We start from the raw sequence: 64,650 nt of genomic DNA on the forward strand, positions 1-64,650 counted from the left end.
ATAATTAACTATTAGATAATCTCTGCTCTATTGGGGGGTGGGAGTTGCAGGTAGATTGCTAACTCTTTGAAGACGGCATGAGGGTCTTTGTCCCTTTCTTTCTCCTGAGCTTCTGTCTTAGACCCTTTCACACTGTGCTTGTCCTATGGATAGACTGTTGACCTGCAGAACCCAACTCCAGCGGCTTTTCCTCCAGCTTTGTTTATTTTTAAATGACTGTCAACTCTTAGCAGTGGTGGGGTCCCAGAACAGTGTGCCCCTAATTTTGGTCATGGTCAATGGCAGTAGGCAGGGCAGAGTTCAAAGTGGGGATTGAATAGTAGAGTGCTTCCCCTTTTCCTTGCGGTTGAGAACACCCAGTGAGTGAAGTCATTCTTAGCTAGAAATGGGTTGTAAAAAGGCAACAAGTAGATTCCTTTATCTCCCAGAATAGCTTTTCCCGAAAGAGGGAGATCTTTGCAGCTGAGATAAAGCCTAATTTTAGCTGACGCTGCTGGGCATCAGTTGGGCACCCTGGACCATGATATTCTCCCTCCATGGCCAGGGACCCATGAGCATCCCTTGCCAGATAAATGATGATGCATTAACAACAGGCTCCAGACATCTTCTTCCCCTGGAAAGCGGTTTGAATCTTGGAATAAACCATAGGATAAAGTCCTTAGTATAAAGATACGTGTCACCGTCCATGGGGTTGCAAAGAGTTGGACACGACTGAGCGACTGAACAACAACAATAAAATGGTGAAAATCTCACTTTTCTTCACAGCAGACAACATTTCCTCTCTCTGTAGGAAACTGCTACTCTTAAGTGATTCTTTTTTAAAGACATTTGGCAGGAGGGTGGGCATCTGAGTTATAATCTTAGGTCCTGGCACTGCCTTCTAAGGAAGGTGCATTCCAACAATTAAAAAAGCGCAAGGACGATTCCTTCCCCCAGTTCTTTCTCACTGGCAAGGCGTTTCTTCTCTCCTACAGATTAATCCTTTCATCGTAAAAGCCTTTCTGCCCTTCTGTACTGTACTTTTATTAAAACATAACTCTCCCTGACACGGATGGACCCAAAGACGTCCATCAAGGGATAGGTTATGGAGGTGGTCCTTCATGTACACTGCTTGGAGTCCGGTAATAGTATAACAATCCTATAGTATAGAATTGACCACATTACTTTTTTTACGATTGTCATCCCACCAAGTAGACAGGAACCCTAGATAGCAGACACCTTATCTTAGCCATCTTTTCACCCCCAGGGCCTAGTCCAGTGCCTGGCATACAATGGGTCCTTAGAAACATTTCTGAATGAATGACCTACAGTGTTAGATGCTTTCAAGTCTGGAAGCCAGCTGAGCCGAAGAATAGCGCACAGACGCTGGCACAGGGTAGTGGGGAGGGGGTCCCCACAAACAAAGGGAAGAGGACCCCAAGACTTCAGAATCATTTGCCTTTGGTGACACACAACACAGACGGTAACAAGGAGAGCTGCCTCAGTAGGGAGAGAGTGAAGATTCTTGAGAGATGCCTCTGTCCTACTGACAAGCCCAGGCCCCTCCTTCTGTGACTGTGGCGACTGACTGAAGCTGTTTCATCTCCTCACTCATCAGTAAAATTCTTCCTTGGCTACAGAATTTGGAGTGTGAATTCTAAAGAGAACCCTGGGAACGACACCTTCAGTAAACCGAGGGAATTAATCTGGGCTTCAGGATGGGCTGTGCCTGAGATAATGGCAACTTGATTTTCTCAGGTCAAATCTCCCCCTGAAAGGCGAAAAGCATATTTCCTTGCCGACTCCGTGCTGAGGGCTGAGGCTGGTAGTGGCTGCTGCCCGGCCACAGGACGGTCCCCGTGGTGCATAGGATGATAGAACAGTGGGCCCCTGTATAGCCAGCCCCACCCCATGGCTTCCCACGTGGAGTGAGGCAGGACCCTGCGGGCTTGGCTGGGATGGATTATCCCCTAAAGCCCAGGACAGTCAGCGCCACAGTAGGCATTTCAAAAAGAGTTTGCAGCATGCTGTCAAGATGCGTACTGGGCACCGAGCGGTGTCTGGGTTCCTGTGGCAGTTTTCTGGCTAGACGCCATTGCTGCTTCTGTCATGACAACAGCCATGACTACTCTTCTTAGGAAGCACTTAGTTTGTGCGAGGCAGAGTTCTAAATGATTGTGCACATACATGTGTGCATGTGTGCTCAGTCCCTTCGTTGTGCCCGCCTCTTTGACACCCCGTGGACGGTAGCCCACCAGGCCCCTCTGTCCATGGGATTCTCCAGGCAAGAGTACTGCAGTGGGTTGCTGTTTTCTTACTCCAGGGGAATCTTCCCAACTCGGGGATTGAACCCTCTTCTCTTGTGTCTCCTGCACTGGCACGAGGATTCTTTACCACTACTGCCACCTGGGAAGCCGCAGGTGATTGTTCATGTATGAATTTACCTCATCCTCATAGCAACCCTGTGAGGCAAGGACTATAAGCTTCCCTGATTCACAGATGGGAACAGATAAAGATGGGCACAGTTTCAGGGCTGAACCTTAGGGGTCCTTTTCCCATTTGAGAGTAATGTTTGTACAACAAGGCTGGGCTTTTGGGTTTCCCATCTCAGGGACTCTCTGTCTGATTGGTTCCACCTCCTGGCTGTCTGCCCTCCTTGTGGGACCCTTACCTTGACCTTTCATTTCCACTGAATGTCTGACAGTCAATTCTGAGTTCTGCCTGAGTGCCCTGGGCTCACACCACAAACCAGCCCTGCCTCACCCCAGCACATAAAGAGCTGGCCTCTGGAATCCCTGCCTGGGGTCAGATGGGTGGTTCCACAGGCTGCTGGGCTCCAGAGGGAAAGCACATGGTGGGGCAGAAACACCAGGTCCTCTTGGGAAAGCAGACGCCCAGATGCAGGCAGGGCCTCCTATGGAGGCAGAGGAAGCCCACGGACATTCCATTTCTATCATCGGGAGTGCTCTCCAGCTGCTGAGACTTTGGAGGACAACCTCAAGTCCATTGCATGGGCATCAAGTATTCTGATATTGGATGGAGGACTTCCTTAAAATTGGCCTCCATTACTGTCTGCTTCTCTTCTATACAATCTAAATCTAGACTAACCTCCTACTTGTTCTTTTAGACTTTATTTTTTAGGTCTTCACAGACTTAAAAAATACATATTCATTTATTTGGCTGCCTCAGTTCTTGGTTGCATCACATGGGATCGCCGTTGCAGCGCTCAGACTCTGGTTGCGCTAGGCAGGCTCACTGGCTGTGCAATGTGGACTTAGAGGCATATGGAATCTTACTCCCCTGGGCAGGGATCGAACCCATGTCCCCTGCATTGAAAGGCAGATTCTCAACCATGGGACTACCAGGGAAGTCCCTTCATAGACTTTTTTAAAGAGCAGTCTTATATTCAGTGCAAAACAGAGTAGAAAGTACAGAGCTTCACAGTCTATCCTCTTTCCCTGTGTATGCCCTTCTTTCCTCCATGAGCATCCTGCACCAGAGAGGTACATGTGTTAAAATCAGCGAACCTAGAGTAACACACTGTGATCCCCCAGAAGCCATAGCTTACATTAGGGTTCACTCTCAGTGTTGTACAGCTTAGATGACTACTTAATGATATGTGTCCATCACTAACAGTATTGCCCTAAATATCCTCTGTGCTCTGCCTGTTCATCCCTCCCGTGCCCTTAACTGTTGGCAACCACCAATCTTTTTATCGTCCCCAGAGTTTTGCCTTTTCCAGAATGTTATAGAGTTGGAATGATTCAGCGTGAAGCCTTTTCAGAGTCAACCTTCTACTTTTCATCTTTCTATTACTTCCTTTCTCAGACCCTTTTCAAATTCAAGGTTTGGGTCCTTGGTCGTCTTGGGTAATCACATAGTGAGCACAGCCGGTAGGGCATCTACATAAAGAAAAAGACCGGGGAACACAAGGGATCTTCAATGGCCAGAAATTCCCCTCCCACTCTACCTTCTGTTGAGACTGCCCTTTCGGTTAAGATGTTGAAGTTCCCTGTTAAAATACAAACGTAGTATCTGAAGGGGTGATTATTGTTAAATTATTAAACAATAACATTCTGACTCAATATCTAAAGGATAACAAGAATCTGGGTGAATATGCCCAAAAGGTAGGGCTTCTGGGAGCCAAGGAACTAACTAAGGAGTTTCTTGGGTTGTGTAGTTGTGCAGTCTGGACACCTGGAAAAGTGGAGAAAGATAGAAAAATGTGTTGGCATCATGGAAGGAACACACACTTGGGAGTCAAGGAACAGAATAAAGTATTCCCTAGTATCTTAGTTATCTGTTTCTATGTTGCAAATTACCCCCCAAACTTAGTGGCTTGAAACAATAAATATTTGTTATCTCACAGTTTCTATGTGTCAGAAATTTGGGAGCCACTTAGCTGGTAGGTTCTGGCTTAAGGTCTCTCCTGAACATGTAGTCAAGATGTTAGCTGAGGTTGCAGTCATCTGAACACCTGACTGGGTCTAGATCCTTTTCCAAGGTGGCTTACTCACAAAGCTGTTGCTAGGAGCCTCATTTCTTTGCTGCGGGGGCCTTAGTTCTCTTCACAGGGCTGCTTGAGTGCCCTTACAACATGGTCACTGACTTCCCCAAGGGTGATGAGGTCAAACAGGGAGAAGGCCACAATGCTTTTTATGACCTGGTTACTATACAGTCATTTCTACCATATTCTTTTTTTTTATTAAACATCAGTTACTAAGTCCATTTCAGGCTGAAAGAAAGAGGAATTAGTAGACTCTACTTCTTTTAAGAAGGAGTTTTGGAGAATCTGTGGACATATTTTAAAACTTCTCTTTTTTTTTATGCTGTATGTATTTACATAGCCTGAACTCCTGGAAAAGTGGAGAGAGAGAGAGAAATGTGGTATAGTGGAAAGAATAATCTATTTGGCATCAAAGCCCTGGTTTGAGTTCTGGCTTTTCCATTCACCAGCTGGTGACTCCTAGGAAATCACAAGTACTCTGAACCTTCCTTTTCATTATCAGAATTAAGTGGACAATATGCCTTCCTTACAAACTGCAAGCCTTGTAGAGGCTGAGCATGATGTGTGTGAAAATCTATTTGTACATCATAAAATGTTATGCAGACTTATGCTGCTTTTATTTTTTATTATTATTATTTTTAATTTGGGCCACTCTAGTCTTTGTTTCAGTGTGTAGGCTTTTTGTTGCAGTACATGGGCTTGTTCAGAGCATGGGCTCTAGAGCGTGGGCTCAGAGGTTTCCGTGCCAGGGCTTAATTGCCCTATGGCATGTGAGGTCTTAGTTCCCCAACCAGGAGTCAAACCCATAGCCACTGCACTGGAAGGTGGATTTTCAACCACTGGACCACCAGGGAAGTCCCAACTTACTCTGTTTTTATATTCGGGCTGGCTTTACATGTGGTAAAGCAAAATTTACCCTCTTCTCTTGTGGGCAGAACCCAAATATCTGCCCCTTTCTCATCATAAAGTGATGGTCGCAGAGTTCTTACGCAGTTTTCTTTCAGGATCAGGGTTTTAGGTTTCAGGGAATTCATGGGGTTAGGACTTCTTGTTACTTACCCTTTCCCAAATTCCGCTGGAGGCCTGGGTGAAACATTCTATGAAGACTGCAGTCCCATTTCTTGTAGAAGCAAGTTGAAGACATCTCTAATTAGGATCAGATAGACTCCAATTCAGAAAACAGATGCATTTTTGTACCAACAGAACATTTTATTTAGAGCCGTTTCTTCCTATTGCTAAGCCATGCTTTATTTTCTGTTTTGTTTAGTTATGTGGTAGCAAATTTTCATTGAAGTGGTATAAAAACAGATTTGTGTGTTGGGGATGGTATAATTTTCTTTCCTTTAAACTCATTTCCATTGGTTATTGCAGGTCAGGTCCATTTTTAAAAGAATTGTTTGAGTCATTAAGCACTGAAAAATGTAGACCTTAAACAACAGACTGGTTCCAAATAGGAAAAGGAGTACATCAAGGCTGTATATTGTCACCCTGCTTATTTAACTTATATGCAGAGTACATCATGAGAAACGCTGGGCTGGAAGAAGCACAAGCTGGAATCAAGATTGCTGGGAGAAATATCAATAACCTCAGATATGCAGATGACACCACCCTTATGGCAGAAAGTGAAGAGGAACTAAAGAGCCTCTTGATGAAAGTGAAAGTGGAGAGTGAAAAAGTTGGCTTAAAGCTCAACATTCAGAAAATGAAGATCATGGCATCTGGTCCCATCACTTCATGGGAAATAGATGGGGAAACAGTGGAAACAGTGTCAGACTTTTTTTTTTTTGGGCTCCAAAATCACTGCAGATGGTGACTGCAGCCATGAAATTAAAAGACGCTTACTCCTTGGAAGGAAAGTTATGACCAACCTAGATAGCATATTGAAAAGCAGAGACATTACTTTGCCAGCAAAGGTCCGTCTAGTCAAGGCTATGGTTTTTCCAGTGGTCATGTATGGATGTGAGAGTTGGACTGTGAAGAAAGCTGAGCACCGAAGAATTGATGCTTTTGAACTGTGGTGTTGGAGAAGACTCTTGAGAGTCCCTTGGACTGCAAGGAGATCCAACCAGTCCATTCTGAAGGAGATCAGCCCTGGGATTTCTTTGGAAGGAATGATGCTAAAGCTGAAACTCCAGTACTTTGGCCACCTGATGCAAAGATCTGACTCATTTGAAAAGACCCTGATGCTGGGAGGGATTGAGGGCAGGAGGATAAGGGGATGACAGAGGATGAGATGGCTGGATGGCATCGCTGACTCGATGGACGTGCGTTTGAGTGAACTCCGGGAGCTGGTGATGGACAGGAAGGCCTGGCGTGCTGATTCATGGGGTCACAAAGAGTCGGACACGACTGAGCGACTGAACTGAACTAAAGGCTTGTAATGATTTCAAATGATGTGCTTGTTCCAAGGGACCCTGTGATTTCCACCTTTATCTCCTAAAAGCTTCCCATGTTGGGAACGATCTTGGAATTGTAAAAGATTGTAGACATTTAGATTTTATGGAGTAATCAGTGAAATCAGTTTTAGCAGTGTAGCCATTCAAACAGGTATCATCCAAAATATTGTCTAGATGGATGGTTAAGAGGGAAGGAAATACACCTTGAAAACTGGAAATGGGCTCCTGCAAAATTCACTGTAACCTTTATTTTTCAACCAGGCCAACCAACCAATCAGGACTTTCCCAGTGGTCCAATGGTTAAGAATCCACCTTCCAAAGCAGGGGAGGCAGGTTTGACCCCTGGTTGGAGAAGTAAGGTTCCACATGCTGCAGGGCAGCTAAGCCTACATGCCTCAACTGAGACTCGACACAGCTCCCCCATCCCCCCACCAAAAAACTACCAGCCAATCATGTGTGACTTTCTCTGTGAGATGACTGAATGTGACTCTATTTTTTAGGGTCTTGGTCCACATAACATTTCCACTCTTTTGGAACATGATAGACCCAAGCAGACTGAGCCCAGATTATCTTTAGGGCAAGTCTCCCCTTCAACCCAGTCACAGGGGATTCCCATTATCTCAAGGTAGTTAACACTCTTACAGTAAAGTCAGTTTAAATTCTCTAGAAAGTATTTAATAATGGATGACAGATATATTTTTTTAACCAAAAGATTGGCTAAAGTAGAGGAAGATGGGGATGAGTAGCTGGAATCAAGATTGCTGGGAGAAATATCAATAACCTCAGATATGCAGATGACACCACCCTTATGGCAGAAAGTGAAGAGGAACTAAAGAGCCTCTTGATGAAAGTGAAAGTGGAGAGTGAAAAAGTTGGCTTAAAGCTCAACATTCAGAAAATGAAGATCATGGCATCTGGTCCCATCACTTCATGGGAAATAGATGGGGAAACAGTGGAAACAGTGTCAGACTTTTTTTTTTTTTGGCTCCAAAATCACTGCAGATGGTGACTGCAGCCATGAAATTAAAAGACACTTACTCCTTGGAAGAAAAGTTATGACCAACCTAGATAGCATATTGAAAAGCAGAGACATTACTTTGCCAACAAAGGTCCGTCTAGTCAAGGCTATGGTTTTTCCAGTGGTCATGTATGGATGTGAGAGTTGGACTGTGAAGAAAGCTGAGCGCTGAAGAATTGATGCTTTTGAACTGTGGTGTTGGAGAAGACTCTTGAGAGTCCCTTGGATTGCAAGGAGATCCAACCAGTCCATTCTGAAGGAGATCAGCCCTGGGATTCCTTTGGAAGGAATGATGCTAAAGCTGAAACTCCAGTACTTTGGCCACCTCATGCGAAGAGTTGACTCATTGGAAAAGACTCTGATGCTGGGAGGGATTGGGGGCAAGAGGAGAAGGGGACGTAGAGGATGAGATGGCTGGATGGCGTCGCTGACTCGATGGATGTGAGTCTGAGTGAACTCTGGGAGTTGGTGATGGACAGGAAGGCCTGGCATGCTGAGATTCATGGGGTCACAAAGAGTCAGACACAAGTGAGCGACTGAACTGAACTGAACTGAACTGATGGCTCCAAATTGGAAATGATTCATTTTCTATACAAGCCCCTTTCTTCACTATGGCAGAGATTGCCAGTTGTTAAAGTGTCAGATTTTTCCCTTTACTCTCCAGAATCTACAGAAACATGCCTCTAGTTTTTATTGAATAATTTAACTTCAAATATTTATTTATTTATTTGGCATGCCAGGTCTTAGCTGTGGCCCACGGGGTCTTTGATCTTTGTTACAGCACATGGGATTTTTAAGCTATGGCATGTGAACACTTAGTTGCACCATATAGGATCTATTTCTCTGACTTGGGATCAGACTAGGGTCCCCTGCATTGGAAGCATGGAGTCTTAGACACTGGACCCTCAAGGAAGTCCCATGCTTCTAGTTTTTAGCTGGACACAAGGTCATCCAACATCACTTGCAGCTAGGTACACTGTGTACTGAAGTTCTGGGTGGTGGTATGTTAAACAGAAATAGGGTCTGCACTTCCCAGGAAGTTTTCTCGAAAGGTGGCACTCTTGCTCCTCCCCTTTTCCTCTTCTAGTGACTGGAATGCAGATATGATGGCTAGAACTGGAGATGTCATCTTAGATTGGGAGGTGGTTTTAGAAATGGGAACCACATACAGCAGAGTCATAGAATAAAAAGAGCCAGGCCCACCCTTTAACTCCACACATCCACTGAAAGTTTGTCCAGCTGGCATCTTGACCTTACCATGTTGCCTCATGATGCTGTGACCATAGGAACAGAGTTACCTGCTGGTTAAGAATGCCAGCTTCCCAAGTCAGGTGATTTGGGTTGAAATCCTGGCTTCACCATTTACTAGCTGTGTGACCTTGGGCCAAAATGGCAACCCACTCCAGAATTCTTGCCTGGAGAATCCCATGGACAGAGGAGTCTGGTGGGCTATAGTCCATAGGGTTGCAAAGGGTCAGACATGACTGAAGCAATTTAGCACAGCACATGATCATGTAGTTCAGTTCAGTTCAGTCGCTCAGTCGTGTCCAACTCTTTTCGACCCCATGAATGGCAGCACACCAGGCCTCCCTGTCCATCACCAACTCCCAGAGTTCACCCAGACCCATGTCCATCGAGTCAGTGATGCCATCCAGCCATCTCATCCTCTGTCATCCCCTTCTCCTCCTGCCCCCAATCCCTCCCAGCATCAGAGTCTTTTCCAATGAGTCAACTCTTCGCATGAGGTGGCCAAAGTACTGGAGTTTCAGCTTTAGCATCATCCCTTCCAAAGAAATCCCAGGGCTGATCTCCTTCAGAATGGACTGGTTGGATCTCCTTGCAATCCAAGGGACTCTCAAGAGTCTTCTCCAATACCACAGTTCAAAGGCATCAATTCTTAAGCACTCAGCTTTCTTCACAGTCCAACTCTCACATCCACACATGACCACTGGAAAAACCATAGCCTTGACTAGACGGACCTTATGTAGTACCAAGTGACAAATTCCTCCCATTTTGCATACTGGTACATTTTAGGTCAGAAATTTAGATAGGGCATATCAGGACAGTTGGTCTCTGCTATCTGGTGTCTGGGGCCTTAGCTGGAAACTCACAGGCTGAGGGGGTAGCTCTGCAGCTGGGGGCTGACATCATCTGAAAGCTCCTTCACTCCCACTTCTAGCTGTTGAGGCTGGCTGGCAGCTGGGACCTCAGCTGAGACTATCAGCCAAAGAACTGCACACAGCCTCCTCATATGGCTTGGGCTTCTTCTCCATGGTGGTTATACTCCGACAGCAAGTGTCCTGAGAAAGCCAAGTGGAAACTGGATCACTTTGCTGAAAAAGTGAAAGTCGCTCAGTCATGTCTGACTCTTTGTGACCACATGCCATGTAATTCTCCAGGCCAGAATGCTGGAGTGGGTAGCCTTTCTCTTCTCCAGGCAGTCTTCCCAACCCAGGGATCAAACCCAGGTTTCTCACAGTACAGGCAGATTCTTTACCAGCTGAGCCACAAGGGAAGCCTGCTTTGCTGACCTAGTCCCAGAAGTCACACAGCATTTCTTCTGTCACATTCTGCTCATTGAGACAGTCACACAGCCCTTCACCCCCACCCCCCAGGTTCTAGGGGAGGGGAGATGGATGCCAACTCTGATGGGAAAGTGACAAGGTTCTGGAAGAGCATGTGTGCTTGGAACTATTATTGGAGCTAATTTTGAAAAAGAGAGTCTGCCGTACTGTCTCAAGCTTCCTGTTCTTCATCTGCAAATGAGAATAACCATATCTAACCTCATACGGTAGCAGACACTGAAAATACGTAATCAGGAGTATAGCCTGGACACTTACCAATCACAACAGTCATCAGCATGAAACTGTTAGTCTAGAGGACAGTCCTGGATGTCCCCAGAGAAGAGGAAGGCTGGAGAGCAGGTTGTGAACATGGGGAGGAGGGCTGTCACTCAGTGGTCCCTGGGCAGTGCATATTTTACCAACCAGTAAAGAAGTATTTCGGAGAAGGCAATGGCATCCCACTCCAGTACTCTTGCCTGGAAAATCCCATGCATGGAGGAGCCTTGTAGGCTGCAGTCCATGGGGTTGTGAAGAGTCAGACATGACTGAGTGACTTCGTTTTCACTTTTCACTTTCATGCATTGGAGAAGGAAATGGCAACCCACTCCAGTGTTCTTGCCTGGAGAATCCCAGGGACGGGGGAGCCTGGTGGGCTGCCGTCTATGGAGTCGCACAGAGTTGGACATGACTGAAGCGACTTAGCAGCAGCAGCAGTAAAGAAGTATTTCAGTAGCTTAAAAACCTACTGAAGGCTGAATGTCAGCTCTGCTTGTAAGGTTGTTTTGAGGGTTAAATAGGACACATGTGCTTGGCACATGGTGAACAAACAGAATAGACAGCAGCTATTATTGTTATCGCTGGTTTTGGTACTTTTCCATTCTAACATGCAATGTGAAGACTAAAAGCTTAAAAACACGAGACCCCTCTGTAATGTTTCTCTTTCCTTTAACATGAGGACTCACTGTCTTTACCTCCCCACAAGCTTATAGGCCCTGTGAGCATCCAAGGTCTTTAACAAAACAAGTGGATGACCTTTCAATGGATAGATTTTTCTTAAGAAATAAGGAGCCTGTTTTTTTTTTTTTTTTTCCTTCTTACTGGAAACCATGAGTCAATGACAGTATTGCTCTGTTTAAGTCTCTTCAACAGTTGTACAAAGCTTGAGATTTTCCTCCATGTTTTGGTTACACATTGTCTGTGAATTGACCTGGTGACGGAATAGAAACAAAAGAGTATTGCCCGGCTGTAATTTCAGAAGGGATTTCTGTGGCTTCATAGAGAAGTGTGCTTTGCACCATGGAACCTCGTATCCTAAATTTAGAGTAGGCTGAGAGAGACAGAGTTCAGAGCTGTAGTTCCTCATAGCGTAGGAACCTTCTTTAATAGTGAAATTAGGCTTCCAGAACCTGACTCACTAGCACATTTCCTGGACATGAAAGAGCTCTCCAGAGCTGGGCTGGCAGATATCTGAATTCTCTGGAAAAAGGCTGATTGATGGTGAAGGATTTTCCACAATGCTGGGGAGCCACATTTTCTTCCACATCAGCTGAGAAGGTTCAAATGAAAGCTGATAAATGCTGACAGAAAGGAAAGCTAACTTTAGCTTTGAGCAGCTACACAGCCGTCTAGGCCAGAACACCCAGATATCTCCTTTGTTCTGTCCCTGAGCCACTCCCTAGTTCTCTGGGCTGCTATTCAGTATGTTTCTGCTGCGGGAGTAGGCTCCACACTGTTCCTGCTGGAGTCTGATTAGGACCTGTTGCAGCCATGGTCTTCTCCATCCTGAGGCGTCTCTGGGATGCCATGAATGTTGGGATTTCACCCTGTGTGGATTGAAGTGTGTGTGCTCAGTTGCTCGGTTGTATCTGACACTTTGTAAACCCTGGAGCCTGCCAGGCTCCTCTGTCCATGGGATTCTCCCGGCAAGTATACTGGAGTGGGTTGCCATTTCCTACTCCGGGGATCTTCCCAATTTGGGACTGAACCCACGTTTCTTGAGTCTCCTGCACGGGCAGGTGGATTCTTTACCATCTGAGCCACCTGGGAAGCCTGTGTGGACTGAGGTGGGAGACAGTAACTCCCCCGTAGCTCCTGAATTAGTACAGGAAGGGTGCTGTATGACACTAAACTCCCTGGGGCAAAACTGGGGGACTGCTGAAAGGCAGTGTGTACGTGGCACCCGGAAATTTTTTTCCCTGCCCGTCTTCACTGGTTTCTGGTCTGGCACTCCACCATCTTCTCAGGCCTCTAGGTGAGCTCCTGGGCCATCAGGGAAATCCTGGAGTGGCTGAGTCTGCCTCTGCCCGTTCCTTCTCTGTTTTTCTGTTTGTAGCCCAAACACGGAACCCTTCTTCCTCTCCCAGCTGTTATTTATTTGCTTTCACAGGCAAATAACTGGCCTCTTGGCAATGCTCACTGGGGCCACCATATATGAGATGGGAACACGTATCTCCTAGATCTTTTACTGTGACCTGGAGACCTTCACTTAACCCCGTTAATCAGAGGAAGACGAATTTTAATTGGGTTCTCATCCAGTCATCTACTACGAAAGCAAATTTCATTAACCTCTTGGTTAATGAAAGGCCTTAACAAAGCTACATGTACTTCACCTAGCTGATCTTTACTGATAGCAGATTGATTCTCTTTTATTTATTTATTTTTTATTCAGCAAACACTTACAGAGTGCCTATTGCATACAGGGCACTGAGTTGTGGTGAAGCAATGACAGTAAATAGTTCCAAGCTTGAGGCATGCCACTTTGGTGAGAGACAAATGAAGAGATGAGGTGGGAGCAGAGTGGGGTCACTCATTCAACCTGGGCTCACTGGAGTCTGCTTCCCAAACTCAGTGCCCAACCGGAAACATGATCAGAAACTTAAGACCGTTGGAAAGCTTTTTCGGTGGGTAGGATAAAGTGTTCAGGAAATAGTCGCTCGTGTGTTTTCTCAGCTCCTGAGAACCACGGAGAGGGAGGGGATCTTGAGGACATATTGAACAAACCTGAAAGGCTCTCAAATGTCTCCAGTGAGCCCAGCTAGGTGGGCAGCAAGGAAAACTTTGGAAGGGTTTCTGTTTAGTCCACTCATTGTGGAAACTCAATAGTCTACATTTTGAAGAAACTTTTTATTTCGAAGATCAAAGCCAGTGTTTCTCAAGTGTTTTTAGAGTAGGATTTCTACATCATGTTCCAGTAACCCTATATATTTAAAAAATGATTTCCACCTGAAAATTGTTTCACAAAACAATACTTAAACTATGTGGAATGCACTCTATTTTCTCTCTTTTTCTTTTTCCCTTCTCTTCCCTTCCTCTTCTCCTTTCCCTTCCTTCCTCCCTTTCTTCTTTCTCTCTTTCCCTCCTTCTCTCCCCATCTCCCTCTCCTGCTGGTAACTACCCACTAAAATAATTTAACAGATAACTAATGAGTTTTTAATGCCCACCTCTAGAACCCTGAGGGCTTCCCTGATAGCTCAGTTGGTAAAGGCGCATCTTTGGCTCTGCCCATCATGTCTGGAAGAAAGGCACTTAGAGGTCAAGGTGGGAGCCCTGGCTGGGACAGGAAGGCTCACCAGAGCAACATTTTGCTCTGCACAATTGAGTGAGTTTATTTTTCTTCCTGTGACTCATGAAGCTTTCAAGATTGGCTACAGCAGGTCTTGCTGCACCATAGAACAACTTTATTCTATAATCCTCAGAGCTTTCTGAACCCAATAAATCTAAACACTTGGAAATGACTTCAAATTGTTAATTGGAGTCATTTTGGAAACATCAACATCAGAATTAGTTCATGCTCATAAAGAATACTCAGCTCACATTTAATATTTTTATTTCTTGAATCTGAGTAGTTGTTAGAAAAACCCTATTCAGCGTGGTTCAGTGGCTGGGGTTCCTGCTGGAAGTCAGGCATGTCACTAAACAGAGGGTGCCCCAGTTTGTTCATCCATTACATGGAGGTAATAGGGGAGCTCCCTGATGGTCAAGTGGTTACGACTTCACCTTCCAGTGCAGGGGGTTCAGGTTAGGGACCTAAGGTTACATATACCTTTCAGCCAAAAAACCAAAACATAAAACAGAGGCAATATTATAACAAATTCAATAAAGACTTAAAAAATGGTCCACATCAAAAAAAAATCTTTAAAAATAAATGGGGTCAATAAGTCCTGCTTTCATAAGAGTGTTGTGAGAATTAAAGGGTAGCAGGCTGTCATGCTCTTCACGGAATTCCTGGCTTAGGGCAGATGCACAGCAGCAGCTGAGGTTCGGTAGTGCTGCCCTCCAGCACGCCGACTCCAAACTCATCGCCTTATCCACCTTGCTCAGGTCAGCAGTCCCTGCCCATAGCTCTAGGAGACGGTTTTGCTGAGATATATACTAGGCGTATTGAGATTTCTTTGTTTAGATCCTGCTTGATTACCGCCCCAGACGACATGCCTCACTTGTTGGAAGATAGGAGAGCACTTGACTACAACGAGGAAGTGAAACTCTCCACTGCTTTTCAGGAGGATGCATAAGTGAGGCTGTCCCTATGCATGCGTACTCAGCTGCTCAGTCAGTTGGACTCTTTGTGACCCTTTATTGACCATAGCCCACCAGGCTCCTCTGTCCGTGGGATTTTCTAGGCAAGAATACAGGAGTGGGTTGCAATGCCCTTCTCCAGGGGCTCTTCCCAACCTAGGGATTGAACATGGGTCTCTTAAACATCTCTTGCATTGGCAGGTGGGTTCTTTACCACTAGTGCCACCTGGGAAGTCCCCAGACTTCCCATAACTATTTTTGTGGGGATGTCCTCTATGCAGAAGACTCACCCTTAAGGGAGAGACACAGACAAAACTCCTAAATGTGACTGAGTTTGGATTAAAGAGTGACAACCATGATCTGTAATTTGGGAAAGGGGAGAATGTGGACTGAGGGGGATTCCATGGACAACTGAAACCTGGAGAGCATTTACTATAAAACATTTATTTTGTACCTACTGTTTACACTACCCCGTACCAAAACACACAGACCAACAAGAGCTTGCTAACTAATTGAGAGTTAAAATACATTTGTAGATTAACTTTCAAAACTGACAAGAACTCATGGGCCACTGAAGAATGATGCTCCATGCCTATTACTTTTTGTTACAATGTGTAATGCACTCTAGAGGTTTTCCAGACAGGCACCATGGAGGAGGCTGGACTGAAGCTGAGTCCTCCTAGGGATAAACTCCAGATGAGCGAATAGGATGGGGGGAAGGCCATACAGTGGAAGAGAGTGCTTTGGGGAGAAACTGACTGTCCCAGTGGGCGTAGAATGGAGCACAGGGGTGTGTACATATAAGAAAAAAGATTGAACAGTTAGACAGGAGCCAGATTGTACTTGCTACCCAAGGTGCCTTTTATCCAGCTGTTTCATGTTCAGCCTTTCACCAGATTGCTAACAAGTAATGGAAGGACCAGGGCTAGATTAAGGTCAATCTATGACCTAAACACAGACCAACAATGATGCCTCCTTGGGTGGTCCATCACTTCATTTTTAAAAATAAATTTATTTATTTTATCCATCACTTCAAATAATGGATCTGTTACATAAATCAGTTGAGGAATTAAATGCTAGTCAGAACCAGCCCTTCTGTTTATGCTGGACGGAATGAAGCTCTCGCACTGTGAGATGGAAACAAATGAGCTATCTGATGACACCTTCAAATCAAACTTAAAATGTAGTCACTTGGTGGGTCAAAGAAAATTGTTTTTAATGATTTTGATTGAAATTGAGCATAAGTGGATAATGACAATTACAAAAAATTCAACTCGGGTCTAGAGGGGCAGTGAAGAGTTAAGGGCCTGAGCTAGAGGTGCCCTTTCCTTTGAGCAATGAATAACATGCTAATTTTTGCTTCATATTTAATGCAGGACTAGCGAGAACAAGGAAAAGAAGAAAGGGCATGGATACTTCCCAGGCTTATTGTAAGGTTAACTGGGAGGGGATGGCTGTGAGCATATTGAGGCACTTTTGTCCCCAGGTCTGACCCAGGATCTGTCACATAGAATTCAAATGAACAAACATTTATTGACTGTCTACTATGTGCTGGTTTTCAAACTAGCAGTAAATAAATGACCAAGACTGACCTTCCTTGAAGGTACTCATAGCCTGGTGAGGGACGCATGCAGTGAGTAGGTGAAATATACTGTGATCACAAATAAGACAGCCCTATCACAGACTCAATGGACATGAACTTAAGTAAACTCTGGGAGACAGTGAAGGACAGGGAAGTCAGTCCAAGGGGTCACAAAGAGCCAGACACAGCAACTGAGCAACAACAAGGAAGTGGTGTGTGGGCTGCCTTTTGAAGGAGAGGAGAAAGCAAAGGGTTTTTGCTAAGAGGAAAATAAAAAGCATTTTAGGCAAATCTGACTCTGAAGGAGATCAATGCATACTTGTTGAATGAATGAAGGCGTGATTAAAGAACATGTGCCCAGGCATAGCACAATGCACTAGCATAGGGTAATACACATACAATCCAGAGAGAGAGAGAGCATCGTTTGTGGTAAGTTTCATATACAAGGAAACACTAAGAAAGCCAGTCCTGACCTAAGATGTGTACTGCTGCAGAAGTTGTTGCAAATGGTTTCCACATACACCATCCTGGTAGAGAACTAGTTAGTTAGATATTTTAGTTGGCCCATCAATAGAAAGACATCAAAGGAGCTATGAAAGGACAGGTGTCCATAATTCTAGTGAAATGATTGGCTGGATACCAATACAAACTCCAGATTTTATAGGTTTGTATCTATATTTTATACACATATTATGTATATATTTTATATGTATCTGTATGGATATGTTTTGTATATGTATATGTATAAATATGTATGTATATGTAATGAGGCTTCCCAGGTGGTGCCATGGTAAAGAATCCACCTGCCAGTGCTGGAGACTTGTTTGATTCCTAGGTCAGAAAGATCCTCTGGAATAGGAGATGACAACCCACTCCAGTATTCTTGCCTGGAAAACTCCATGGACAGAGGAGCCTGGAGGGCTACAGTCCATGGGGTTGCAGAGAGTCAGACATGACTGACCAACTGAGAATGCACACAACGCATGTATATATAATATGTATATATCTTATGTACAAATTGGAGAAGGAAATGGCAACCCACTCCAGTGTTCTTGCCTGGAGAATCCCAGGGACGGGGGAGCCTGATGGGCTGCGGTCTATGGGGTCGCACAGAGTCGAACATGACTGAAGTGACTTAACCTTAACCTTATGTACAAATACATTTTTAGGAGCAATATATGGAGCAATATAGAATCACATTATTCTGCCCCATCCTTCCCAAGGTGGATTGTTTCAGAGTCGAGAGGTCAGCCAGATGTACAGGGATGGAGCACTGCTAGTTTTCCTAGGAAAGGACTGGCATGAACGTGGCCAGGCTCATAAGAATGCGTGCACATCGTTGTTTTCTATTGCCTTCTATTTTACTTTCCTTTCTCTCCTCAGAGTGTGATCAGGAGGGAGCAGAGTTCTAGGAGCACAAAAAGCAGAAAAGGACAGGTAGAGTCTCTCTCTCATCCTGCCAGGTCAGGGTGGGGACCTCTCTGCAGCTCTAAGGACCAGCTAGGTAGGCAAGGCCTTCAGGGGCTTTCTAAGAGTCTTTCCCCTGATCTCATGACTATGTTTACCGTGTGCTTAGTTGGAACCTTCTCCGCCCCGCTAATATGCCTTGTATTAGGTAATAATGTAATCATATAGCCCCCCTCAGAGCACTAGTATTCATATCATTTCATCTGAAATTGACAGAAGCCCTTGTTCTGTGCTTTTTACAGATGCAGCCCAGATCTCCACACTATAAAAGGCCTCTGCATTGAACAAGCCTGTGTGACTTGGCCAGGAAGCCACAGGGAGATGCATATGCCAATACACATAGAAATGGGGCTCCTTTTTTTTCTCATAAAGAAAACAGGCTTCATTTTTCCCTAGTGCCACTGAAACTAAATGCTTGAGCCTGTTTTTATATGCAGAAATATCCCCAGTGCAAAAAGAAAGTTAATTCAAGAAGCAAATATCTACCTACAGGTATCTGAAACAAACATGGTCAGGTAATCCAGATTTCAAAGGAAAAATCCCAATTGCTAATGTTTAGTAATTGTATAGCTGATTTTATATTAATATAAATCGCTACATTTCTTTGAATTTTGCCTCAACAGAGATGTGTTGTGTGCCACTAAATGTGAGACACAAATCATATAATGATTTATTATCAGATTTTATGTCCTAATTTTTGTTTTTGAAAAATGGAGTCACCATTCTTAAAGGAAAACAGTATCAGCCTTCAAATTAGTGTCCTAAAGTAGACTGACCCCAAACTGACTTCAGCAGGAACCAGATTGGTATAAGGCAGGGCTATATCTCCAGACCACGGCAAAACTCAGTGATGGACACTGGGGTACAACCATCAGAGCAGTGTGAGGCTGAACCACATAGGGACTGGTCCAGAGCTCCTTACCCTGCCTGTGCCTTCCAAGAAGGATTGCTTCCAGATATGAGACATAAGCCAGACTTACAGGTATAAAGAGATAGAACCCACGGCTATCAGAAAAAAAGGGATGAGGGGTTAAACAGATCACTGTGGTAAGGCCATTTGTCCATTATGCTAAAGAATATCAGACATTTAAAAAAATTTTTTAGAATTTTATATTTGTTCCTAAATTTTTAAACAAGTTCTTAAACTTGTTAGAATTATGTGTGAGATAAAAATAAGTTGGCTCTCATAAGAAAGAATGCCATTTTACTATTGGTAGCAACATGGATGAACTTGGAGTGGAATAAGTCAAAGACAAATGCTGTATGGTATCACTTATATGTGGAATCTAAACAATACAGCAAAGTAGTGAATATAATAATAATTAAAAAAAAATGAAGCAGACTCACAGATAGAGAGAACAAACTAGTGGTTACCAGTGGGGAAGGGCAATAAGGGGTGGAGGAGTGGGAGGTACAAACTGTTGGGTAGTCTCAAGAATGGATTATACAACATGTGGAATATTGCCAATATTTTATAATAACTGTAAATGGAAAGTAACCTGTAAAAATTGTATTAAAATGTTTAATTTTTTAATTTTTAAAAATTTAGAAGTTTTCCAAGTGATTACAAAAACAAAATTGGCTCTGAGTGAAAATATGAGAATCACTACAGTGAGGAAGGTATGTAAACTTCAGGGCAAAGCCATGAAATAGATGTTTCTTTTGGCTACTCTAACACCTTTCCAACTTCATATTTTCTGTCTGCTCCTGATCAGTAATTTCATGGTAGATAAACTGTTGTTATAATTAACTGCAAATACATATAAAGCATAGATGCATGAAAAGTTGTAGCTTCTTTACATTTATTGGCTAGGTATATATATATATATTTTTTTTTTTCAGGCATACAGCATTATGCTTTGACATCTGTATACACTAAAAAGTGATCAACACAATAGACCATGAATCTTGTTACTATCCATCACCAAACAGCTGACCTCCTTCAGCCATTTCACCCACTCCCAATCCCCTTCCCTTCCAGTAACTATTAATCTGATCTCTGAGTTTGTTTTTGTCTTGTTTGTTCATTTGTTTTATTTTTAGGTTTCACATATGATTGACATCATATGGTATTTGTCTTTTTCTGTCTGACTTATTTCACTTAGTAACTTCAAGGTCCATCCATGTTGTTGTTAATGGCAGAATTTCATACCTAGTTTCTGGCTGAGTAGTATTCTACTGTGTATGTACCACATCTTCTTTATTCATTCATCCATTGATGGACACTTAGGTTGTTTCCATAGCTAGGCTATTGTAAATGCTGCAAAGAACATAGGAATGTATATATCTTTTCAAATGAATGTTTTCGTATTCTTTGGATAAATACCCAGAAGTGGAATAGCTAGGCCATATGATAGTTCTATTTTTAATTTTTTGAGAAATCGCCATACTGTTTTATATAGTGGCTGCACCAGTTTTCAGTCCTGCCAACCACAGACGAGGGTTCTCTTTTCTCCACACCCTCTATAACATATGTTATTTCTTGCTTTTTCAGTAATAGCCATCCTAACAGGTGTGAAGTGATATCTTATTGTGGTATTGGTTGGTGTTTCCCTGATAATTAGTGACATTGAACATCTTTTCATGTGCCTGTTGGCCATCTGTATGTCTTCTTGGAAGAAAAAATATCTATTCATATCTGCCACCTATTTTTTAATTAGATTTTTGTTGTTGTTGAGTTTATGAGTGACTCGGGCATTGTCCTAGCATCTGCAGAAGGCAGGAGGAAAGAGATGTCTCATGAAGCAGGAAAAATTGAGGCACAGCTATGTTGAATGCTATCTGGCACTCCAACTTGTAGGAAAAATAACCTTCAATTTAAAGCTATTTCATGCTATAGCATGAAAATCATACTAATGTTAAAACTTTAGGTACTCAATTTTAGTTGAATCAGGTATTTTCGGCCAGAAACTAGCAAGAGCAAATCACCAAAGAGACTATTTCTTGGGATTCAGCCAATCACTCAAGATCTTTAATGCATATGGGTCCTCTCAAGGGCCATCATTCTCTCCTGTGGTGCTCCTTTGGGAGACTACATAAAAAACTGATTCCACAGCTAGGAAACTCTCTTTTGTGGTTTGGAGGAAAACATGCATTATGAAAAATAGTCATTTATTTTTTAAGTAGCTTTGGCTTCAAAGATATGACTGGTAAAAGCAGTAGACAAATCACATTGGAGGGGAAAAAGAAAATAGGTTATCATTTCCCAAACCGAGCTCCTCTGTGTAATAGTGTCCCCTGAGATGTTGATTGGTGTTTAGTGAAAAATAAGAGAGGGATCCCTTGTGGCAGTTCTGAGCTAATTGTCACCCTCTTGGAGATTTGTAATGCGCATCAGCACTTTAACAGTTTTGAGAAGACCTGTAGATAGTATTTAATTTACATATTCAATCAACAATACTTATTGTATATATCTTGTGCGTCAGGTACTTTCTGGGCTTCCCTGGTGGCTCAGTGGTAAAAGAATTCGCCTTCTAGTGCAGAAGAGTGGGTTGGGAAGATTCCCCTGGAGAAAGAAATGACAATTCATGCCTGAAGAATCCCATGGACAGAGGAGCCTGGCAGGCTATAGCCCGTGTGGTCCCTAAGAGTAGAACATGACTGAGCAACAACAAGTACTTTCTAGGTACTGAGACAGGGTGATCAACTTAGCCCCAGCAATCCCCCTGCTTACATCTGACTATGCAATCCTGATGTTAGTGTAATCCACTAACAGGGCTTGTTGCTAAAAATGCCATTTATGAGATGTTGGCTGCGTCTTCCTGAGCTTATGTGAGCCTCCAGCCAACAGGACTTAGAGGCTTCCTCCCTCTTGAGAATACAAACTTCTTCAGGGAGATGAACTGTGAAGCTGACAAATAACATTGGGTGGGATTTGCCCATAGACTGTCAACTATGAAACCGAAGATGAGATGGTAAATGAACTTGGGCTGAAACAAAAAACAAAACCAAAATTTCAGGACAACTGAGTCATCCATCCAGAGGCCCTGTGGAGACTCCAGGTTTGAGGCAACAGAATGATATCTTAGGAAACCAGACTCAAGTGGGAGGGCTTGAATCCAAATGTGAGAAAAGCCAACAGTTCTTGAAATTGTTGAGGCCTGTTTATCATCATTTTTATAAGGCACCTATGACCTTGGCCAAGGGGAAGGAGGGGACTTTTAAGGACAGAAGTGATAGCTGAGAGAATGTGGCTACTCATAAGAAATCTTGTATTTTACTAATGATCTCATATTCTGTTCAACAGGGATCAATAGTTGTTTGGCAGCTCTTTTGAAAAATGATAGCTAAAAAGATAAAGTCATAGGATCAGTGAAAAGTATGTGTGGCCTTGAAACACACTCTCCCAGAGTCTCTGCATAGCTTTGGGAGCAGAGGATAACAGTTGGGGAAGGGTTACAGGACTGAGTGGCTAGTTATGTGTATTTTCTCATTTTTCCCCTGTGGATCTTAAAAGACCTTACTCACATCTTCCACATAACTTTTAATATATCTGATGACTGTTATCAAGTGCCCTGCTCCACAAAACCCCACCAGCTTCCACAGGCTTTTCTTCTTCAGTCTATTTATTCAGACAAAAAAACGACCTCAATTTCTGTAGCCTTCCCACACAATGATCACTTTTTCAGCCCATTTATCATTTTCATTGATCACCAAAGAGTCTCTTGGTTTCCAAACTTATTTAGAATCCGGACTTCCTCAGAACTGGTCCATGCAGGTCCATCTGCATCAAAAGGCACTCTCCTGTCAAAGCCCAGGGCCTGGGTGGACTCCAAACCCCACTTGAGATGTGGTGTTAGAGGTGAGAAGATGTGCTTCCAGGGGGCAATATTTATTTTACACACATCTCTAAAAATAACTGCTAGTTTCTTGCTTGAAAAAGGATGTTCAATCAACACATGGTTATATTTACATGTCAAATTTTCATCAGCCTTTTCACAATGGCCTTTCAAGGGAAAAGACTGATGGGAACTTTTGAACACTAGGACCTCATTTCTTTCTGATGGTCTTCTGAGGATGGAGCCCAGGCAGACCCAGAACACTATGCTCCCGAATCATTACTTTATGGGGCGACCCTGTGTGTTCAGTGATTGAGAATCCACCTTGCAATGCAGGAGACATGGGTTCCATCCCTGGTCAGGAACTAAGATTGCCACATGCTATGGGGCAACTAGAAAGTCCATGAGCAACAGCAAAGACTCAGCACAGCCCCACCCCACCCCCCAAAAGATTTCCTTGGTGGTGCAGTAGATAGGAGTCCCAATTTATCTACTGCCAACGCAGGAGGTGAGGGTTCGGTCCCTGGTCTGGGAAGATCCCGTGTGCTGCGGAGTGGCTGGGTCATTGCGCCACAGCTGTTGAGCTTGAGTTCTGGAGCCTGCAAGCTGCAACTACTGAGCCCAAAGCACTGGAGCTATCAAAGCCTCAGTGCCTGGAGCCTGTGCTCCACAGCAGGGGAGGCCACAAGGATGAGAGCCTCCTGCACTGCGACGAAGAGTGGTCCCCCTCTCGCCGCAACTGGAGAAAACCCGTGCGCAGCAGTGAAGACACGGTGCAGTCAGAAATAAAATTGAAAAAAAAAAAAAAAAAAAGGAATTATCTCTTTCTGTCTTGGAGACCTGCCTCATGAAACCCTCATTCTTGCATAGCAAAAGGAAATTCCACTCACCCTGACTCCACTCACATTTGTGGGATTTTTCATTTTCCTCTTTTCGAGGTAACTGTCTTTCTTCCAACCAACCCACTCCGTGTTGGCACCTCTTCTTTATTTTGGTTTCTCAGATAAGTGCAGGTCCTGGTCTTACAGGGGGCCCCACCCCCACCCCATGAGCTCACAGGTCTCCGCCTCTCTCACTTCTCTCACCATTACTGCTAAGCCCTGTGGGTTTTTTAAACCCTCAATATTGAGTAACGAGACTCTGTCAGGGTGGTTTGTTGTCAGAGTAATGCTGTTTCTGGTGAAAAGGCTCAGTATTTTGGTCTTGCTATTCATACCTGCTTGAAGCCAAGAGAAAATGAATGTTCCTGTTTACCCTTTTATGAGAAACGCCCACAAACGCCTCAAACCTCTTCCTCAAAGGCCCTGCTCTGGTTCCCTCTGGTGTTCACTTTCGAGAGGGAGTCCCTGACCTTTATGGAACTGGCTTCAATGAAGAGCTTCTACCCTTTGAACATGAGTTAGGAGTCTCATTTTCCAAGAGCTCTGGCTGACTGAGATCTCTGAATCCCTCTTTAGAATTCAGCCCAGTCAGGTCCCAGGACTTCTGTCTTAGTCAAAATGTCCAACCTTTACTCAAGCCAGAGCTTTGACCCTCTTCCCTGTGGAAACTGGGGGAGGAAAGCCTTTCACAGGAAGTGACATATGAGCTGAAGGGCCAGGTCACTTGAATCATAGCCAGAGGAATGACAAAGGGTTAGCCAGACATACTCTTGCTTACATAAAATCCAATCAAGGCCTCGATTGTCTTTATAAATCCAACTTTGACCTTGGTCTACAGCTCTCTGTAATCTCTCCAGCCTTTCTTCGCATTCCATGACCATCCTCTACACATATTCTTCACAACATTGATTTCTCAAAAGCCAAGGGCTTCCTCTTGTAAAGCCTCTGCATATATTCTTTTCTCTACCTTGAATACTTTAAAAAAGAGATTTATTTATTTTCTGGCTGTGGTGAGTCTTCATTGCTGCGTGTGGGCTTTTTCGAGTTGTGGTGAGTGGGGGCTACTCTTCTTTGTGGTGCAAAGGCTTCTCATTGTAGATACTTCTCTTGTTGAGGAGCACAGGCTCTATGGCACGAGGGTTAGTAGTTATGGCTCCCGAACTCTAGAGCAAAGGATCAGTAGTTGTATGGGGCACAGGCTTTGTTGCTCTGTGGCATGTGAGATCTTCCAGGAGCAGGGAACAAACCTGTTTCCCCTGCATTAGCAGACAGATTCTTAACCATTAAATCACTAGAGAAGCCCCTCAAATACATTTTCACCCATTTCTCCTTCCTCTTACTTCTGCTTAGTTCAGTTCAGTTCAATTCAATCGCTCAGTCATGTCTGACTCCACAACCCCATGGACTGCAGCACGCCAGGCCTCCCTGTCCATCACCAACTTCTGGAGCTTACTCAAATTCATGTTTATTGAGTTGGTGATGCCATCCAACCATTTCATCCTCTGTCGTCCCCTTCTCCTCCAGCTTTCAATCTTTCCCAGCATCAGGCACTTTTCCAGTGAGTCAGTTCTTCGTATCAGGTGGCTAAAGTATTGGAGTTTCATCTTCAGCATCAGTCCTTCCAATGACTATTCAGGACTGATTTCCTTTAGGATTGACTGGTTGGATCTCCTTGCAGTCCAAGGGACTCTCAAGAGTCTTCTCCAACACCACAGTTCAAAAGCATCTATTCTTTGGCGTTCAGCTTTCTTTATAGGCCGACTCTCACATCCATACATGACTACTGGAAAAACCATAGCTTTGACTAGACAGACCTTTGTTGTCAAAGTAATGTCTCTGCTTTTTAATACGCTGTCTAGGTTGGTCATAACTTTCCTTCCAAGGAGCAAGTGTCTTTTAATTTCATGGCTGCAGTCACCATCCCCAGTGATTTTGGGGCCCAGAAAAATAAAGTCAGCCACTGTTTCCATTGTTTCCCCATCTTTTTGCCATGAAGTGATGGGACCAGATGCCATGATCTTCGTTTTCTGAATGTTGAGATTTAAGCCAAATTTTTCACTCTCCTCTTCACTTTCATCAAGAGGATCTAGCTCTTCTTCACTCTCTGCCATAAGGGTGGTGTCATCTGCATATCTGAGGTTATTGATATTTCTCCTGGAAATCTTGATTCCAGCTTGTGCTTCCTCCAGCCCAGCATTTCTCATGATGTACTCTGTATATAAGTTAAGTAAGCAGGGTGACAATATACAACCTTGATGTACTCCTTTCCCTATTTGGAACCAGTCTGTTGTTCCATGTCCAGTTCTAACTGTAGCTTCTTGACCTGCATACAGATTTCTCAGGAGGTAGGTCAGGTGGTCTGGTATTCCCATCTCTTTCAGAATTTTCCAGTTTGTTGTGATCCACACAGTCAAAGGCTATGGAGTAGCCAATAAAGCAAAAGTAGATGTTTTTCTGGAACTCTCTTGCTTTTTCAATGATCCAATGGATGTTGGAAATTTGGTCTCTGGTTCCTCTGCCTTTTCTAAATCCAGCTTGAACATTTGGAAGTTCACAGTTCACAAACTGTTGAAGCCTGGCTTGGAGAATTTTGAGCATTACTTTACTAGCGTGTGAGATGAGTGCAATTGTGTGGTAGTTTGAGAATTCTTTGGCATTGCCTTTCTTTGGGATTGAATGAACACTGACCTTTTCCAGTCCTGTGGCCACTGCTGAGTTTTCCAAATTTGCTGGCATATTGAGTGCAGCACTTTCACAGCATCATCTTTTAGGCTTTGAAATAGCTCAACTGGAATTTCATCACCTCCTTTTGCTTTGTTCATAGTGATGCTTCCTAAGGCCTACTTGACTTTGCATTCCAGGATGTCTGGCTCTAGGTGAGTGATCATACCATCATGATTGTCTGGGTTGTGAAGATCTTTCTTGTATAGTTCTGTGTATTCTTGCCACCTCTTCTTAATATCTTTTGCTTCTATTAGGTCCATACCATTTCTGTCCTTTATTGAGCCCGTCATGCATAAAATATTCCCTTGGTATCTCGAATTTTCTTGAAGAGATCTATAGTCTTTCCCATTCTATTGTTCTCCTCTATTTCTTTGCACTGATTATTGAGGAAGGCTTTCTTTATCTCCTTGCTATTCTTTGGAACTTTGTATTCAAATGGGTATATCTTTTCTTTTCTGCTTTGTTTTTCACTTCTGTTCCTTTCACAGCTATTTGTAAGGCCTCCTCAACAGCCATTTTGCTTTTTTGCATTTCTTTTTCTTGGGGATGGTCTTGATCCATCCTTGACTCTTCCTCCTGTACAATGTCATGAACCTCTATCCACAGTTCTTCATGCACTCTATCAGATCTAATCCCTTGAATCTATTTTTAACTTCCACTGTATAATCATAAGGGATTTGATTTAGGTCATACCTGAATGGTCTAGTGGTTTTCCCTACTTTCTTCAATTTAAGTCTGAATTTGGCAATAAGGAGTTCATGATCTGAGCCAGTCAGCTCCCAGTCTTGTTTTTGCTAGCTGTATAGAGCTTCTCCACTGGATCATCAAAAAAGCAAGAAAGTTCCAGAAAAAACATCTATTTCTCCTTTATTGACTATGCCAAAGCCTTTGACTGTGTGGATCACAATAAACTGTGGAAAATTCTGAAAGAGATGGGAATACCAGACCACCTGATCTGCCTCTTGAGAAACCTGTATGCAGGTCAGGAAGCAACAGTTCGAACTGGACATGGAACAACAGACTGTTTCCAAATAGGGAAAGGAGCACGTCAATGCTGTATATTGTCACCCTGCTTACTTAACTTCTATGCAGAGTACATCATGAGAAACGCTGGGCTGGAGGAAGCACAAGCTGGAATCAAGATTTCCGGGAGAAATATCAATAACCTCAGATATGCAGATGACACCACCCTTATAGCAGAAAGCGAAGAACTAAAGAGCCTATTGATGAAAGTGAAAGAAGAGAGTGAAAAAGTTGGCTTAAAGCTCAACATTCAGAAAACGAAGGTCATGGCATCCGGTCCCATCACTTCATGGCAAACAGATGGGGAAACAGTGGAAACAGTGGCTGATTTTATTTTTCCGGGCTCCAAAATCACTGGGGATGGTGATTGCAGCCATGACATTAAAAGATGCTTGCTCCTTAGAAGGAAAGTTATGGCCAACCTAGATAGCATATTAAAAAGCAGAGACATTACTTTGCCAGCAAAAGTCCGTTTAGTCAAGGCTATGGGTTTTCCAGTAGTCATGTATGGATGTGAGAGTTGGACTATAAAGAAAGCTGAATGCTGAAGAATTGATGCTTTTGAACTGTGGTGTTGGAAAAGACTCTTGAGAGTCCCTTGGACTGCGAGGAGATCCAAACAGTCCATTCTAAAGGAGAGCAGGCCTGGGTGTTCATTGGAGGGACTGATGTTGAAGCTGAAACTCCAATACTTTGGCCATCTGATGCGAAGAGCTGACTCATTTGAAAAGATCCTGGTGCTGGGAAAGATTGAGGGCAGAATGAGAAGGGGATGACAGAGGATGAGATGGTTGATGGCATCACCAACACAATGGACATGGGTTTGGGTGGACTCCGGGAGTTGGTGATGGACAGAGAGGCCTGGCATACTGCGGTTCATGGGATCACAAAGAGTTGGACATGACTGAGCAACTGAACTGAACTGGTAGAGCTTTTCCACCTTTGGCTGCAAAGAATATAATCAATCTGATTTCGGTATTGACCATTTAGTGATGTTCCTGTGTAGAGTCTTTTCTTCTGTTCTTGGAAGAGGGTGTTTGCCATGACCAGTGTGTTCTCTTGGCAAAACTCTGTTGGCCTTTGACCTACTTCATTCTGTACTCCAAGGCCAAATTTGCCTGTTACTCCAGGTGTTTCTTGATTTCCTACTTTTGCATTCTAGTCCCCTATAATGAAAAGGACATCTTGAGCTTCCTTGGTGGCTCAGATGTTAAAAAATCTGCTTAGTTAACCTTTGCTAATTCTTCAGATCTTAGACTAGATATTTCTTCTTTCAGGAAGCCTTCCCTGATCACCCAGTTGAAGCTATGTTCTGTAGCCCTGTAGTTGTTAGTCCTTGTGATTGCTTGTGTCCCCACTGGACTGTGAGTTCCTTAAAAGCAGGGGTCATATTTGCCTTATTCACTCCCTGATCTCTGACATTAGCACAATGCCTGGCACTTAGTAAAGGCTCTGTAAGTATGGGAACAACAATGGCCTGAAAGCAATTGAGAGATCCTGAAAGCAGCTGGAGTTTGGAGTCTCTTCAGACCAGTTTCCCTGTACTGCAGGAGAATGAGAGGTGCTGATGCTGATGCAGCTGGGACCTGGAAACATCAGCACTGAGGAAACCAAAGTCTGTTCCTCTCTGGCAGCAGGAAGGAGCTGCGAAAATGTACTGATGTGGGGGAAGAGAGTGTCTCTGCAAGCACGAATCGAGGCTGGCAGGCTTGAGGCCTCTATCTGGATGCCACAGGTCTGCTCTTCCCAGGGCCAGCTGGAGTGCTTTGCCTGGCAGCCCTCTGCAGGGGGCTTTGATGCCACATTTCACAAGCTGCCTGGATCCAATCAGCAGATCTGTCTCAACACATCTGTTGACGTTCTTCCTCTGAAATATCAGCCCTCACTAAATACTGATGATTTGTCCTTTCAAAGTCAGGTCAAGGGCAAAGGAGGCCAAAGGATTTGAGAGAGAAGGAGGGAGAGGACTTAGCTGGGAGGGAGGCCAGAGGTACTGTTTTCTTGGTCTCCATTGCCTTGGGGCTTTTCTTTGTGACCAGAGATGCTGGGAAACCAACCATGCCAGCCTGACTAAGGGCTGGAAAAATATCAAAGGACAAACTCCTCTCTGGTGTGTCCTTAGAGTTGTTACTGATAGCATCTCCACTGTCTGACTCAAGACAGGGCCGGATCTGGCCTGCCAGATGACTGCGGGAACGTCCTCACCAATGTGGGGGGAAGGCTTGCAGCCTGGCAGAGGGGCCAGCATCCTACTCTCTGCTCAGTAAGGCGGGTTCAGAGTGTGGATGCTGAAGCTAGACTATCTGGATGTGAAGCCAAGCTCTGCCGTTTCTTCCTGGCTATGTGATCTTAGGGCTTCCCTTGTGGCTCGGTGGTGAAGAATCTGCCAGCCAATGTAGGAGATGCAAGAGACTCGGGTTTGATCCCTGGGTCAGGAAGATTCCATGGAGTAGGAAATGGGAACCCACTCTAGCATTCCTGCCTGGGAAATCCCATGGACAGAGGAGCCTGGTGGGCTACAGTCCATGGCGTCGCAAAGAGCCGGAAGTGACTGAGCACAAACATGTGATCTTAGGTACATTACTTAAAAGTTCATTTTTTGTTTCATAACTATTTCACATTTTGTTTTCCATCTTCCTAACATCCATTTTATTTTGTATTATGTATAAAAATATGGAATACTTCAAGAATTTTCATGTCATGGGCAAGGGCACATGTGCCATGATAATCTACTCTATATCTGAACAGAGCAGGACCTGATGGTCCTTGCAGCCCCACCATGTCCTCTGCCTGCCTTTTGCAGTGGAAAACTTTAGTCAAAGAGTCAGTTTAATCAGAGAAATGAGGACATGTGCAAAAGTGGAAGTGTTAGTCGCTCAGTCTTGTCTAATTCTTTGCAACCCTATGGACTGTAGCCCACCACGCTCCTCTGTCTATGGGATTTCCCAGGCAAGAATACTGGAGTGGGTTGCCATTTCCTGCTCCAGGGGATCTTCTCAATGCAGAGGACATGTGAAAACAAAGGAAAACTGTCAAAGGAGACCAAATAATAATAATGTACTCATTAAGCATAGTCAAGGACCTTTAGTTCCTTCTCAAAGACTGTTGATAATATTCTGGTCCATATCCTGTGAGCTGTCTTATAGATACTGAAACCCCAGGTGGAAGAAGTTAACTACCTGATGACCAGACTGTACCCATGACATAAACTGCCACAATTCCAAGAACTGGGCTCAAAGAAATGGGAACAAATGGACCCTGGAACTGAAGATTAACTGTACCTAAAACAATCAAGATGATGCTGTTCAGACCACTGATGACCAGTTTGAAGATGACTGTCAGAGTCTACTATGCTGCTTCTGCATGTAGTCCCCTTAACTCACCCCACTTTCCGGCATCTGAAACTTTCCTTTCCACCAACCTGGGCCTGTTTATTGGCTTTTGAGCAGTGAGCAACCAGACACCACACACCTTGCAGTAACATATCGTTCCAATTTTAGTATATGTGCTGTTGAAGTGAGCACCTATTTCACGGTTTTAAAGTCTATAGAATACTGCCTGACACCTAGTCAATATGGAAGCAGCATTTTCACTTGTAAAGTTGGAGAACTGGACCCAATGAACTCTGAGAATCCTTTCAATATAAAATTCATAAAATTCATAACCACTAACATTGTAAATCAACTATACTCAATATAAAATTAAAAGAAAAAACAACTCATAACCTGCTTGAGTTCAAGTCCTAACTCCACCATATGGGATTTCTCAAGGTCAGGGACTGGCCATACTGGGGTCAACTTTGTCCTCTCCAAAGGGCCTGGGCCAGTACCTGACACATAGTAGGTACTCAGGACATTTTGAATGTGTGCATGAATTGTTTGGTGGGGATCCTATAAAGGGGAGTAAAGATTTGTTATGGGGACTTCTCTGGTGGTTCAGTGGTTAGGACTCTGTGCTGCCAATGCAGGGGAGTGGGTTTGACTCCTGGTTGGGGAACTAAGATCCCACATACCACTCTATGTGGCCAAAAGATAAAAAATAAAATAAAGATTAAAAGAAGAGTTTTTATGAACCATAAGTGCTGCTCTAACAGCTGGACTAACTGCTCAGGAAAGGCCCTTCATGAAGGGGATGAGGCTTTCTGTCCTAACAGCTGGATTTGTGGTCTTGAGGAGCTCTGAAGCCATGAAGAAGAGAGAACCAGAATTCGGGGGACCCAGAGAAAAAGAACTTTGTGAGGAAACTCACAGTTCTCTATGGTCTGGGCCTTGGAACAGGGAAACTGGCTCCAGCTGACCTGGAACCCAGCTGTCCAGCAAAATGGTAAAACTAGTGGCCCTGCTCTACTCTATTGTGTGCCTTGGGGCAGAGCACATGCTATGTCCAACAACCAATTTTAATAAACCAGTCAATGAATGTTAAAGCATTTCTCACAATATGGAGAGAAGGGATGGCTGCGTGCATGCTCAGTCGCTTCAGTCCATGTCTGACTCTTTGCAACCCTATGAACTGCAGCCCACCAGGCTCTTCTGTCCGTGGGATTCTCCAGGCAGGAATGCTAGAGTGGGTTGCTGTGCCCTCCTGCAGGGGATCTTCCCGACCCAGGGATTGAACCCACATGTTTTACATCTTTTGCATTGCAAATGGATTCTTTACCCTCTGAGTCACCTGGGAAGCCCAGAGACGGCTAGTTGTTGTTCAGTTGCTCAGTCGTGTCTGACTCTTGGTGACTCCATGGGCTGTAGCACGCCGAGCTTCCCTGTCCTTTCCCAGGGATGGCTAGATGCATCTCTCAATATATTCTCTCTTCCTTTCTAAGGAAGTCAAATTATGTAACTTCTTCACAGAAATGTTTAGTTATGGAAATGATTTCAACATACCTTTCCATTCGCAGGACACCCCTGCAGGGCAGAACCCTTCCTTCTGCCAGTTTTGGAGATTTGATTCAGAGTGGTTGCTAAGACCACATAACTAGGTGATCTCAGATTTGCAGACTGTGAATCTTGTTGGTTTTCTCTCTCCTTTGCCTCCCAGCGTGCGCAAATCTCCAGATTAACATGAGAGCTTTGGGATGATTGAATAAGGAAGAAATCTGGAGAACGCACATGTGGGGTGCTTGTGATTATGGCTCCAACGTTCAAGCTGACACCACTGCTTCTGTTTACTGAAGACAGAGCCCGACGACCCAGCGCTGGCTGGAACAGCTGCCGACACTGGAAGGTGCTCAGGTCACCCGTGAGTGAGGCGTTTAAGAGGGTGCTGGCTACTGAGACAAGGTAGATGTTGAGATCACAGTAGGCAAATTCTTCTATAGGAGGGAAAGCACTAGTTCTTCAGCTTGTTACAAGATCTTGATATTTAATGCCTTCATAAAGAAAAATGTAACTATATCACAAATTTGTTTCACGAATGTATTTCCCAAATGTTTCTCAATATAGTTTCTTTTGTAATGCTGTGTATTTTATTTTATGCATTTAAAAACCTTAAAGCGATCTATACTTTTACCAGGCTATCAAATGACACAAAATAGGTTAAGAATTCTTGAGCTGGAGGGAGATATATGTGAAACTAACTAAGTTTAAGCTTCAGGGTCTCTCACTTTACCATGCTTTTCTAGACTCTGTTCCTAAACTTCTATTTGTCACTTTTTATTATTTTTTAAATGACTCCAACATTTGTACATGTTTCACACTTCACAGTACAAAACTTTTATCCACGAAGCATTTAGCTTGGTAGTGGGCACATAGTAGGCATTCAATAGCAATTTTTGGTTAATAGGTTCTGGGAAATTTATTATTTTTTTGGTATTAAATCCACTGTGGTTTATTATACTTACTGATGTTCAGATTTTGATCTTTTTTGTTTTTTGCCAATAAGAACCTCTTCAATTTGGCCTGTTGTTTAGTCGCTAAGTCATGTCCAACTCTTACGTGATGCCATGTACTACAGACCACTAGACTCCTCTGTCCATGGGATTCTCCAGGCAAGATTACTGGAGTGGGTTGCCATTTCCTTCTCCAGAGGAACTTCCTGACCCAGGGATTAAGCCTGCATCTCCTGCATTGAAGGCAGATTCCTGACCACTCAGGTATCAGGATGCCCCTCAATTTGGTAACTGGGTCCTTTTATAAAATTGTATTTTATAGAAATATACAATGCACATAGAAAATGTGCCTATCATTCAGAGTATAACTCACTGAATTTTCACAAATTTGGTTCTGGGAAATTTAAATCATCCTTGAAGTGTATCTTGAAATCTTGCAGACCGCAGCTTGATCTCTTCCACTCTCTGTGAGGGTTAGCGTGTGGGTGGTTGGGGTACGGACTGACTACAAAAGTCAGCTTGGAGAGCTGTGGGATGAGAAAAAAAATTCGAGATGCAGAGAAAGCCCTGGAGGAGAATGTATGCAATTACTTCTCATCTGGGGCCTCTAGCAGTGCAGACATAGGTGTTTCTAGAGTGTATCCTCTTAAGTTTTGAAGGAAGATTTGAGAACTTGGTTTGAGGATATGAAGCCTAGCATGAGCAGAGAGATCTTTTACATTTCTTCACAAAATCTTCACCAGGCAACTCCATACCCCATGCCGAGCATTGTCCCAGGTGCTTAGGGGCTATAAAGTTGATGCAGGTATAGTCCCTACCTTGAGGAACTCCCAACAACTGGGTGCTATAGTCAGGATTTGAACCCAGGCCTTCTGACTCTCTGTTCTGTGTTCTAAATTAACACTATGTTGTCCGGTTAGAAAATACACAAGTCAGCCTGGAGCAATTAAGAAGGGCTTCTAGGAAGAGGTGTCATTTTTGAGCTGAGTTGAATTCAGTAAGTGAATGAAGAAGGAAGCCTGATCTAGGGAAACTAAACAATATGTTCAAAGGCTAAAAGGTGTAAGGAGAGAAAGGCATATTCAAGCAACTGCAAATTATGGGGAATGGTAAAAAGTAACAATAATAATGATGAAAGGAGGGTAGAATATGCATAGGAAGTGGGAGGAAATGAAGCTGGGAAATAAAGTGGGGCCCAAACCATAAAGAATTTTAGACTCCAAGCTACTTTGTAATGTGTCTCAATGGCATTGATCAGTGGCTAATGTTTCAGGCAGGATGGTGGCTTCATCAGCACTGTGATGCAGGATATTGGGGGATCTTCCAGGACAATGTTTCCCAGGCCAGTCGTTTACCTACTAATGTAACCATTTTTTCTTCTTTGAACCCACTTTTTGTCTAGCCTTCCTCACCATGGTAAATGGTACCTACAGATTTCTGTGCCTTGGGTCAAATATCTGTTAGTCATCCTTGATTCCTCCTTTCCTGCACCATCTCCATCCAACCCATCAACAGTTCTTTCTGTTCTGCCTCTAAGATGCATCCCAAGTCTATTCATTGTTCCCCACAGCCATCATCTCTGGCGTGAATGACTGTATTTGCTTTGTCATGAGGTTCCTGCCCTCTTGCAATCTAGTCTCTGTGTGGTATCGAGAGGGATCTTTGGGGAAAAATCAGATGTCAAACCCCTCCTTCAGTTCAGTTCAGATGCTCAGTTTAGTTCAGTTCAGTTCAGTCACTCAGGCGTGTCCAATTCTTTGCGATCCCATGAATTGCAGCATGCCAGGCCTCCCTGTCCACCACCAACTCCCAGAATTCACCCAAACCCTCATCTATTGAGTCGGTGATGTCATCCAGGCAACTCATCCTCTGTCATCCCCTTCTCCTCCTGCCCCCAATCTCTCCCAGCATCAGAGTCTTTTCCAATGAGTCAACTTTTCACATGAGGTGGCCAAAGTATTGGAGTTTCAGCTTTAGCATCATTCCTTCTAAAGAACACCCAGGACTGATCTCCTTCAGAATGGACTGGTTGGATCTCCTTGCAGTCCAAGGGACTCTCAAGAGTCTTCTCCAACACCACAGTTCAAAAGCATCAATTCTTCGGCGCTCAGCTTTCTTCACAGTCCAACTCTCACATCCATACATGACTACTGGAAAAACCATAGTCTTGACTAGATGGACCTTTGTTGGCAAAGTAATGTCTCTGCTTTTCAATATGCTATCTAGGTTGGTCATTACTTTCTTTCCAAGGAGTAAGCGTCTTTTAATTTCATGGCTGCAATCACCATCTGCAGGGATTTTGGAGCCCCCCAAAATGAAGTCTGACACTGTTTCCACTTTGTCCCCATCTATTTCCCATGAAGTGATGGGACCGGATGCCATGATCTTCGTCTTTTGAATATTGAGTTTTAAGCCAACTTTTTCACTCTCCTCTTTCACTTTCATCAAGAGGCTTTTTAGTTCCTCTTCACTTTCTGCCATAAGGGTGGTGTCATCTGCATATCTGAGGTTATTGATATTTCTCCCAGCAATCTTGATTCCAGCTTGTGCTTCTTCCAGCCTCAGCATTTCTCAGTTTCTCAGTCATGTCCAACTCTTCATGACCCCATGGACTGCAGCATGCCAACCTTCCCTATTCATGACCAACTCCTGGAGCTTGCTCAAACTCATGTCCATCGCATCAGTGATGCCATCCAGCCATCTCATCCTCTGTCGTCCCCTTCTCCTCCTACCCCCAGTCCTTCCCAGCATCAGGGTCTTTTCCAATGAGTCAGCTCTTCCAATCAGGTGGCCAAAGTATTGGAGCTTTAGCATCAGTCCTTCCAATGAACAGTCAGGACTGATTTCCTTTAGGATGGACTGGTTGGATCTCCTTGCAGTCCAAGGGACTCTCAAGAGTCTTCTCCAACACTACAGTTCAAAAACATCAATTCATCAGAGCTCAGCTTTCTTTATAGTCCAACTCTCACCTCCATACATGGCTACTGGAAACACCAAAGTTTTGACTAGACAGACCTTTGTTGTCTAGTAATGTCTCTGCTTTTTAATATGCTGTCTAAGTTCGTCATAGCTTTTCTTCCAAGGAGCAAGCATCTTTTAATTTCATGGCTGCAGTCACCATCTGCAGTGATTTTGAAGCGCAAGAAAATAAAGTCTTTCACGGTTTCCATTGTTACCCCATCTATTTGCCATGAAGTGATGGGACCAGATGCCATGATAAGTTCAACACTTGAACTTTAAGCTAACTTTTTCACTCTCGTCTTTCACTTTCATCAAGAAGCTCTTTAGTTCTTCTTTGCTTTCTGCCATAATGGTGGTGTCATCTGCATATCTGAGGTTATTGATAATTCTCCCAACAATCCTGATTCCAGCTTGTGCTTCCTCCAGCCTGGCATTTCACATGATGTACTCTGAGTATAAGTTAAATAAGCAGGGTAGCAGTATACAGCCTTGATGTACTCCTTTCCCTATTTGGAACCAGTCTGTTGTTCCATGTCCAGTTCTAACTGTTTCTTCTTGACCTGCATACAGATTTCTCAGAAAGCAGATCAGGTGGTCTGGTATTCCCATCTCTTTCAGAATTTTCCACAGTTTGTTGTGATCCACACAGTCAAAGGCTTTGGCATAGTCAATAAAGCAAAAGTAGATGTTTTTCTGGAACTCTCTTACTTTTTCGATGATCCAATGGATGTTGGCAGTTTGATCTCTGGTTCCTTTGCCTTTTCTAAATCCAGCTTGAACATCTGTAAGTTCACAGTTCACATACAGTTGAAGCCTGGCTTGGAGAATTCTGAACATTACTTTTCTAGTGTGTGAGATGAGTGCAATTGTGCAGTAGTTTGAGCATTGTTTGGCATTGCCTTTCTTTGGGATTGAATGAAAACTGACCTTTTCCAGTCCTGTGGCCACTGCTGAGTTTTCCAAATTTGCTGGCATATTGAGTGCAGCACTTTCACAGCATCATCTTTTAGGATTTGAAATAGCTCAACTGGAATTTTATCACATCCTCTAGCTTTGTTCATAGTGATGTTTCGTAAGGCCCATTTGACCTTGAATTCCAAGATGTCTGGCTCTAGGTGAGTGATCACAGCATTGTGGTTATCTGGGTCATGAAGATCTTTTTTGTATGGTTCTTCTGTGTATTCTTGCCACCTCTCCTTAATATCTTCTGCTTATGTTAGATCCATACCATTTCTGTCCTTTATTGTGTCCATCTTTGCATGAAATGTTCCCTTGGTATCTCTAATTTTCTTGAAGAGATCTCTAGTCTTTCCCATTCTATTGCTTTCCCCTGTTTCTTTGCTTTGATCACTGAGGAATGCTTTCTCATCTCTCCTTGCTGTTCCTTGGAACCCTGCATTCAAATTCATCTTTCCTTTTCTCCTTTGCCTTTAGCTTCTCTTCCTTTCTCAACTATTTGTAAGGCCTCCTCAGACAACCATTTTGCCTTTTTGCATTTCTTTTTCTTGGGGATGGTCTTGATCACTGCCTCCTGTACAATGTCACGAACTTCCGTCCATAGTTCTTCAGGCACCCTGTCTGTCAAATCTGATCCCTTGAATCTATTTGTCACTTCCACTGTATAATTGTAAAGGATTTGATTTAGGTCATACCTGAATGGTCTACTGGTTTTCCCCACTTTCTTCAATTTAAGTCTGAATTTGACAATACGGAGTTCATGATCTGAGCCAAAGTCAGCTCCTGGTCTTGCTTTTGCTGACTGTACAGAGCTTCTCCACCTTTGGCTATGAAGAATATAATCATTCTAATTTCAGTATTGACCATCTGGTGATGTCCATGTGTAGAGTCTTCTCTTGTGTTGTTGGAAGAGGATGTTTGCTATGACCAGTGTGTTCTCTTGGCAAAACTCTGTTAGCCTTTCATTCTGTACTCCAAGGCCAAATTTTCCTGTTATTCCAGGTAGCTCTTGACTTCCTACTTTTGCATTCCAGTCCCCTATAATGAAGAGGACATTTTTCTTTGGGTGTTAATTCTGGAAGGTCTTGTAGGTCTTCATAGAACCATTTAACTTCAGCTTCTTCAGTATTACTTGTAGGGGCATAGACTTGAATTACTGTGATATTGAATGGTTTGCCTTGGAAATGAACAGAAATCATTTTGTCATTTTTGAGATTGCATCCAAGTACTACATTTCAGACTCTTGTGGACTATGAGGGCTACTCCAGTTCTTCTAAGGAATTCTTGCCTACAGTAGTAGATATAATGGTCATCAGAGTTAAATTCACCTATTCCCGTCCATTTTACTTCACTGATTCCTAAAATGCTGATGTTCACTCTTGCGGTCTCCTGTTTGACCACTTCCAATTTGCCTTGATTCATGGACCTAACATTCGAGGTTCCTATGCAATATTGCTCTTTACAGCATCGGACTTTACTTCCATCACCAATCATATCCACAGCTGGGTGTTGTTTTTGCTTTGGCTCCATCTCTTCATCCTTTCTGGAGTTATTTCTCCATTCTTCTCAGGTAGCATATTGGGCACCTACTGACCTGGTGAGTTCATCTTTCAGTGTCCTATCTTTTTGCCTTTTCATACTGTTCATGGCAAGAATACTCTCAAGGCAAGAATACTGAAGTGGACCACGTTTTATTTCTGCCATGACATGACTGTCTTGGGTGGCCCTACCCAGCATGGCTCATAGTTTCATTGAGCTATACAAGGCTGTGTTCCATCTGTTGAGTTTGGTTAGTTTACTGTGATTGTGATTTTCATTCTGTCTGCCCTCTGATGGAGAAGGACAGACCCTCCTTATATCCCTTAAAACACAGCTTCTCATTGCCCTTGGAACAAGATCTAAGTTCCTCATCATGGCTATCGGAGTCCCAGCCTGTCTCCAGGAATCTCAGATGTAGTTTACTCACCCTCCTGTTTGCAGGCCCTGGCCAGCTGGCCCTCTGAAGGCTTCTAGGACTTGCCAGATTCTTCCTGACTAATTATTTTGACTTCTATTTCCTCTTCCTAGAACACCCTTCCCTGAGTGGTTCCAGTCACCTACTTCTCGTCCACTTTCCAGCCTAAATATAATTTTTAGAGGGGCCTCCACATACCTCTTACAGATATTCATTATCACAACATATGGTGCCTTTCTGTCATAGTTCATTAAAAATAAAAATAAAAGAGACTTCCCTGGTGGTCCAGTGGTTAAGAATCTGCCTTTCAATACAGGGGACACAGGTTCCATCCCAGGTCAGGGAACTAAGTATGATCCTACATGTCATGGGGCAACTAAGCCCAGGTGCCCCAAGTACTGAGCCTGCAACTACTGAACTCATGCTCTGCAACCAGAGAGTCACATCCTGCAGGAAAGATCCTGTGTGATGCAATGGAGATCTCAGGTGCTGAAACTAAGACCCAACATGGTCAAATAAATTAATTAATGAAAAAAATAAATTAAAAAGTATAATCTTTCCCATCTAAATTTGGCTTATTATGCTTACTTGTTTGAGGTCTGTTCTGTCCTGAGTGAATGCCTGTCCTTCACCATGGTGCCCCTTGGCCTCCCACAGGTGCTGGAGACTGGAGAACTCAATAAGCATTCGTTGACAAAATGACCAAATGAATAAATCAGTGTAATTGACTGTTTCAGAGCAAGATTCTTTCTTGTCTTGCTCTCTCCTTCTAATAACGGAGATGATGCTGAGTGGAAAAACAAAAAAACCAGCTTATTCCCCCTCAGTTCAGTTCAGTTTCTCAGTCGTGTATGACTCTTTGCGACCCCATGAATTACAGCACATCAGGCCTCCCTGTTCATTGCCAACTCCCAGAGTTTACTCAAACTCATGTCCATCAAGTTGGTGATGCCATCCAGCCATCTCATCCTCTGTCGTCCCCTTCTCCTCCTACCCCCAGTCCTTCCCAGCATCAGGGTCTTTTCCAATGAGTCAGCTCTTTGCATGAGGTGGCCAAAGTATTGGAGTTTCAATTTTAGCATCAGTCCTTCCAATGAACACCCAGGGCTGATCTCCTTTAGGATGAACTGGTTGGATCTCCTTGCAATCCAAGAGACTCTCAAGAGTCTTCTCCAACACCACAGTTCAAAAGCATCAGTTCTTCAGCTCTCAGCTTTCTTCACAGTCCAACTCTCACATCCATACATGACCACTGGAAAAACCATAGCCTTGACCAGATGGACCTTTGTTGGCAAAGTAATGTCTCTGCTTTTCAATATGCTATCTAGGTTGGTCATAACTTGCCTTCCAAGGAGTAAGCGTTTTTTAATTTCATGGCTGCAATCACCATCTGCACTGATTTTGGAGCCCAAAAAATAAAGTCTGACACTGTTTCCACTGTTTTCCCATCTATTTCCCATGAAGTGATGGGACCGGATGCCATGATCTTCGTTTTCTGAATGTTGAGTTTTAAGCCAACTTTTTCACTCTCCTCTTTCACTTTCATCAAGAGGCTCTTTAGTTCCTCTTCACTTTCTGCCATAAGGGTGGTGTCATCTGCATATCTGAGGTTATTGATATTTCTCCCAGGAATCTTGATTCCAGCTTGTGCTTCTTCCAGCCTAGCGTTTCTCATGATGTACTCTGCATATAAGTTAAATAAGCAGGGTGACAATATACAGCCTTGATGTATTCCTTTTCCTATTTGGAACCAGTCTGTTGTTCCATGTCCAGTTCGAACTGTTGCTTCCTGACCTGCATACAGGTTTCTCAAGAGGCAGATCAGGTGGTCTGGTATTCCCATCTCTTTCAGAATTTTCCACAGTTTATTGTGATCCACACAGTCAAAGGGTTTGGCATAGTCAATAAAGCAGAAATAGATGTTTTTCTGGAACTCTCTTGCTTTTTCAATGATGCAGCGGATGTTGGCAATTTGATCCCTGGTTCCTCTGCCTTTTCTAAAACCAGCTTGAACATCTGGAAGTTCACGGTTCACGTATTGCTGAAGCCTGGCTTGGAGAATTTTGAGCATTACTTTACTAGCATATGAGATGAGTGAAATTGTGTGGTAGTTTGTGCATTCTTTGGCATTGCCTTTCTTTGGGATTGGAATAAACACTGACCTTTTCCAGTCCTGTGGCCACTGCTGAGTTTTCCAAATATGCTGGCATATTGAGTGCAGCACTTTCACAGCATCATCTTTCAGGATTTGAAATAACTCAACTGGAATTCCATCACCTGCACTAGCTTTGTTTGTAGTGATGCTTCCTAAGGCCCGCTTGACTTCACATTCCAGGATGTCTGGCTCTAGGTGAGTGATCACACCATCATGATTATCTGGGTCATGAAGATCTTTTTTGTACAGTTCTTCTGTGTATTCTTGCCACCTCTTCTTAATATCTTCTGCTTCTGTTAGGTCCATACCATTTCTGTCCTTATTGAGCCCATCTTTGCATGTAATGTTCCCTTGGTGTCTCTAATTTTCTTGAAGAGATCTCGTCTTTCCCATTCTATTGTTCTTCTCCATTTCTTTACATTGATCGTCGAGGAAGACTTTCTTATCTCTCCTCGCTATTCTTTGGAACTCTGCATTCAGATGCTTATATCTTTCCTTTTCTCCTTTGCCTTTTGCTTCTCTTCTTTTCACAGCTATTTGTAAGGCCTCCTCAGACAGCCATTTTGCCTTTTTGCATTTCTTTTTCTTGGGGATGGTCTTGATTACTGTCTCCTGTACAATGTCACGAACCTCCGTCCATAGTTCATCAGGCACTCTGTCTATCAGATCTAGTCCCTTAAATCTATTTCTCACTTCCACTGTATAATCATAAGGAATTTGATTTAGGTTCTTCCCCCTAGTCTCCTCTTTTTCCTTGGCCAAACTTCACTTACTGGTTATAAAGATAAATTTCTGATGCTATTTTTTTCCCTAAGGCACTCTTCAATGTGCTGACTGCTGAGGCCTAAGGTGACAGCTTTTCATCAAGTCTAGGAGGTGTTGCCTGCCCCTGCCAGCCAGAAAACAACACCAAGTCAGAGCAAGAGAGTAGAAATTAAGTCAGCCCATTGCTCCATGCAAATCCCAGAGTAGAAGGGACAGGAAAGCCCGTCTTGGGCTCAGCCCCTTTGTTGTATAAATGAGCAAACTGAAGCCTCAAGAAATCAAGGAAACAAAATCTTGTCCTGTTTCTCCTGACTGTCCCCTCATCGCCACTCTGCCTGCCCCTAGTAAGAGCCTGGATCTGCATGAGGTCATCATCCCGTGGTCTGTTCCTCGCAGGGTCTGTTCTGATAGAAATGTGGAGGGCTGTGTTGTCAACAGCCTGCTTGTCCTTCTTGAGCAGTTAAGGATGCCTGACATCTTGGAGAGTCCTCCACAAATTTGGTTCCACTTCCATGAATTTAATGAGACTTTATTTTCATTGTTAACCCAAGTCATGCCCTAGGGGTTAATGATGTTTCTAACTCTGTGACTTACAGTGTAGGTGTACAACTTTTCTTCATGAATCTTTAATTTATTTCTTGTGAGATCTGAGGCAGGGACACTGCAGGCAGCTTGAGAGTCTCACATGACTCGAGTGTCTCATGGACCTGCAGGTATGCTCTGTTGAACTCCCACAACTAATTTGAATTAGTTGTCAAGATTAAAAATTGGGTAATTTTATATAATAATCTGAGATACAGCCTCTCCTGGAAAAATACAAATACCCAGAAGATCTGGGCCACAGTCGTTCATGGTAATAGTTGACTGGAACTGGGAAGAGATCACCTCACATAGACCTGGGGACACTCCCTCTTTTAATGCAGAGTCACCCCCACTCTCATTTGCCTCACATACAGCTGGCTTCATTCTTTTACCTGCTCAGCTGTTAATTTTTTCTTTTTATGAGTGCACAACCCCTACAATAGCTTTTCCACAGAATTCTGGATCCTGAGGTCTACTGTCACGGTCATGATGATGTAGACCTTCACACAACATGTCCCAGCCTTGGTCTTCCCAAGGTGAAAACAGGTCCCAGGACCAGGGCTGGTGCTCCGCACTGGCGTGTGGTTATTAGGTGCTTTCGCCAGAACAACTGTGAAATCTACAGCAAAAGTTAGTCCAGAGGGATTTGGAGGAAGGATGCAGGAAAAACTCAAGATAAGGTGTTAACTATTTTAAATTAGGAAAAGGACAGGTTCAGAGAGACTTCTCCCACCCCCCACCATACTCATTTACTGAATATTTTTAAAGGTCTTACTATACTCCTGGTACAAAGAGCTAAAAAATAGGTCATTCCCCTCCACTTTCTACCATTACTATCTGCTTATGGTCCTCCCACTCTTCTGAAGTAGCTCTCTCAAAGGGCATTCACAGTTCCTGCCACAGACTGAATTTTTCCCCCAGCCACCCACCCAAATTCACATTTTGAAGACTTAACCTCCAGTATGATGATATTGGAGATGGAGCCTTTGGGAGGTAATTATGTTTAGGTGGGGTCATGATTGTGGGCCACCAGATTGGTGAGTTTATAAGAAGAGATGCTAGAGAGCCCCCCTGCCCACACCCCACACACTACTATGCTGTGTGAGAAGACAGGGAGAAGAGAGCTGTCTGCAAACCAAGAAAGAGCTCTCACTAGAACCTCACCATACTAGCACCCTGACCTTGGATTTCCAGCCTTCAGAATTGAGAGAAAATAAATTTGTGTTGTTAAACCACTCATCTATGATATTTTGTTAATTTGGGTATTCTGCAGCCCGAGCTGACTGAGGAAGGGGGAAGTTCCATCCTTAATCTTATCCCTTTTGCTCTGATGCTTTTTTCCTGGGAAATTTAATCTTTTTCTAATGGTTTCAAACTCTTTCCTGAGCTCTAAACCCATATCTCATTCCTCTGTGTGTGTGTGTGTGTGTGTGTGTGAAGTTGAGTCATGTCCGACTCTTTGAGACCCTATGGACTATAGCCTGCAAGGCTCCTCTATCCATGGGATTACTCAGGCAAGAATACTGGAGTGGGTTGCCACGCCCTCCTCCAGGGGATATTCTTGATCCAGGGAATGAATCCTTGTCTCTTACGTCTCCTGCACTGGCAAGCAGGTTCTTTACCACTAGCGCCACCTGTGAAGCCCAACACCACTATCTCCACTCACAGACATGTAAATCACAAAGACTCAAATAAACCACTGCACTTCTGCTCATCTACCTCCTATCATTTTGTTTATTCTTGTCACCATTGAATCTATCTTTCAACCTAGAAACTTGAAGTCATACGTGATATATTCATTAGATGATTGTTTTCCGAGCACTTACTATGTGCCAGGAATTTGTTTAAATGCCAAGGATACAGTAATATGTAAACTCCCCCGTCCTCATGGGGCTGCCATTCTGGGGGGCTGCTCCTGCCGCCATGTCATGTTGGTTTCCATGTCCTTGGTGCTTAAAACCTCTTCAATCTGACCCTCCCCATTGCCCTGTCCCTCACCCCTGCTGCTTTCCTCATACTCTCATCACCTCTTACCTGGATGCTTCATGGCTTCCTAACTGGCTCCTGATACCAATCCACTGCCACTAGCCACCAGGTTGACCTAGAAAAGATCAAAACTACTCCACAGCCAAAGACTATCTCCCTTTCCGCCAAGGAAAGGAACCCTTTTGTTTGGCTTAAGGCACATTTTCTTTTCTGATCTGGCTTTTTCTGTCTTCTCTAGCATTTTTCCTATGAAGTATGCAATATATATGAACTAGTACTTATGGTGTAAATAATCAAGGTGAACTTTTTACCCTTTTCCAAACACGTCAGGTTCTTTCCTGATGTTTCATTATCTTTGCATTCACTGTTCCCTCAACCAGCAGGGTCCTTCCTCTACCTCTTCTTGGCCTGAAGTTTGAAGAGCCAGTTCATTTTTAAAAAAATTATTTTGGCTGTGTTGGGTCTTCGTTGCAGCATGCAGACTTCTCTAGTTGAGGGTATGGGCTTAGTTGTGGCATGGAGGATCTTAGTTCCCCAGCCAGGGATCAAACCTGTCCTGCCTGCACTGGAAGGACCAGGGAAGTCCCTTGAAGAGCCACCTCGGATACTATGTTCTTTCTGAAACTTGCTTAATTTTTCAAGGTTGTTTTCAAGGCTAGTTGCTCCTATGCCTTTCCTCTTCCCTTCCAAACTCCCACAGAACTCTGCTGGTGTACCATTGAGATATTTATTGAGTTCTACTCTTATTATCTATCTGCTTTGAGGACAGGATCTACGTCTATTTCTAAATCTCAACACCTGCATTTGCCACATCATTTCTAAAGATGCAATCTCCCATCTCAAAGAAACTTTCCCCTGATAGAGAAACCAGACCTGAGTGCACACATCTGGGAGTCCATGGTCAATGCTGTATAATGTGATATTTGTTCCTAAGTATCTCAAAGTGTTTGCTGATTCGTGAGGAGGAATTTTTTCTCATTATACCTTTTTAATTCGTTTCTTCTGGTGGGTTCCATAGGACTGTGCATTAGTTTCCCATGGCTGCTGTAACAAATTTCTAAAAGCTTGACGGCTTAAGACAACAGGAATCTATTCTCATGGTTCTGGAGGCCAGAAGCACACAATTGGTACCACTGGGTGGAGATGAAGCTGTGCTCGGGGCTGATCTCCCTCCAGAGGCCCTATGAAAGGATCAGTTCCTCGAGCCTTCCAGTTTCTGGTGGTTGCTGGTGTTCCTTGATTTGTGGTTGCATCATTCTAATCTTCAGGGTCAGTCTTCACATCCTCCTTCGCTTTGTCTTCATATTGCCTTCTCCTGTGTGTATGTGTAACCTCCCTTCTGTGATATAAGTGATTGTATTCAAGATCTACCTGAATAGTTCAGGATCAAATCCCCACCCCAAGATCCTTAATTTAATCACATATGCAAAAAATCCTTCTCCAAGTAAGACATTTATTAAATTCCAGGGATTAGGACCTGATATCACTGGGGGCCATTACTAGGCCTAGTAAAGAATGTTTCGCTGTTGGTGTGTTAACCCTGAATTCAGAAACTTTTAGTGTTTGTATGAAGAGTCATCTTTTCTTATACAGGCAATTAACAATTTTGTGTTTTCTTACTGATTCAAAGAATTTTTTTTTCTCCTGGCTGTGCCATGTGGCATGTGTATCAGAGCTCCCTGATCAGGGATTGAACCTGCACTCCCTCCATTGGAAGGTGAAGTGTTAAACCTCTGGACAACCAGGAAAGTTCCTCAAAGAATTTTATTCTTCCTTTTCATTTTCTCTCCCACTTTCTGTGCACCTCCTTCTTTGCATTCTTCTTCTTTTTCTTCTTTTCTATTTTACTTTGGTCTTATTTTCTTATTTTTAAATAATTCAAATAATTCTTTTCCTTTTGTGTTTGTAACAGCTTTATTCAGACATAATTCACATACAGTTTACCATTTCAGTTGTAAAAGTCAACTGAAACTATCATCCCTGGTGGCTCAGTGGTAAAAAATCTGCCTGCCAATGCAGGAGACTCAGGAGATGGAGATCGATCCCTGGGTTGGGAAGATCCTCTGGAGAAGGAATTGTCAACCCACTCCAGTATCCTTGCCTGGAGAATCTCATGGACAGAGGAGCCTGGCGGCCACAGTCCACGGGGCCACAAAAAGTCAGACGTGACTGAGCATGCATGCATGCAGCTACCATCACGATCCATTTTAGAACATTTTTCATCACTCCAGAAAAGATACTACTTATCCTTGAGCTATCCGTCCTCAGTCTATACCTCCCCACAAGCCAAGTCAATGGTGCAACCTTACTTTAGCTTTTCTTCTGTGTTTCAACCTTCTCTCTCTCATTTCTGCTTCCTGGGATCTTGTTCCAAATAAACTACTTACATGCAAGCCTGTGTCTCAGGCTCTGTCTCAGGAAACCCAGAAGATAGTTTTGTCTGACAAAATAAGTTGGTAGCTTTTTTAAAAAAATAAAAATCCTATAGTAGTTATTTTTTCTTTTATATTTAAATTTTTATTTTTTGGCTGTAGCATGTGGGATCTTAGTTTCCCAACCAGAGATAGAATCTGGGTCTCCTGCATTGGAAGTGCAGAGTCTTAACCACTAGACCACCAGGGAAGTCCCTCTCGCTTTTCTTGGTCACTGTAGTCAGGACTTTATTTATTGTCTCTTTGAAGGATTGGCTTTTAGTTTTACCGATCATCATTAATTTCTGCTTTTGTATTTATTTCTTTTTTCCTGCTTTCTTTGAGTTTGCTGTGCTGTGCTATACTTAGTCACTCAGCCACGTCTGACTCTTTGCTGCCTTATGGACTGTAGCCCACCAGTATCCTCTGTCCATGAGATTCTCCAGGCAAGAATACTGGAGTGGGTCGACATTTCCTTCTCCAGGGGATTTTCCTGACCCAGGAACCAGGGTCTCCTGCATTGCAGGTGGATTCTTTACCAGCTGAGCTACCAGGAAAGCCCCTTTCTTTGAGTTTACTTTGAGTCAAATGCTTCCTGAGTTAACTCATTTATTTTCTTAAAGTAATATATGAGATATTCCAAACACCCAGAAAGCCAAAAAACACTCCCCATTAATATATATGTAATAAACATCAATGTAACTAAAATCTGGGAACAATTCTGTACCTAATTCCAGTGTGTGGGAATCTGGGAGGAGGGTTTCCCACACCAGAACACAACTCTCCAACACCAACTGAGTGTTCAGCAATTCAACACGATTCTTATACTCTCTACTTGGAAAGAGCATCAGATTCTGCAGGTTAAGGAATTCAGTCTCATAAGAATGCCCTCTCCACCCACATTGCTTCAGATGCTGCTTGTGCATCTGACTATAGATGGGAGTTTCAACAACACCTTCCTTAGGTTTGATTAATTTCCTAGAGCAGCTCAAAGAACTCAGACATTTTACTTACTAGATCACCAACTTATTATCAAAGGCTATAACTCAGGAAAACTCAGATGGAGGAGATGCATGGGGCAAGGTATGGGAAAGGGCTCAGAGCATCCTTGCCCTCTCCTGGCATACCACCATCCCCCAATATCCACGTGCTCACTGATGTGGAAGCTCTCTGAACCCTGTCCTTTAAATCTTTGGTTGGTGGTTTAGTCACTAAGTTGTGTCCAACTCTTGTGACCCCATGGACTGTAGCCTGCCAGGCTCCTCTGTCCATGGGATTCTCCAGGCAAGAATACTGGAGTGGGTTGCCATTTCTTTCTCCAGGAGATCTTCCTGACCCAGGAATTGAACTAGGGTCGCCTGCATTGCAGGCAGATGATTTACCAACTGAGCTATGAGGGAAGCCCAAAAGCTGGCTTGTCAGGAGTGGGATTCGAACCCACGCCTCCAGAAGAGACTGTGATCAGAATACAGTGCCTTTGACAGCTTGGCCATCCATCCTTGAGTCTTTACAAGGGTTTCATTAAGTAGTTATGATTGATTAACTCATTGGCCATTGAAAATTGATTCAAGTTTTAGGCACCGCCCCTTCCAGGAGCTCAAGGGGTGGGACTAAAAGTTCCAACTGTTTAATCCTTTTGTTGTTATTCTCTGGTGAGAAATCTCCCATCCTCAGGTGAAGCAGGAACTTTCCAAAAGTCACCTTATTAACATAATAAAAGACATCTTGCTAGCTCTCAACACTCGTGAAACTCCAAGGGTTTTAGGAGCTCTGTGCCAGAAACTAGAAGGAAGATCAAATATATATTTCTTTCTATAAATCACAGTATCATACCTAGATTTTAAAAATCAGATTTTTTTTCAATCTTATTGACTAAAGACTTCTTATTTATTAATAAAAGATTTATGACTACGCATTTCCATACAAATATGACATTCATTGCACTTTGATTTTTGTTGTTTGGATTATCTTTTGTTTACCAATATTTTGAATTTTTCTTGCAATTTCTTCTTGTATTCATACATTATTAGAATGATGTCTTTAAAATCCCAAGTGTATTTTCTCCCTGTCTTTTCATATTGATCTCTAATTTTATTGCTCTGTGGACAGAGGATATTAAATCTATTCTTTTAGATTAGTTGATACTTCTTTTATCGATTTGGAAGAGACGCTTATGACATATTGTTGAGAGAAAGCATCATGTTAAAACTGATTGTACTGGGGAGAAAAAGTGTGTACATGCTTGCAGGAAGAAAGGGAATTTAAGCCCAAATATTTATCTGCCAAATAGTTATAGCCAAAGTGAAAGGAGAATATGAAAGGTGTTGTTTGTTTGTTTGTTTGTTTTATGATTCATTTCACTTCTTGAACCTTCAATAACTTCTGCAGTGAACATGTATTCTCTTAAAAAATTAAAAAACAGTTTAGAGTTTTTAAAAAGTATCTTTCCTTGTGAAAATAATCTCTGCCATTCAAAAAACTTAAAAATAGAGAAACGTGTACTATAGAAAGTTCTTTCTCAATTTCTAAGTATACAGAGCACGTATTTATTAATGTTGAAAATGGTATTATATGTAAATATATGTATTATTTATTTATATACAGATATTCCTGCAACTTGCTTTCATCCCTTAAAATTACATTATGGAAACTTTGCTTTGATATAACAGGCTGACCACATGGTTTACACACTTATCCTCCTTAAATCTCATTGAAATGACAGCTCAAAAGTATCCCTAAAGAGACCAAATCATGAAAATAATTTTTGAAAAGAGTAATGAAAAATAAAACATAAAGAGTCTCAGGAAATGGTGGTACCCAAGAAGGCAGGGAGAGGTGGTGGGGGGAACAAACATATTGTATTTGGGGGAGCAGATAACTTCCACTTCCTTCTTGGCTGCAGTCAAGAGTTTATTCTTTAGAAAAATGGATCAGGGATATTCTTAACTTGTGGATACCAGACATGGAAATGTCTCCAGGATTTAAAAAGTGAAACAAAAAAAATTATAGAGCAATACACATGTACTAATCCCTTGTATGAATTTCCTTAGCGGTTCAGTGGGAAAGAATCCACCTGTCAAAGCAAGAGATGGGGTTTTGACCCTTGGGTCGGAATGATCCTCTGGAGAAAGAAATGGCAACCCAGTCCAGTATTCTTGCCTGAGGAATCCCATGGACAGAGGAGCCTGGTGGGCCTCAGTCCATGGGGTTGCAAAAGAGTCAGACATGATTTAGGGATTAAAAAACAACATTAGGCCCAGTAAAGCTTATGGAACATTGATGGGAGTTTTTCCAGCTGGCTTTGAACCTTAGAGAAAGAAAGGTCTTGAAGCATTCTTGCCATAGGCTGCACCAGTTCACACTGCCACCAAACTGCTACTGAAAGTGAAAGTGTTAGTCATTCACTTGTGTTCAACCCTTTGCAATCCCATGAACTAAATAGCCTGCCAGGCTCTGTCCCTGGAATTCTCCAGGCAAGATTACTGGAGTGGGTTGCCATTCCCTTCTCCAGGGGATCTTCCTGACCCAGGGGTTGAACTCTGGTCTCCTGCATTGTAGGCAGATTTTTTACTGTCTAAGTTACCAGGGAAGTCCTAGTCCTAGATATTATCAATTATTCATTTTTCTCTTTGCCAGTGTGTTGGGAATAAATGTATCTAGTTCACATAATGTCCATTATTAGTGAGGTTGAGGGACTTCCCATATTATACAGTCATTTGTATTTCTTTTATAAATTGCTTATTCTCTTCTGTCATTTATAAATTGAATTGTTAGTCTGTTTCTAATAATAAGTAAAATGTTTTAAGATGTGATTATGTCTTTTTTATGTGTCATAAATATATTTGGCATACTGTTTTAAACAACTCTTTTCTTTGTGTGTGTGTTCACAGCTACGATTTATCATAATAAAAGGATGCAGAGCAAAATCGGCAAAGAGAAGAGGTACATGGGACAGAGACCAGAGGAAACCAGGTGTGGGCTTCCAAGACTTCATTTCCATTGGAGTCACTGAATGCATTAAAATTTCTCCAGCTGCAAATTGGGACAACAGGTATGAAATGGTGTCTACCAGGGGAGCCCATTAAGACTCAGTGATCAGGGTTTTTACTGGGAGTTGGTCGTGTAGGCATATGCTGCCAGAATTTCAGACTCTTAGAAGGAGGACAAGTATTCAGGGTAAGACTCACTGTTGACACGATGAAGCACTCTCGTTGAAAGAATTATTTTCTAGTTATTTTAGGGCTGTTAGTGATGCTGAGTGTATTCTGGGACAGTCACTAATCTACCAAGTCTACAAATTTACACCAGAATGAAAGAGTGTAGCAAGCTCTTTCCGAGTGCTTATTCTCCTAGCACTGTGTCCCCACACTGGCTTAGTATGGAGTGGTAAAACATGAAAATTCTCCTCCTCAGACTCGTAAATCTTTGAAAGTAGAGACTATATTCTTCTTAACATTTTTAGTAAAAAGAGCAAAGCATTTGAATCATAATCTTTCCTTTTTTTATTTTGTCATCCAAAATACAAGTTAATATATAAGTTTCTTTATTGATTAAGAGTCCTGTGAGCTTTTGGTCTTAAGAATTAACTGCATTCAGTGGTAGGTTTTTGTGGCCTCTTTGAGTTCTCTGGCACTAGCAGTTAGGAAATACTGAATTATCTGGTCAGTGAATAATAGGATAAGAATTAGAATAGATAACGAACAGCTAACCTCTATAGTGAAAGTGAAAGTCGCTCAGTCGTGTCCAACTCTTTGCAACCCCATGGACTATACAGCCCATAGAATTCTTCAGGCCAGAATACTGGAGTGGGTAGCTGTTCCCTTCTCCAGGGGATCTTCCCAACCCAGGGATTGAACCCAGGTCTCCCGCATTGTGGGTGAATTCTTCACCAGCTGAGCCACCAGGGAAGCCACCAGGGAAGCCCTGAACCTCTATAAGCAGCAACAATGTGTCTGGCACTGTCCAACGTGTGCTACATGCATTATGTCCTTTATTTCTGAAAACAACCCCATGGGACAGGTACTACAATGACTCCTATTTTCTAGATGAAGGAGTAGGTGCTGGGAGGTCAGTCAGATTGTCCAGGCTCACGCGGTTACCTGGGCAAGAGCAAGTCTTTGAAAGCAGCCAGGCTATGCTCATTGGCCACACTTGAATCCATTACATACACTGCCTTCTGAGTACTTTGTTTTATTTTGTTTTGATTTGATTGTCTTCACCTTTGTTTTTTCATTTAAACCCATATGGTATAGATTTTAGTTTACATGGCATGAAAGTGGGAAATCAATGTAAAGACTCTTAGCGTGTTTAATGCTGAACTCTCCAAATAGCATTGGCCTATGTTTCTAAGAGATTAAGAATCACTGAAAATATTCTGTGGTATTTCATGTAGCCCTAAGCAAGAACTGACGTCACATTTTGGAATAATTATAATTTTGACCCATACCCAGAATATGGCATATATATACACACATATTAATATATATGTATACATATACATAGGGCTTCCCTGCATAGAACAAAATATGTCAGTCACCAAACCAAAGAAAAACTAAAGAGCCTCTTGATGAACGTGAAAGTTGAGAGTGAAAAAGTTGGCTTAAAACTCAACATTCAGAAAACAAAGATCATAGCATCTGGTCCCATCACTTCATGGCAAACAGATGGAGAAACAATGGAAACAGTGAGAGACTTTATTTTCTTGGGCTCCAAAATCAGTGCAGATGGTGACTGCAGCCATGAAATTAAAAGACGCTTGCTCCTTGGAAGAAAAGCTATGACCAACCTAGACAGCATATTAAAAAGCAGAGACATTACTTTGCCAACAAAAGTCTGTCTAGTCAAAGCTTTGGTTTTTCCAGTAGTCATGTATGGATGTGAGAGTTGAACTATAAAGAAAGCTGAGCACTGAAGAATTGATGCTTTTGAACTGTGGTGTTGGAGAAGACTCTTGAGAGTCCCTTGGACAGCAAGGAGATCCAACCAGTCCATCCTAAAATAAATCAGTCTTGAATATTCATTGGAAGGACTAATGCTGAAGCTGAAACTTCAATACTTTGGCCACCTGATGAGAAGAACTGGCTCATTGGAAAAGACCCTGATGCTGGGAAAGATTGAGGGCAGGAAGAGAAGGGGATGACGGAGGATGAGATGGTTGGATGGCATCACTGACTCAATGGACATGAGTTTGAGTAAGTTCCAGGAGTTGGTGATGGACAGGGAGGCCTGACGTGCAGCAGTCCATGGGGTTGCAAAGAGTCAGACATGACTGAGTGACTGAACTGAACTGAACTGAAACAATAACTTCGTTCAGTCCTACGGTCTTCTCTCAGAATTCTAAATGTGCACAGTCCTGTATGGGGTTGTCTTTTGTCCTAAGGTCTTCATCTTTGGACTTTCCAGACTGGGGAAGAGTTCAGTTCTCAGCTTTCAAGCCGCAAAAGGAGGTTTTATTACTCTATCTGTAGTTAATACATTTTTTTTTTACTTCTGTTTTCTTTTCCTAACAGGTTCATTTAGCACATCAAGTTGCTTCTGAAAAATCAAGACAATCTGTGTATGCTGAGTGGTGTTCAGTCACCTCCTGAGTGGCAGGTCTGGCTGGCACAGTGGTGTTGAGTCCAGGCTCCCTTCCAAAGGCATTGTTATTTATAGGAGAATGTCCACTCAAGCCAAGGATCAATGCTGCTGGAACACTAAGAAGCCAAATAGAAGTAAACTGCTCATCTTAAAACCCAAGTTCCAGACTTCCGATAGGGAAAAGTAAGCAAGTCAGCAATTATCCCCCTAGAAAAGAATGATAAAATGAGAACAGCACCCATTTCAGGGCTCTGGAAATTGACTAAAGGCAAACAACAATCTGGAAAGTGTTTTTTGTTTTTTTTTTTTCTTCATAAAGAACCTCTATATCTTATTAAGAATCGTGGAGTTTTTTGGCATTCTTGCCTGGGACTGCTCCCAGCCAGTCCTGTGCCAGCTCAGTGAGGTTTTGGCAGGACTGGACATACTGAAAAAGCCTGCAGCTTCAGTCCTGGTGCTCATTAGCTCAGTCATGTTCAACTCTGTGAGAACCCATGGACTGTAGCCCACCCGGTCCCTCTGTCCATGGGATTTTGCTGGCAAGAATACTGGAGTGGGTTGCCATGCCTTCCTGCAGGGGATCTTCCTGACCCAGGGATGGAATCCGCATCTCCTACACGGGGAGGTGGATTCTTTACCACTGAGCCACCTGGGAAGCCATTAGTGCTGGAGGGAGTGCAACTGAGTTTCAGTAGAAAACCCAGCCCTGGTTGTGTTAAAGGAATGATCCCGGTGGCAAGCGAACAAGGAAAGCCAGCACTTTGTTGACTTGAAGCTGCAGTCCAGGTTGGGAAAGCAATATTATGGGTGACAATCCAGGCATTGAATAGGGAGATCCTAGAAATGAGACACTACAGAGCAGCTTGAACAATTACCCCACACCCCCGGTTGTCTTCTGAGCATGTGCAGAGCAGGGTGGTGGGGGACCAGAGGTGATACAAGCTATTCACCCATCCTCAGCTAACTGATGTCATGACCTTGCAGAGACGTGGATGGGCATGAGAAAATCTTACTGGGTTGATAGAAATGTTCTAAAATTGGATTCTGGTGATGTTTGCTCAACTCTATAAATTTATCCCAAATCACTAATTTTATACTCAAAACATATTTTAAGGTATGTGAATTATATATACATCAATAAATCTGTTAAAAACATTCAAGTTCTAATAAATAACTCTAAGAAATGTTTTATTGTCTTTTGGTATATTATAACACTTCAAAATTAACTTCTGTCAGGCAATAATTAACTATTTTTGGTAATAGATTTGGTCATCTACAATGAATTCTTCAGCACTCTGTTCTGCTAAAGAGCTCAGAAGACTTTAAATACCTAAGATCATCAATATACAAGGCTCACTTGAAAACCTTATATTAAAAAAAAAGATATAAGCTCATAATGTGTCAACATTTATTGAGCTTGAAGTTTGCTACAGAGGCTAGTAGTCATGCTGTTTAAATTGGACTACCCTCAAGGAACATACTCTGTTACAGTTGTAACTTAACATATCATACTATGTTAAAAGTAAATATTATATTAGTATTACTGGGGTGGGGCTGGGGAAAAAAGATGCAACCAATAATACTTGATAAATTATAAAAGACCTATTGCACTCACTACTGAATTTAATCCTTATAACAACCTTGTGGGTTTTGACAAAGGGCCAGAAAACTTGTTCAAGGTCACAAAGAAGAAGGAAAGAAAGTGAAGTCGCTCAGTTGTGTCCGACTCTTTGCGACCCCATGGACTGTAGCCTACCAGGCTTCTCCGTCCATGGGATTCTCCAGGCAAGAATACTGGAGGGGGTTACCATTTCCTTCTCCAGGGGATCTTCCTGACCCAGGAATCGAACCTGGGTCTCCCACATTGGAGGCAGATGCTTTAACCTCTGAGCCACCAGGGAAGCCCATACCTCAAGCCAAAGCTGAGATTTGAATCTATGTGGATGATTCTCAAACAAATGTTGGCAGGGATCTGGGGTAACTGGTATTCATACACCATTAAGAAGGGTATGAACTAGTAAATTTTCCAAGGAAGATAACTTGGCCATACCTATCAAATGACAACTGCATATGTTCTTTGTCTTTGGAATTTCATTTCTAGGATGTTTGTATTATAGTAGAAAAGACCATCCATAAGAAATTAGTTAAATTAGACCCAATTTATAAAATGGAAACCTATTTAGTCATTAAGAAAGAGATGTATCTGAATATAGAATATGAGTAGCATTATCTGCAAGATACATTATTAAGCTGAAAAAAAAAAAAGCTGTTCCCCACACTTTTTGTATGCGTGTATTGTTTAAAAGGGACTGTCTGCTTAAAGAGATGGGGAATTTTGAATACTGTCATGAAGCCAATTACACAATTTTTAACTGAGGTCTGTGGTTAATTTTTAACTGTTGCCTGTGGTTTCCATTTTTGCAAGTAGCAAAGTAGTGAGCTGTCGACTAGGATATGGGACTGCCTAGTAATAAAGTGACTGTTTTTATGGTGGTTAGTGTTTTTGAATTCAAGTTAGTGTGCCCAACACACAGTGAAATGTCAGCGTTTGGAGCAGAGAAAAAAGTTTGTTGAAGAACTGAGCAAGGAAGAATAGGCGGTTCGTGCTCATAAGATCCAAACTCCGGCCTGGGATTTAGGGAAGAAGTTTTTATGGGCAAAATGTGGCGGGAGGGCTGCAGAATGTATAACTCTCCTCTGATTGGTTAGTGGTGAGGTGTATTAACAAGGTGGTGTCCCAGGAATCTCAGTAATCAGCCTGCTGGTTCCTACTTGTCTGGGAGTCCATGTGCTTGTGTTCAGCCTGAAGTACCATCCTTCACCCGGGTGGGGCCTTAGTTCCTTAGAAGAGCTCAGAAATATGTATCGGATTGTTCTCCCCTCATCCTCCACCCTAGCCTATGAGGAGCTAGGACCCAGACCCATCAGCGCGCTGGTGTTGCTTTCTGCGTCCCCTCACTTCCTTACTGAGTAACTGAATCTGCTCTTTGGAAATCAGGGAAGGTCTAAGAGGCTGAAGCCTTTATCCTAAAAACAGGAAAAGGGACATGGAAAGGTCTTTGTGCTCAGCGTTTTATTAGTTAGAAGGAATTCTTCCTAACTTTTCTTCTTAAATTCTGGAAGCACTTTTTTTCTGATTTGGCCCACCTACATCTTCACAGTTAGAAAGAAACTTAGAAATATAGTAGCTCAGTATTTAATAACAGCAGGATTTCAGTCTCCTAAAGAGTCTTATCATCAATTTTGTGGGCCACAATTAATATTATTTCAATCATTAAAAATATAAAAATTAAGTATGTAAAAAACAAAGTATCAAACTACATCGTATATAAAAGGCTGCATTTCATACTTGGAAACTTTGCATTTTACAATATGTTTTGTGTGTACATATGTGTATTTGTGTGTAGCATGTGAGTTCATGTGTGTATGTGTGTGGCCTGCATGTGCATATGTTTTTTGTGTGTACATTTTTGTGTGTGCTATGTGCTTATGCATACATGTGTCTATGTGATGGTTTAAATGTATTGTTTACTGTTGCTGCTGCTGCTGCTGCTGCTAAGTCACTTCAGCTGTTGCTGCTAAATCGCTTCAGTCGTGTCCGACTCTGTGCAACTCCATAGACGGCAGCCCACCAGGCTCCCCTGTCCCTGGGATTCTCCAGGCAAGAACACTGGAGTGGGTTGCCATTTCCATCTCCAATGCATGAAGGTGAAAAGTGAAAGCGAAGTCGCTCAGTTGTGTCCAACTCTTAGCGACCCCATGAACTGCAGCCTACCAGGCTCCTCCGTCCATGGGATTTACCAGGCAAGGGTACTGGAGTGTTGTTCCTGGGCTAAAATCTATTGTCCTAGTGCAAAATACCTTATTTTGTGGGTAAAGAAATGGAGGCTCATACAGGCTATGTGACTTGCCCAAGATGAGTAACAGGGCTAGAGTTCCTGCTCATGTGTCTAGACTTACAGGTTTCCTCCTTGTTACATCATATTTCATAGATGCCTCTGTGGCCAGAGCCACTGAAGGACTTTGCAGAGTGGAAAGGTAACTGGATTTGCTTTTCTGAAAGAGCATAAGGAATGATATGCTGGATGGATTGGAGGGAACTTTGTGGAGGCTGGAACTCTCGGGAAGTTTTTATCAGCCCTGGCGAGAACTTGGGACTCATTCTACTAAGGCATTTGCTCTAGGCCTGCTGAGGAGGAAGAAGGTGTGAAATGGATTTAGAAGGCAGCCATGACAGGATCGGGCTTCCCTGGAGCTCAGGTGGTGAAGAAGAAACTGCCTGCAATGTGGGAGACGTAGGTTCGATCCTTAGGTCAGGAAGACCCTCTGGAGAAGGGACTGGCTACCCACTCCAGTATTATTGCCTGGAGAATTCTATGGACAGAGGAGCCTGGCAGGCTACTGTCTATGGGGTCAGCAAAGAGTCAGACACAACTGTGAGACAGATCACTCACATGACAGAATCTGGTGATGAATTTGAATTTGAAGTGGTTTAAGAGAAAGAGTCAAGAAGTTCCAAGTTTAAGGCTGGAGTACCTGGATAAATAGCAGGGCTGTCTGCTAAACAAGAGAAAATAGGAGCGGGAGCAGTTTTGGGGGCAAAGATAATGAGAATAGGCTTGAGATATCTTGGGAAGCTTTAAATACAGACTTCCAGAAGGTTGATAAATCCAACCTGGGACGTGGGAGAGAGCTCAAGAGTGGAGTGCATTACCTGGGTGTCATGTGAAATGATAACTGTGAAATGATCTCTTTTTTGGGATTTGCCGGTCCCTCCTCTTGAGTGTGGTTTCCAGGGTTTCTTATTGGAAAGCCATGAGCAGAAACTTCTCACGGAACATCACCTCAATCAAATGCCACAGAACTGCAAAATGAAACCACTGGGGACACACCCAGAAACCAAACCATTAAACTCTCCTCTCAGAAGCTCTTCCTTTATTTACTTCTTTGGTTTCCATTTGTACCAGGATAATAAAACAACTCTTTTTTTTTCTTTTACTTGGAACCTCTTTATTCAGCCACCAGGGACTTCCCTTTTGTGGGGGCAGCACCCATCCCAAGGACTTACCCCAGAGTCCTCAAAACAGAAGCAATTGCATTTCCACTAGAACTGCTCTTTCTCTGTCTAAGGAATCTTCCTCACCAATAACCCTGCTACCCATTTATGGGAAATTTGGCCTTGGGGCTCCATTTACAGATATTAAATTCACAGTGAAACTGTAGAAGACTCCCATTCATTAGAAATTCCATTCATGCTCTCCAAGCTAAAAAACAGAAACCACATTTTGGGTTGTAGAAGTAGCCCCTTTAAATGACCCAATTAACCAATTGTTTCTGTTATGAGATATATATATATTTTTGTGAATTCCAAGGGAATTCATGAAATAGCAGGAGAAGCATTTTATTATTTCACTTTTTATATAGATGCTAAGGCTTTGTTGGGAACTTACAGGGGTACAGGGCAGGGACATTTCTCAGTGGCAACTATCACACTGGGGCAATTTTAAAGAAAAGTAGGTGCAGGTTTTACCTGAATTGAAGGTATCCAGAGATTTTCCACTGGCCGCAAATATAATATCTGTATTATATCCACTGACTGGATTCATGACCTTGACAAACTGCTTCACCTTCCCAGGCTTAAATTTTCTTCTTCAAGAAAAGGCAAAATGTTCTTTCCACACTAGCCAGAGAGGCATCCATATGGCGGCATGTTCTGGGCTCCTGCTTGTAACTTAAAGGGAGAATTTCACAATATCTGGAGTCCTTGATGTCCTTCAAATGAAGGAGGAGGATTCCTCAAATCCCTCACAGAGGAACCCACTTAGGAGCACTAACCCTGACTTCCAAATGGAACAGCACGTCTACAAAAGGCAAAGTGATGGGTCATTACCTGGTGTGCTGCAGTCCATGGGATTGCAAAGAGTCGACATGACTGAGTGATTGAACTGAACTGAACTAAACTGAACTACCTCGTTAATCTGAAGTGGACCTGGGGAAAACTTGTGCCATTGTTGACGCTGAAAACCCAGCTGATGCCAGTGTCTTCTGCTCCAGGAATGCTGGCCATTCAGCCAAGCTGTGCTGAAGTGTGCTGCTGCCATGAGAGTGACTCCCACTGTGGGGCACTTCATCCACTCCTGTAAACACTAATTTATGGAGTAGAAAGCTTCTGCCCTGTCTTCTGTGGTTACAGACCCTAGGGGTGACCACCAGTCTCACAGAGGTGTCTTATGGTAACCCACCTACTGTTGCTCCAGGTCACCCAGACTCCCCTGTGCTGTGTGGACACTGCCACCCCTGCAGCAAGAGGGGAGTTCCCGGGGTCTGATGTGGCCATGCTGGCCCAGGGATTCTGTGCCTGCGAGGCTCCATCTCAGGTGCCCACTCATGGGAGGTCAAGTGCTATCTCTGCTTCTACAGGGATCCTGAAGAAACTAAAAAGGAAGAGCAGGCAGCTATGAAAAGGCTGAGACTCAGGAGGAATTTCAGGGTGAATGAATCACTCCAGGTCCTGAGTTTATTTCTACTCAACCACAAGTTGCAGACGGGTCTGCTGGCACAAATGGCCACAGTGCCTTCCAGCAGCTGCTCCTGGAGGACCACGGCACTCTGCCCACCTCTGAAGGCTGGTCTACAGCTGCCATGGCTCAGGCCACTGACCCAGGAGGAACAACCACCACAGTGGTCTTACACGGCTCCTTCACATACTCTTAAACAGAAAATGTAAATAAGGCTGATGGAAAATAAACAGTTTATTTAAAAAAAGAAGAGAAGGAATCAGATGGTTACTGAATTTTCTTCTGGATCTAAAAAGGCTTTGATTTTATGAATGGTTTTACAGTATTTCCCCTTTAAAGGACAATTGTGTCAGACATTTTGGAAAGATAAATACAATTTCTTTGACTTGCAATTTCACTCAGCTAATTAGTCAAATTTGCATGGAGAGCCTGTTATGTGCCTGGTACTCTGCCTGGTGCAGGGGAAACTTAGGATGAAGGTCCCAGTACCCTCTGCCCTTGCAGGTTACAGGGGAGATAAGACAGCAGTGTTTGAGGATCAGCAATAGCCTGAGCTTACCATTTCTGACTGCCATGTCCATGCCATGTCATGCTCAGTGTGGAACAGAGTCAAATCCTGGTAATTTATTGTCTGTCTCTTCCACTAGTGTGGAAGGCAGGAATTTTGTCTTTTTTGGATGTTGTAGGCCCAATAATTGGAAGAACGTCCAACATATTGTTGATGATTGACATACAAGGTATAAGGATGGGGCACAAATTTGAAGGATATATTTAAAAGTGGTAGAAGAATGAGCTAATACAGTGGTCTTCAAGGACTTCCCCAGTGGTTCAGCAGTAAAGAATCTCCCTGCAATGCAGGAGCCGAAGGAGACGTGGGTTCCGTCCCTGGATAAGGAAGATTCCCTGGAGGAGGAAGTGGCACCCCACTCCAGCATTCTTGTCTGGAGAATCCCATGGAGAGAGGAGCCTGGTGAGCCACAGTCCATAGGGTTGCAGAGTTGGACACAACTGAAGTGACTTAGCATGCATAGTGGTCTTCAAACTGCAATATGCTTATACCAAAAGACTTTACAAAGACTTTCCAAGAGATGGCTGGGCACAGACAGCTTTAGGGAACCAATTTCTAGATCCTCAACTTCCCTATGAGTCATTTCTCAAATTTGAGCTGCCTGAGGGGCACCGAGAAAGTTGTCCTGCTGGTTTCTTTTCCATCTTCCTTTTTCCAATCCTTCTCCTCTTACTTAACAAACGAATGGCTTTTCTCACCAGTCTCACTGAGACGCATTCCCCTATGTGGTAAAAAATCACCTGTGAAGAAACCTGGGCGGTATAGGAACAAGTGTGAAACAGTATATAGCTCTAATCACTGGCTAGCAAATTGTTGCAACCCAAGGGGTTTCCAGTAGTTTGCTATCAACGAAATTCAAGAACTAATGGAGTTGTCCTCTGAAAGATCACTAAAAGTAATTTTTGATGACAGATCACAGCAAGTTTTGGTATATAATTCAAAGGGAACTCAAAAAATTGATTGACAGTGACATACAAGACTCCTTCCACCCCTACCCACTTAATTATGAATAGGCTTTTTTCAAGGTTTACATCCTTAAATACAAATAATGGGAATAGAAATGATGGAGAACTCTGTCTCATTCTATCAATAAGGAATGTTTATTGGTAGATACGTGAATTAATTGGAAAAGACCCTCTCAATAAAATGGCCATTTCCAGTACAATTTCTCTTTTTAGTCTATAATTGTTCATCAAAGTTTATAATAGACTTTTGTTGCTTTAATCAATTGATTAACAATAATAATTGTAACAGTAACAAATATAGAAGAATTTTGTTACTTAAAACTTTATGGTCACAGGAAACTTAAAAATTTAAATTGATATTTATGTGTGAAGAAGTATGATAGGGTGATAAATAAAACATTTAAAAATGTTTAAATGTCAATAAAACATTAAAAAAAACCTAAAAATATGTGAGTACTAAATTTTGAGAGGCATTAAAATGGAATATAAGTTTGAAAATAAATAAGGGGCTTCTCTGGTGGTCCAGTGGTTAAGACTCCACCTTGCAATGCAAGGGACACCGGTTCGATCCCTGGTCTGGGAAGACTTCACATTCAGCAGAGCAACTAAGCCTGTGCACCACAACTACTGAGCCAGCACACTAGAGCCCAAAGAGTCACAACCACTGAGCCCACATGCTGCAACTCCTGAAGCCCGAACACCTAGCGCCTGTGCTCTGCAACAAGAGAAGTCACCACACTGGGAAGCTCACGCACTGCAGTGAAGAGCAGGCCCTGCTCACCACAGCTAGGGAAAGCCCAAGTGCAGCAACGAAGACCCAGCGCAGCCAATAAACAACAAATTTTTAAAAAGAATAAAGCGTAGCTTACTCATTTATCTTTTTAAAAATGGATATGATAGTCAAATTGACTTGGTATTTAAATTCTATTGGATACATTTAAAAGATGCATTCTATTGGGTATAGGAGATATATATTTTTCCTTTATTTATTTTTAATTGAAGGCTGATTGCTTTACAGTATTGTGTTGGTTTCTGCCGTACACCAACATGAATCAGTTATAGGTATACACATGTCCCCTCCCTCTTGAATCTCCCTCCCACCTCTCATCCCATCCCACCACTCTAGGTTGTCATGGAGCCCCCGTTTGAATTCCTTAGCAGATATATTTTTAAATGTTTATATTTAGAAAGTTCTGGAAATGATTTTTTTGCAATTCCTTAAATATATGGTGGACAAATTTTGAAGTAACCTTAAAAATGTATGAGGAGGGCAGGGTTTTGGCCATTTTTCTGGGGGCTCTGTGAGGGACTAAGTTTGAAGACCACTGGGCTAATACTCTAAGTGTGACATTCTAATCCTGGCTGCACAGTTACTATCAACTCTTGGGAAATCCCTTCTTAATCCCTCTATGTCCATTTCTCTTTCTGCAAAATAAAAAGCACACCTGCTTGCTTTCCCTTATTCTCAGGAATGTTCTGAGATCATATGAGATAATGAACTAATGCAAAAAGGTCCAGATTATTTCCTGAGGGCAAGTTGGACAACTCTGGGAAGTTTCAATAACTTTTTCAGGTTAACAGGATACTGTTAGTTCCCCAGAAAACATAATGAAAGGTATTCTTATTACTACCTTGACTTTACTGTGGCCTCCCATTTCCCCTGGTTTAGATTCAGCGCTTGGAACTTTACGAAAGAGATCTAACATCATTAGGGGGTAGTTTCTGCGTCACTGCATCACTGCATCACGGGATTAGCAAGAAGGGACCTAACTCTATTTCAGGGCTCCGCCCGAGGTTTGACTCTAATGATCAGTAAAAGAAATCACAAACTACACAACAGGAAAGCCAACAAGACTAAACTCTCTTCCCACGTGTATTTTTAGCTCAGAGAACATTGACTCAGGTTCTGAGTGTTGTCACTGTTAACACCTATTCAGGTAACTGAATAAAAAGCCTTGAACATCATGCAGAGAGTTTCTACTTTAGACTATGGGTGACAGATTTTAAGACACTGAGCAAATGTTAAAATCAGATGTTTCTTAGAAACATTACAAGATCACTTAGCCATGTGGAGGATGGGTTGAGGTGATAGGAACAGGGCCACAAGATCAGAGACAAAAGTACAGTTAGGACTCCTTCAGTCTTGACAGAAATCCGACTCAACTAGTGTAAGTAAAATGGGATACTATTGACTGCTATAACAAAATGTCCGGGGGTGGATCTGGCTTCAGGCTAAATCCAAACTCATAAGATGTCATCAAGGTTTTCTCTTTCTCCTCCACCACCGCTTGACTCTGCTGCTCTCCTTAGCGTCTTCTTTCTTTAAAAAAAATTTAATTTATTTATTTGGCTGTGCCAGGTCTTATCTGCAGCATGCAAGATCTTTAGTTGCAGCATGTGGGATCTAGTTCCCTGACCAGGGATCCAACCCAGGCCCCCTGCATTAGGAGCATGAAGCCACTGGACCACCAGGGAAGTCCTCTATCCTTAGCTTCTGATGCAAGCTCTCTCTCCACATAGTATACAAGAGGCATGCCAGGCTCTTATTTTCTCAGTTGAGAAAGTTCAGTATCTGTATATCAATTCCAGGGAAGCTTGTGACTGGTGCTGCTGGGGTCACATGCACATTAATGAGACCATGGAGGCTGGCAGAATGGGTATTCCTTTGGGTTTGACTGCCTAGGTCACTTTCGTGATAGAGGAAGCTGGCAGCAAGTCTTACAGCCTCGGCAGAACCACATAGAGTTGGCAAAGAGATCCCCAAAGAAGCCAGAAGAATGGTAAGATGCACTGAGAACACAAGCGCTTTCTCTCGGACTCTCTCTCCCGCGTGCATGCGTGCACTCTCTCTCTCTCTCTCCCTCTCTCTCCCTCTCTCTCCCTCTCTCTCCCTCTCTCTCCCTCTCTCTCCCTCTCCCTCTCTCTCTCTCTCTCTTTCTCCCTCCCCACACGCTCCTCCACTCTCTTCTCTTCAAGTCTTGGATTCTCCTG

General features: G+C 43.0%; 1 long non-coding RNA gene across 1 annotated transcript; it reads left to right on the forward strand.

The window, feature by feature from the left end:
• The first annotated feature begins 32,347 nt into the window (after positions 1-32,347).
• On the forward strand, positions 32,348-54,792 carry LOC112585725. Its single transcript, XR_003110269.3, has 3 exons — positions 32,348-32,710; positions 50,920-51,080; positions 53,539-54,792. It is a non-coding gene; the product is annotated as an uncharacterized LOC112585725 (long non-coding RNA).
• Positions 54,793-64,650: the final 9,858 nt, after the last annotated feature.

The sequence above is a fragment of the Bubalus bubalis genome, chromosome 1 (genome assembly GCF_019923935.1).
Source record: "Bubalus bubalis isolate 160015118507 breed Murrah chromosome 1, NDDB_SH_1, whole genome shotgun sequence".
NCBI classification, from domain to species: Eukaryota; Metazoa; Chordata; class Mammalia; order Artiodactyla; family Bovidae; genus Bubalus; species Bubalus bubalis.